The sequence below is a fragment of the Ceratotherium simum genome, chromosome 6, assembly GCF_057802395.1.
Source record: "Ceratotherium simum simum isolate JZ-2026a chromosome 6, ASM5780239v1, whole genome shotgun sequence".
In the NCBI taxonomy this organism is placed as follows: Eukaryota; Metazoa; Chordata; class Mammalia; order Perissodactyla; family Rhinocerotidae; genus Ceratotherium; species Ceratotherium simum.
The window spans coordinates 56,311,646-56,383,734 of NC_141905.1; the positions used below are offsets into that span (position 1 = coordinate 56,311,646).

At 36.4% G+C, this 72,089-nt stretch overlaps 1 pseudogene; it reads right to left on the bottom strand.

Annotated features, from left to right (window-relative positions):
• Positions 1-14,093: 14,093 nt before the first annotated feature.
• Positions 14,094-38,459, bottom strand: LOC101406539 (cytochrome P450 2C18-like; annotated as a pseudogene).
• Between the last annotated feature and the right edge of the window lie 33,630 nt (positions 38,460-72,089).

Here is a 72,089-nt window from a genome sequence, read left to right on the forward strand (position 1 = left end):
ACTCTGAACATTTCACTGTGCAGAATGAATTCTGAAAGAATGCACGCTAATCAGCAATGTGGGCATCTCTTAAGAAAAAATACTCACACTGAAGAAAACTCAAGCTGGCTGTGCCTGCCTCAAGTCACTTCCATGAAATTGGGATTCTGCACATAGTTGGGAGATTTATCACATCTCCTTCTATACACTCTGCACTTCAATTTTACCTATTATTCTCCCCTTTCTGTTGTTTCCTGTCTCCAGTCCTGCCACTAAAATTGAACAAAAGACATCCAGAGGCATAGTAATTCAAATGATCATGATACTTTTCTAAGAATAATAATCAACATGGGGACTATGCATGTCTTTCCAACTTCTATAGTTCTATTCTAATCTATTCCAAAATTCATCCTTCTTATTATCAAAGCAGTGCTCTTGGGATGTTTCAACAGAAGAAACTGTCCATATCTCAGGACTGAGTTCATTATTCGTATCTCTGCACCAGACAAGTCAGATACAATCATTATCATGTTGTCATTGGTAAATATTTGAGCTTTGATTGTGTTTTCCCTAGGAGTGATTAGATGCAACTATTGGACAAAATAATTGCCCTACATATGGCCCAATATAGAGAAACAATAGTCCAAATTCTCCTTGGATACACCATCTGTTCAAGTGCATTGAGAGAGTCAGTGTTTTCTTATACCTTTCCTATCAAAATTAAGATAGAATCAAAATAAAATAATGTTGCTCAGAACAATGAAGTTATATTTAAACATACTATTGGGGAGATACCCACCAGTAATTCAGATACCAGAGGACTTGGAGCTCTCCTTACCCTGGAAGTAATGAAGAAGATTTAGAGAGTCCATGACACCCTTGAAATGTGTACAAAAGAGCAAGTGCTGCATACAAGTGAATTCTTCTGAAAGGTAGCTACATATTCTGGGAAGATTCCCAGAAAGAACTATGACCTCCAAAAGGTTAAGAATCATTCCTTAGGGGTGGAGAAAGCAGATACTGAAAGAAACTTCTTTCTTCCTACACTTCCTTAAACCATCTGCTTACCTCATCCAAACCACATGTAACGGGTAGTTCAGACCAAATTCCATAGAAAATTCTTTGAATGCTACTCCTTCTGGCATCCTTGACTCTACCCATTTGATGTCCTAGGTCCTGCCCACTAACCAAATTCTCCATGTCCACCAAGTGTAACAGACAGTACTTGGTTAAAGTAACTGTAACTTTAGAGGAAGAGATGTCATTCTGCCCTCTAGAAGTAGCTCTTTTCCATGTGTTCTAGAATCATGCCTCTCCCATTTCAGTAGAAACTTTGCACCCACACTTAATTCTTTATACATGTCTTTATTCCCCTCCCACACAATTTTTTCACTTGACCCAACCACCATTTAAATCTGTCCTCCAGATCTCTCCCACCTCTATTTAAATTCTCAAATAGAACATCTTGTCCAAAACATCGAAATTTCTCCCGCCATCATCTGCTTCCTTCTAAACTGTTCTCTTTAGTTATGGCTCACTAGCAAATCCTCTTCACCAATCTAAAGGCCAGCCAGGTGTCCACCTTTTCAAGTAAATCTGATCTATTCCACTTTTTAACATTTTTCTTCTCCTTTGGTTTCTTTGGACCTTCCCAACTGATTATCTTCCTATATGCAAGAGAATGCAGAAAGAGGGACAATCTTCACCTAATTTTGACTCCTCTATCATCAAACTTCTCTGCCTTTTCACAAGTGTAATGATTATCCAGAGTTTCAAGATGCTACGTCTAGAAGATGAAGATCTTCAGCAGGCCCTTGAACTTCATCCTTGCTATATTCCAAAACACTTTAGTGAATTCCTTCATAATTTCCCTGAAATATCCCTACAATCACATTCTCATTATCACATCCTTGTTCTTGCTCAAATTTATATCATAACAAATTAAAAGGTTCCAACTCAGTATTCGGATGACTTCATAAATACCAAACTCCAACTGCATATCAATTCAAACCCCAATTTTACTAAACCATTTAAAATCCATCTGCTCCATCTACCCAGTCTTTTCTTTGCCAATCTACTTGTCCAATCGGAAACTCCCTCTCCCTGCTTCATGACCAATTTATGCCGTCACTTCTTTTAAGTGTGCTATGATCGCACTATGTTCAATCATCAATTACAGTTTCACTTTAGAACTGGTATTTTGTATGCGTCACTTTTTAAAAAATTATGATTATTTCATCCAATATGGAAGAATATGTATATTCTGCATTTCTTCAGTTAGGCTTTTACCACTTACAAAACAGGGACCACATTTTATAATTCTTTAACATTACAAACTTGAAAATCCCCCATGCTGCTTAGTGTAGGTTCATACACACCACAGCAGCTTAAAGTGCTTGTACAGCCCACTCACCTAAATGCCTCCAGGAAGAACACAGTGATGAACCTTATTACCCAGTTCACATTTTTCCTGCTCCATTTTAACCAGAAACAGTCAAAGAAGTTCCAGTGCTTGTTAATGTCCATGAATTCTTAGAAATCCTTACTCTAAAACAAAACTATTGAAATCAACAGTATCATTAAATAACTTATTACAGCTTTCCTGGATATAACAAATGAGGGGGGGAAAGTATGGTAAGCTTAATAGAGGAAGCCTCCTTTATCTAACTAAAAATAATAAAATCATTGAGCACACTTATACCTATGCCAAGTACTGCAGTAGGCTTTGGGACCATACAGATGAATGTGACATTGTCCCTGCACTGGAGGTGAAACTTACTGTGCATATAAAATAATTGTCTATACTCAAACTCAGAAAGGACCTGAGAGAAAAAACTGATTATAATTAAAGACAGTAATCATTCCTTAACCATATATATCATTTTGCTGTTTATAATCAATTTACAACAATTCTTTCATTTTTTAAATCAGTTCTTCACACAATCCTGAGGCATTGTCAGGAATTATGATGCACAATTTACAGATGAGAGAGAGGTTAAGGAAATTTGGATAACCCTCTATAGAGCGCACAGCTATTCAGTGCTCTTTCTGTCTACGAGCTGACTCTGGAAATAAAATCAATACTTCAGAAATGGAAAAAGTTCCTAAGATATCATTAAATCCAGCTCTAGATGAAGGAACCATGGACCACAGTAGGTAAGTGATTTATCTAAGATCACCCAGTTAGTTGCCAGTCATGCACAGTGCAAAGCATGTCAGGTCAGTACAGGGTGAAACTGTGACATTTGCCTCTGACCCAAACACATCTAATCATTTCAGGATCCCCACCCCAGCTATGTGGAGGCTGCCAAGGTCCCTACTGGAGCATCCAAACCCAGCCCTAGTCAGTGTATCCCTGGCAGTATCACTTCCCCAAAGTTTCTCCATCACCAAGACCCAACAGTCTGCTCTTCCAGGGTGGCGCTTCCTGCTCCCCAGGGTAAGGTCAGCTAAGTAGTTTGAGGACCGGGTCTGTGACTTGTTGATTAGAGGGAAACCTCATGGAAATGGAAGCATTTCAACAAGGTTCTTGGGCCACTACTAACTGGTGTGGCCAGATCCATGACATGCTAAGAATCCTGATGTTTTCGGTGAATTTCTTCGAGTTAGTAAAACTCTGATCAAAAGTAATCAAAAAAGTTCAGGAAAATATAGCAGCAGATCACATTGCAGATAGCAAAGCTCAGGAAAACTAGTGGATCAAAGGGTGAGGTAAATAGTGGAAAATATTTTTTTAAAGGAATAAAGCACACACTGTAACTCTGTCTTTCAGATCAAAGTCAAATTAACTTTTAAATTTCTAAAGAAATATCCACTGAAAGTGCCCCATATCACCAAAAAGTCAACATGTATAAAATCAAACATTTCCCTCAAACCTCCATTAACTGGTCCATCCAGGCTCATTTAATAACTGTCTTCAAAATACCCATTCACATGCCTTCCTCTTATTTACAATATTCTGTAATGAAAATCTACCTGCAAAGCAAAAGGAAAATATTGAAAGAGACCACTCCTTTAAATCCTGTAATATTCTAGTTATTATAGCTATCACCACAGACTCAAAGGCGTTTGCAAAGCCTGGAGGTAATTAAGCATTGATGTGAGAAAGAACAAGAGAGTTAAGAATCGTGAAACCCTTTTACATATTGAGAAGTAGAAATGACTGAGTATAGGTCCAGAGAGAAGAGTAAAGAGAGAGAGAAGAAAGACGAAGTCAGATATCTGAAAGATTACAGGTAAGAAAGAAAAAGTTCATATTGCTCTAAAAGAAAAACTAAGAAAACTGAGTAGAAATTACTAAAAACAACTTTATTTTCAATTTTTGTATAAAAAGAAAGTAAATATGATTTTTGTTTGTTTTCAAACTGCAAGCATAGGTAAGGAAAGAAGAGGAGGAAAAGGTCCTGTTTCCTTCTTGCAAGGAAGCAAAAGAAGTAAATTGGCTTTCTAGGAAGGCCGTCCCATTCATGTGCAAAGTTCTGCCTTAATAGAGGCAGGCACACCATCTTGTGGAATTTTAGGAATTGCCACATAGAGCCATTACTAGGACACTAGATTGCAGGTTTTAAAATTTGACACAATTTAGCACAATTCTTTTATTTTATAGATGGATTTATAAGGAATAAGAAAGTATCTTTCAGAGAGGTGCACCTGTAAAGTAAGACTATTATTATAGTCAGGCTAAAAACTGATTTGCACTGTATCTCTTCGTTCAATTAGATTGAAGAATGAGCCAAAACAAAAAAAGAGAAAAAAAGAAGTGAAGAGACAATTTGGAATGAAGACCACAGGAAAGGGTAATGTGGGAATTCCTTACATAAAATTGTTTGGAAAATTATGGAACAATTTTCATTTTTGATCTCTTCCAAAAATTGTATTGTTGGGTTTAAACATATGTAGAAATAAAATATTTGACAACAATATCACAAAAGATGAGAGGCAGGAAACAGAGGTTTGCGATCATAGGGTTTTTCATACTATGCTCTATGTAGTATATTATTTGAACACTGACTACAGTAAGTTGATGATGTAAAGTATAAACCACTAAAAAAAAGAAAAAATAGAGCTAATAAACAAATAATTGAGGTCAAATGGAAGCATTAAAAATACACAATTGATCCAAAATCATGCAGGTAAATAGAAAAACAGAAATTATAAGATAAAAATGACTAGCAGAAAACTAATGGCAAGATGGCAGACACACAACCAATGACATCAAAAATTTCATGAAATAAAAATGGTGAATACCAAAAGGTAGAGATTATCAGGATAAGCGAAAGTCGCAGTCAAACGATATGCTTTCTACAGGAAACCAACCCTATATACAATGGCACAGAAAAATTTAAAAGATGGAAAAAGACACAGTATGAAAACTCTGACCAAAGAAAGCTGGAATGGCTATGCTAATGTCAGACAAAGTGGATTTCAGAACAAGGAATATTACCAGAGATGAATACTTTTATTTCATAATCACGAAGAAGTCAACTCACTGCAAAAGATAAGAATCTTAAATGTATATGCACCTAAAATAGAGCTTTAAAATATATAAAAGAAAACTGATAGAACTGAAGGAAGTAGATAAATTCATAATTATAGCTAAGGATTTCAAGTGTGTACTCTCGGTAAATGATTGAACATGTAGATAGAAAATCTGTAAGAAGATAGAAGACTTGAAGATCACTGTCAACCAACTTGACCTAATTAACCTGATTTATAAAACACTTCACCCAAAACAGCAAAATACACATGCTTTTCAAGTGCATATGGAACATTCACAGGTATAGACCGTGTTCTGGGCTACAAAAGAAATTGGTAAATTGAAAAGGATGTAATTCCAATTCTGAGTGGAATTAAAGTAGATATCAATAACAGAAATATGGTTTGGAAACCACCAGATGTTTGGATATTAAACACAGCACTCCTACACATTCCAGGGGTCAGAGAAAAAATCACAGGAGAAGTTGGAAACTATTTTGAAATGAATGAAAAAGAAAACACAATATAACAGTTTTGTGGCATCCAACCAAAGGAGTGCTTAGAAGGAACTTTATAGCATTCAATGCTTATACTAGAAAAGAAAAAAAAGTCTCATATCAATGATCTAAACATCCACCTTAAAATAAGTAGGAAAAGAAGAGCAAACTAACCTAAGCAAGAAAAAGAAGGAAATAATACAGATAATTACAGAAATGAACTAAATAGAAACCAAAAATATAAAGAAAATTGACTGATCGAGAAAAGAGGAGAGAAGACACAAATTACCAACATCAGGAATGAAAGAAGGGTCAGTACTACAGGAGGGTACGTGACTCGGCTGAGTTCTTACAACTAGGAAGTGGTGAAACTGGAAAACTCTCAGTTCTGCATCTATTCCCAATCTCTCAGAGCAGTGCTGGCTGTAATGGCTCATCCTCCCCTTTGCTTTTTACCTAGCTGTCCTTATGGACAGCTTTCTGCAGGTCATTCAGGGCTCAGTTTGAGGCCAGACAGAAACTTCCTCCATGAGGGTGCCCTGAATTGCTGGGTATAAGCTCCTCTTGACTCCCTTCCTTCCCTTGTGGAGGAAAAACCTGAGCTGTGTACCTTTTCTCAATCTCATAGAGCATTGCCGGCTGTAAAGCGGTCTCCTTCCCCTTTCCTTTTTTCCCAGATGTCCCTGGGCACAGGGCTCTGCAAGTCTTTCAGTGCCTGGTATGGGGTGAGATAAAAACTGCCCCTATGGATGGTGCCCTCTGAGGCCAGGAAGCCAGGCAGCCAGGCACACACTCCAGTCTCGCTTCTCCTCCCCGTTGTGCAGAAATCACCGCCCAAGGTGATCTTCTCAGTGCTGAGCTAAGCTGATTTGGGAGAGGGACTGAGGCAGGTAAAGTGAAATTGCTCTTCTTACTGGTATAAATGTGAACACTCACAGGTTGTGCTCCTCTAGGGTGTTTCTACTACTTTGCTGGATTCTGAATTTCTCTTCAAGGTATTTTGGTACCAAAATCATTGTTTTATCAGTGATTCAGTGAAAGAGTGAGAGGTAGGGCTTCCTACTCTGCCATCTTGCTGACATCTCTGCCCTTCCAGTACTATTTTGAATAGCAGTGCTGACTGTTGACATCTTTGTTATTTCCCTGATTTTAGGGCATCTCCTTTTAATCTTTCACAACTGAGTATCATTTAGCTTTGGATCTTTCATAAATTCACTTTATCAGGACAAGGAGGTTCTCTTCTATTTGTAGTTTCTGCATGTTTTTATCACGATGTTGAATTTTGTCAAATGCTTTTTCTGTATCTGTTGAGGTGATAATGTGCTTTCTTTTCCTCCTAGCAATGTGTTGTATTATACTGATTGGTTTTCCTATATTGAAGCCCCTTTGCATTTCTGGGATAAATCTCACTTGGTCATGGTGTATAATTTTCCAATTAAAAAAATTGTGGTGTGAAATGCACATAACATAAAAGTTACTATTTTAGCCATTTTAAGCATACAGTTTAGGGGTAGTGAGTCTATTCACCTTGTTGGCAACCATCACAACCATCTATCTCCAGAATTCATTTCATGTTGCAAAACCAAAACTCTGTACCCATTAAGTAATGACTTTTATTTCCCCTCTCCATAGCCCTGGGAAATCATGATTCCACCTTCTGTCTCTATAAATTAGATTACTCTAGGTACCTCATAAAAATGGAATCATACAGTATTTGTCCTTTGTAACTAGCTTATTTCACTTAGCATAATGTCCTGAAGATTCATTACTGTTGAAGCACTTGTCAGAATTTCCCTCATTTTTAAGGCTGAGTAATATTCCATTTCAATTATATATTACATTTTGCTTATCCAATCAACTGTCTATGGACTCATGGGTTGATTCCACCTTAATAATTCTTATGCCATCTTAGGTGTACAAATATCTCTTTGATATTCTTCTTTTAACTTTTTTGGGTATACATCTAGAAGTGAAGTTGCTGGATTATATGGTAATTCTATTCTTATTTTGCGGGGGAACCACCATACTGTTTTCCAGGTCACTCACCATTGCATATTCCCACCAGCAGAGCATGAGTATTCCAATTGCTCCACATCCTTCCGGTACTTATTGTTTGTTTGTTAGTTTGTTCTTTTTTTTTTTTTTTAGCATTTATTTTATTTCATTTTATTTTATATTTTTATTGCAGTAATATTGGTTTATAACATTGTATAAATTTCAGGTGTACATCATTATACTTCTATTTCTGCATAGATTACATCATGTTCACCACACAAATACTAATTACAACCCATCACCACACACATGTGCCGAATTAATCCTTTCGCCCTCCCCCCTCCGCCCTTCCCCTCTGGTAACCACCAATCCAATCTCTGTCTCTATGTGTTTGTTTATTGTTGTTATTATCTACTACTGTTAGTTTGTTCTTGATAGTAGCCATGTAATGTGTGTGAGGTGGTATCTTGTGGCTTCGGTTTGCATTTACCTAATGATTAATGTTTCTGAGCCTCTTTTCATGTTCTAATTGGTCATTTGTATACCTTGTTAGGAGAAATGGTTATTCAAGTCTGTTGCCTATTTTTAAAGCAGATTCGTGTATGTGTGTGTAATCCTTTTAATGTGCTGCTGGCTTTGTTTTCTTAGTAATTTGTTGAGAATTTTTGCACATTGGGTGGGTTTGGACAAATGTGTAATAATGTGTATCCACTATTGTGGTATCATACAGAGTAGCTTCACAGCCCTAAAAACCCTCTGTGCTCTTCCTGTTCACCCCTCCTTCCCAGGCCAGCCCTGGGCCACCACTGATCTTCTTGCTGTCTCCATGGTATTTCCTTTTCCAGATATCATATAGTTGGAATCATATAGTATATAGCCTTTTCAGAGTGGCTTCTTTCACTTAGTAATATGCATTTAAATTCCTGTGTGTCTTTTCACGGCTTGACATCTCATTTCTTTTTAGTGCTGAACAGTATTCCACTGTTTGTATGTACCACAGTTCATTTATCCCTTCACCTACTGAAGGAGCTCTTGATTGCTTCCAAGTTTTGGCAATTATGAACAAAGCTACTATAAATATCCATGTGCAGGTTTTTGCCGGGCATAAGTTTTCAACTCCTTTGGGTACACACACCAAGGAATGTGATTGCTGGATTGCATGATAAGAGTATATTTAGTTTTGTAAGAAATCTCCAATCTGTCTTCCAAAATATTTGTACCATATTTCATTTCTATCAACAACGAATGAGAGTTCCTGTTACTATAAGTTCTGACTAGCATTTGGTGTTGTCAATGTTTTTCATTACGGCCATTTTAACATGTGTGTAATGGTTTCTCATTGTTGTTTTACAATTTGCACTTCCGTGATGACATATGATGTGGAGCATCTTTTCATATACTTATTTGTCATCTGTATATCTTCTTTGATAAGATGTCTTTTAAAGCCTTTCACTCAGGGAACTCTCATCCACTGCTGGTGGGAGTGCAAACTGGTGCAGCCACTATGGAAAACAGTATGGAGATTCCTCAAAAAATCAAGGCTAGAACTACCATATGATCCAGCTATTCCACTGTTGGGTATTTATCCAAAGAACTTGAAAACTCCAATTTGTAAAGGTACATGCACCCCTGTGTTCATTGCAGCGTTATTCACAATAGCCAAGACTTGGAAGCAACCTAAGCGTCCATCAAGAGACGAATGGATAAAGAAGCTGTGGTATATATACACAATGGAATACTACTCAGCCATAAGAAACGATGAAATCCAGCCATTTGTGACAACATGGATGGACATTGAGGGTATTATGCAAAGTGAAATAAGTCAGAGGGAGAAGGTCAAATACCGTATGATTTCCTTCATTAAGTAGTAGATAATAACAACAATAAACAAACACATAGGGACAGAGATTGGATTAGTGGTTACCAGAGGGGAAGGGGGGAGGGAGGAGGGTGAAGGGGATAATTCGGTACATGTGTGTGGTAATGGGTTGTAATTGGTATTTTGGTGGTGAACATGATGTAATCTATGCAGAAATAGAAGTACAATGATGTACACCTGAAATTTTTACAATGTCATAAACCAATGTTACTGCAATAAACAAAAATAAACTGCAGCAGGCCATTGAAATTGTAAAAATAAAAATAAAAAATAAAGCCTTTCATTCAATTTTAATTGGATTGTTTGTTTTCTTATTGAGTTTTGTTGTTTTGTGTATAGTTTGCATAACAGTCCTTTATATGATGTGTCTTTTGCAAGTATATTCTCCCTGTTCGTGGCTTGTCTTCTAGTTCTCTTGACATTATCTTTTGCAGAGTGGGAATTTTAAACTTTAAGAAAGTCTAGGGGCTGGCCCAGTGGCACAAGCGGTTAAGTGTGCGCGCTCCGCTGCGGCAGCCGGGGTTCGCCGGTTCGGATCCCGGGCACGCACTGACGCACTGCTTGGCAAGCCATGCTGTGGCGGTGTCCCATATAAAGTGGAGGAAGATGGGCACAGATGTTAGCCCAGGGCCAGTCTTCCTCAGCAAAAAAAGAGGAGGATTGGCATATGTTAGCACAGGGCTGATCGCCTCACACACAAAAAAAAAACTTTAAGGAGATCTAGCCTATCCATTTTTTCTTTCATGTATTGTGCTTCTGGTATTGTATCTAAAAAGTCATTGCCATACCCAAGGTCTTCTAGGTTTTCTCCTATGTTACCTTCAAGGATTTTTATAGTTTTCTGTTTTATGGCTGGGTCTATGATCCTTTCTGAGTTTGTCATTGTGAAGGTTGTAAGTACTGGGTCTAGATATTTTTTTTTTTTTTTTGCATATGAATGTCCAGTTTCCCAGCACCATTTGATGAAAAGACTATCTTTGCTCCATTGTATTACTGTTGCTCCTTTATCAAAGATCACTTGACTATCATTATATTTTAAGTGGAATTCTTTTAGACAACATATGGTTGGGTCTTTTTTTGATCCACTCAATAGGCGTATGTGGCTAGTGGCTACTGTATTGGACAGCACAGATACAGAACATTTCCATCACTGCAGAAAGTTCTCTTGAGAGGGTTGTCTTAGACAAGTTGTCAGCAAACCACAGCCCAGTCAAATCCAGCCTGCCACTTGTTTTCATGTAGCCCGTAAGCTAAGAAATTTAAAATTGAAAAAAATCAAAAAAAGAACAATATATTGTGACATGTAAAAATTATATGAAATTTAAATATTACAGTCCAGTAATATTGGAATACTCAAGCTTATTTCCTTTATGCAAGGTCTATGACTGTTTTTGTGTTACAACAGCAGAGTCAAGAATTGGCAACAGAAACCCTGTTGCCCAAATATTCACTATCTGGCCCATTATAGGAAATGTTTGCCAACTCCTGTCTTACATCATTATCTCAACCTAGCTCCGCGGCTCCATCCTGTGGTAGAAGAAATCGTTTATCTGATTAGTAAGAAGATAGAATCAGCCACTCAGTGTTGCTTATTTCTATAATGGGCTATCCCATGCAGAAGGGAATGGGTCATCCCCTTGGGTTCTAGGCTTTCTGGACTCAGAAGCCACCAGGCACGACGTGATCTGCCGTGCAGAGAAATTTATGGGTGTGCTCAGCAGATGCAATGCTCCCCTCAAGCAGGTCCCCAAATCTGATATAGTAGATGGAGGAGACTGGCAATCTCCATCTGATTCCTCAGTCTATTTCCCATTTAGTTAGTAACAGGAGGACAAACCAGTTTTATTAATATTACCCTCATGCCTCAATATTAAAAAAGAAAAGCCTTTGCCTGGTTGTGATTTTTTGTGGGAAAAACAGTGGACTTGAAGTCATAAAATTTGCAACAGATCTGTGATCATCAGGGCAAGCCCCACTACATTTTGGTAAAGTCCTCGATTCCTTCTTCCCAGAAGATGGCAACAGTAATTAGAGCCTTACCAAAGTTACACCTCTTTTTCTCTCAAGGAAATAGAAGTTTTAGTTGTATTATTCTTTTATTTTATTAGTAATATATTCTGGCTTCCAGTGGAATGGAGTAGCTTGTATCATACCAACTATAACGTCTGAATAAATATACAAACCATGTGTTAGAAGGCATTGAAAAGCTGCTAAGACAAAAACTTTTCTCAAAATTCTAGAGATGAGAGAATCTCAGAGACGTCAGCTGACACCTACAATAAATTTTAGACTATCTCTATTTCCAATTCTGAATCAGAGCAGGAAGCATTACACCAATCTGACTGACTAGTGGAGGAGAGAAGAACTCTTTCTAGAAGAAGATAAACATCTCTGAAATATTCCATTTTTTTCATGTATAATGTCTCGTATTTAACCAACATTTATTGGGCATTCCAAAGACACAATAATGTCCCCACAAAAACAAGAGTGGGAGGAGAAGACAAGAAAAATAGACCCAAACTAGATAACATCTCCCACCCCGTTTTATGAGGCCAGTGTTACCCTGATATCAGAAATCTGACAAGAAAATTTTAAGAAAGAAAAATCACAGACCAGTATATTTATGAATATAAGTATAAAAGTCCAGAACAAAATACAGTAAATCAATCCCAGCTGTGTGCTTATACTTATAATATGTATATTTAGTGCAGTAAAGGAGGCCAAAATATACAATTATATCAATAGATGCAGGGAATCCATCTGACAGAATTGTACACACATTCATGACAAAATATCATACAAAAGTAAGAGATAGCGAACTTCCCTAATGTGTAAAGATTATCTACCAAAATGAATATAAATCATCACAATCAATAGTGCAATGTTAAACCTCCGCCTCCACCTGGAGATCAAAATTGAAACAAGGTCGGGGCCGGCCGGTGGCGCAAGCAAGTGGTTGGGTGCGCGCACTCCGCTACGGCAGCCAGGGGTTCGCCGGTTCAGATCCCTGGCGAGCACCGACGCACCACTTGGCAAGCCATGCTGTGGTGGCGTCCCATATAAAGTGGAGGAAGATGGGCATGGATGTTGGCACAGGGCCAGTCTTCCTCAGCAAAAAAAGAGGAGGATTGACAGATGTTAGCACAGGGCTGATCTTCCTCACGAAAGAAAAATTGAACCAAGGAGGTCCACTAGCACCACTTTTTTGAACAATATCCTGGAAATCCTAGCCAATAGAATAATGCAATAAAGAGAAATTAAAATCATGTGTACCAGAAAATAAGAAATAAAAGGAAACAAATTGACAAACAAAACTCATAGATACAGATGACAGATTGGTAGTTGCCACAGGGGAGGGGTTTGGTAAGTGGGCAAAATGAGTGAAGGGGTCAAGAGGTACAAACTTTCAGTTACAAATAAATAAGTCAGGGGACATAATGTACAGCATGGTGACTAGAGTCAATAATATTGTGTTCCATATTTGAAATTCGCTAAGAGAGTAAATCTTAAAAGTTCTCCTCATAAGAAAAACATTTTTTGTTAACTTTGTATGCAAATGGATGGTAATCAGACTTACCGTGGTGACCATTTTGCTGTATATACAAATATTGAATGGTTATATTGTACACCTGACTAATATAATGTTGTATGTCAATTATACCTCAATAAAAAAAGAAACGAAACAAATATTAACCCCTACAGCAGGATTGTGTATGTAAAAATTCCAAATGACTCTACACACAAATTATTAGCAATGATTAGTAAATTTAGCAAGAATGCATATAAAAGGTCATCGAAATTATAAAATTAATTATATTTCCATATACCAGATGCAAAGAAATGGAAAAAGCATTTTTTAAATTATGCAATTTATAATAGCGTCAAAAATGTTAACTCCTAGGAAAGACCTAACCAAAAACTGCGCAAGCCATTGCACTGAAAAGAAAACATTATTGAAAAAAATAAACAAAGCTCAAATAAATTGGAAGCATATGCCATATTCATGAATTCAAAGATTCATGTCAATTCTTTTCAAGAAAACAAGTCTTTTCAAATTAATCTGTAGATTTAATGTCATCCTGATAAAATCCCAGGAGAGTGATTTGGGAAATTAACAAACTAATACTAAAATTTATTTGGAAATGTAAACAGCTAAGAGTAGAAAAAACAATCTTGAAGAAGCGGAACAAATATGGAAGATTTACACTGCCAGCTATCAAGACCTGTTATAAAGCTTTATAGCCTGTATTGGGTACAATACAAGTCCTTCAAGCTGCCAAATATATGATTTTTGCATTTCTCTCATATTGCTTTGTTGGAAGAGTGGAACCATGCTGTGAATATGGGAACTCCAAGAGTACTGAGGTCAATGTATGAGAAACAAATCTGACCTTAGGGATGAGGTAGTTTCTGAATTTATTGTCACAGGTCACTGTGTGAGGCAGAGGGGTGGGGATGAGGTCAATGTATCTATGGATCTCGTGCACCATGGCATCCTTGTAGGGCGTGTGGCTCCTGTCCTGCATAGAGGGGCTTCAGTGTCCGCCAATCACACAGTCAATCTCTTCCTGGACTTTAGCTGGTAAGATACAAGTAAGACTGATGGAAAAAAAGTAAAATGGCACATTTGCCACAGCAATTCAGGGTTATATTAAGAATTATTAAGGTGTCCAAACACCACTATAAACATAAGTTATATGCTCAGAAGTACAACTAGACTTAGAGAATTGCTATAAAATAGATACATATAACTCTCGTTATACATATAATACATATACAAATAATACATATAATGATACAAATAATATATATAATCAATACAAGCTAGGCATAGATATATCTGTACATACCTACATATTACAATACAGGACAATTAATACAAATAGAAATGATGAAATGTTTCAAAATATGAACAGTTATCACATAATTAACTCAAGAAATTATTGTCACTGCAGAAAGAAAAAAAAGAAATTACTTTTAATTTATATCAAAATAATGTATGAGTTTTAAAAATTAAATTCTACTAATGAATCTATATGTATTTATGTCTGTGTGTGTGTGTATGCAACTTGCAATGGTACCCTCCTCAACTTCCCACTCCCCAGATGTAGCCTTTTTGACTCATTCTAGCAGTTTCTTCTCTAATGTATACACACATTTCAAAACAATGACTCTATATTTGTTTCTATTTATTTATTTATCCAGTTTTAGGCAATACTGAATGAAGTTCTGGTATGAGAGATGAGGATTTGCATCTCCATCACCACTCCATACAGAATACCCATGAATAGATACACACACAATTGCATATGCACACACTGGCCCTAACTCCACTTTTGCCTATATATTTTTATCATAATTTTCATTATATTAATATACATTGTTTATACCACTATAACCACATAAATATTGTTCACTCGTAAGATAACTATGATTATTTTTCATTTTGTATATTTTTTAACTTACAATTTCTTATTGTAAACTTACAATTTACAATAAATAAGCAATTTATATCCATTCCTAAATTTCTAGTTGCCTATTTAGAATTACTTCCAAATGTTCAGGCTCATGTTTTAAACTCCTAGTAATAATTTTCCAAATGCTCAAACCTCAGATTATCAATCCTTCTCTTTTATTTTTCTTAACTTCTTGCACACCTGCTTTATCTACTTAGTACAATCTAAGCTGGTATTTCCCCAGGCCTGCTGCCAATTACCCTCCCTGAAACTTTCATCCTCCTACAGGAGGGCTTCCAATATCCTGGAGCACATGACCATGTCTGACTTGGTTTCAAATATTTGGATGGAGCATATCTTCCAGTAACTTTCTGAGAAAGCGGAAAGAGGAAGTAACATTTTTGGTAAACATGCACAACTGAAAATTGCTCTTTTTATAATACACAAGATAATAGTTGCTCTTGACAGTTCTGACAACCTTCTGATTTCTAATCTTTGGTATATATGACCTGATTTAGCTCTGAAAGTTTTTATGATTTTAGCTTTACCCTGATGTTCTGAAATTTCATAAGCATGTGTCTTGGGTGGAAGTTTTTCTTTCGTTTACTCTGTTAGACACATGGAGAGAATGTTCTGTCTTGATGGTGGAATATGAAGGTCTTTCCTTTGCAGCTATGCTTTCTCTGAAGTGTACATCTGGTTGCTAGTTTCAGGATGAAGGTTGGAGAAAAGAGCTAAGAGTCTCAGAATTCAAGAGGTGGCCTCAGACTTATCCCCTCTTTTTAGCTCTGTGCTTCACTCTTTCCCTGCTTCTGCACAGTGTCCCTGAGTGCAGGCCTCTTATGTTCAGTTTCTCTAGAGAGTACACCTGTGTTTCCTGTGAGAGAAAAAGTTACCTGCTCAAAAAAATTGTAGAGAGAATCTGTACAACTGTACAAAACTGTACACATTGTAGAGGGAGCCTCCTGTCTTCTGCCTCATCTCCCCTAACTTATTAGACACTTGATACTTCCAAATAGTGAGACTTTGGGGATTTTGGGGACACACATTAGCTTTTCCATGTTGATAAATCTTCCTTTGACATTTAGGTTACAATTTCATCCTCTCTGCTGAGGTACTTATCACCCTCCCTTCCGCTCTCTGTGTTTCAGAAATTTTCTGAAACCTTGAAGGCTGCTTCCTGTACTCTTCTTCTTTAACTTCAAAGAACTAATTAATTTTCATTTGTAATTATTTTATAATCGTTTCAATGAGATCCTGACACAAGAAAAGATAATGAATGTTTTTAATCTGCTGTGCGCAACTGGAACTCTTTTGAGGTAACTTTCTAAAATAAAATGTTCATAAAAGATAAAATTATTTACCCCACCCCCACCCCCAAAAAATCTTACTTTGGCAAACCTAGTTTCCTGGAAACAGACTTTTGGAATAATAAAATTATTTAGGCACATCTTCTGCCTAAATACCAGCACCATTCTTGTGAATCTAACCTTTTAGAATGCTTCTCAGACTGTAGAAATTTTTTTCAGGGTTCCTCACTAAATTCTAGAATTTCCACTTATGCTTCTATAAAGAGTTCCCATTTTCCCTACCCCAGCATTAGAACACTGTACTTTCAGAATGAGGGAAGATTTCTGCACAAACATACCTACCATTCAAAGCGGCCTTTTCTTAGGAAAACCAATATGTAATCTTAGGCCAATTCATGATGGCTGTTTCCTGACACAAATCACCTCCCAATGGAATCCAGACACTGCAGCAGAAATTTGCTGCTTTCCTTCTACCCACACTGTCCTTCACTTCTCTCAGTCACCAACCTCTCTTGTGCAAAGTTGTCTCATTTTATCCCTTCATTAAATTTAGACAAATTATAGCTAGTGGCACAGAAATTTCAATATTGAATCTTCTCTAAGAGAAATGAAAGGCAGGAAAGTAACAATGTCTTGCCAGATGTCTCTTCTGAGATTTACCCTGTTCACCATTTGTAGTCTTACCTGTGACTTCTCAGTACTTTATCAGAAGTAGGATTCCATATCTCAAAGTGGTGCTCATTTTTCTGTTCTAGCGGCAAATAAATCAAATGCAGTGCTTATCAAATTTTCAATAGTAAATTCAGACTGTTGATTGTGATTTTCCTAGAAATGATTTAGTGCAATTATTTGGCATATTAGTTTGCCAGCATATTTAACTGCAATAAATACAAAATAACTTAGATTGTTATAAAGTGAAGCCATCACAGACACTGAATCATGCATTATTAGAAAAAGCTGTTTTATGGCATGGGAGACTGCTGATTAGTTGGCCTGATCTTCATTTCGTACCCCCTTACTCCTTGCTTGCCTAAAAATTCCATTCACCATCCTTTTTGCAGTTAGGAGGGCCATGCAACATATGTTTTATGAATGAGATATAAACAAAAGCCTGGTGGAGCCACCTCTCTTTCCTTCTTCTTACTCAAAACACAGATGTGAAAGTGGAAGTGAGGCAGACATCATCTCAGGACAGCAGTATTTAAGCATGAAGATGAAGGTCTGTATACTGGGTATGGTGAAGAATAATGGAAGGTGCCTGAGTCTGATGTTTCAGGGCTACTGTGCTAACCCTAGACTGACCCACCACAAGACTCCTTGTATGTAAGATAAATAAACAATTTGTTGAAGACGTGGTTAATTGGGTTTTCTCTTATTTGTAAAGAAACATAATCTTAATGGATAGAAATGTGTAAATTAGGATCATAGCATGGAAGATGTAACAAGATTAAATCAAGAGTACACAATTCTCTTCTCTGTTAAGTAATTTATCTCGACTCACTATAACCTGAATATTCATTATGAAGTTGAACTTGTCCAACAGCTCATATGGCAACACTTCCTAGAACAGATTATAGAGACAAAGAATGGATTCACAAAGACAAGACAGGGCAGGCCACTATGGTATTCCAGATGTGAGGCAATAGGCAACTTGGTCTAGGAAACAAGTGCAGGAATGAATAGGAATTACAAACAAAAGGGACATCACAAACATGAAGACAGAGAGGTTGGGGAATTAATTACCCAGAAAAGATGAAATTGAGGGTAAGGGTAGTGTGGATACTGAGGATATGGGAATCAATAAATGGAGCTCTCACAAATTGATGTTTGGGAGAAAGCACTTAATAAAGACAACTAAGATTTATTTAGGACTGAGGGGTTATGTGACACAGAATTGACAAAAAGGGGTTAATTTTAAATATTGACTAGAGGGTTAAAAATATATGTATATTTTCTAACCAGTCCATAGGCCAGCATTAATTTAATGGTGCTCTTATATATCCAGGTGACTTGTGGCATGTCTAATATTATGTAATCAACACCATTAAGGCAGACTTAACCCTCAGAAGAGGTGTACTTCCTAGAATGACAGTTATGTCCCTTATTAACATTGGCTTTCCACAGTTTCTAGCTTGTCAAATCCAAATTACTTTAAAGTCAGTAAGAAGAGCAGTATACTCATAAACCAATACTAATATTTCCAGCTGTTGAAGTGAATTTAGATATGTAGTGGTTATGTGCACATATCCAATGAAAATTAAGCTTGACTACATAAAGCAATGTTCTAAGAAATCAAAGAGGGTCTAAATAAATAGAAATGCATTGCATGTCATGAATTGAAACACTTAATATTGTTAAGGTGGCATTACTAGAGTAATGTCACGAGGACAACAGAGTAGGAAGATCCTGGAATAACTCCCTCCGCAGAAAAAACTATTGGCCTGGTATCAACTGTCTGAAGCAACTATTTTGGTACTCTGGAGTCTAGTTGAACACTTACAGCATCCAGGGGAGTGCCTGATGAGAAAGAAGTTGATAAATTTCAGTGTCTAGCAGATACCATTCTCCATACACCAGGTCCCCTGCAGGCAGCTGTGAGGACTGTGGCCCATATATCTGTTGCAGATTCCTAGTCCTAGGGTGGGCAATAGGGACCTTGTCCCAAAAAATCAGGGTTTTGTGTTGATCACATGCTTTTGACTACCAAGGGGCTAGCACAGAGCCTGGCCATTGTGTCAATCCCCACAGGCTGAATAGACTTCCTGAACAGCATTGCATAAGGGGATTTAAATGGACAGAATCCTTTTTTTTTTTTCTTATTATATTCAGACGTTTAAGGACATCTCTTCCCTGAGGAAGCCCATACATTGGACATACTAGACAAAAACTTTAAATTCAATGTCTTAAATATGCTGAAAGAAACCATGAAGAAATCAAGGAAAGTAGGAGAACAACAATGAACAAGATAAATATATCAATAAAGAGATAGAATATATAAAAAATAACCAAATATAAATTCTGGACTTGAAAAGTATAATAGGTGAAAAATATTTAAAAATTCATTAGAATGGTTCAATAGCACATTTGAGCAGGAAGAAGAAAGAAACAACTAACTTAAAGACAGTGAAGCTGGAATTACCCAATTGGAATAGTATAAAGAAAAAAGAAGGATGAATTTGAATAGAGTCTTTGGCACCCCATGAGACATACTGACAAACATATTGTGGGAGTCACAGAAGGAGAAGAGAGAAAGAAGGGCAGAAAAAATATTTGAAGAAATAATGGCTGAAAGCTTCCCAAACTTGATGACTGACATTATTCTACAGATCCAAGAAGCTCAATGAAACCCAAGCAGAATAACCTCAGAGACCCATACCAAGACAGTTTTAATTAAAAAGAAAAAGCAAAAAACAAAAAACAGAGCATCTTGAAAGCAGGAAGAGAAATTTACTCATCATGTACAAAGGATCATAAAAAAAGTAAGAGATGATTTCTCATCAGAAACATTGGATGTCAGAAGATAGTGGGATAATATCATTTAAAGTGGCAACAGAAAAATGACTTCTGTCGAAGGATCGTTAAAAAAAATTAATAAGATTCCAGTTTCTGTCATGGCATGTAAGGAGCTTAGAAATCGTGACTCCATCCTTACAACAAATAAAAAGCTGAGCAAATGAAAACATCAATAATTCTTCTTATATCCATCAGAGAAGTGAAGTTACAGAGAAAACCACTGTTTTCAAAATTGGGGAGACAGAAAAGTAGATACAGAGAATCATGACTTAGCAGAGCAGAAACCCATGAGCAGAAACCTCTGTGGGAACCAGTCCAGGGTAGTAAAACCTAAATGGCAATAACCAATTGCTGGAGGCTTAGTGTAGACAAGTCTGAGAGTTAAAATCTCTAGGGAGACCCTTCATAGAGGGGAACCCACACTTCTGTGAGTTTTACTTTCAGGATCTCTAACAGGTCCTCAGAGTTAATATCAGAGAAAAGTACCCTTTTGCTTCTGGCAAGAAGAGAAAAGGAACCATTTTGGAATATGCAAGAGCATTCAGTTGTTCTTCACGAGGTCTGCCCTCAGAAGAAACTATGTTACCAGAGCCTAACCTGCTTGGGTTTTATAAGAGCCTAACACACCTGGGGGACGGGGATACCCAACTCCAGCTGGCTCACGGCTTCCACAAGAGAGAAGAGAAATTCACAACCCCAGTCCCCCCTAGCCATACTGTTCCACCTACGAAGAGAGAGGAAAAACTGAGAAGTGTTGATGAAGTTCACAGTCCAGGGGCACAGGCTCAAAAAAACAAGAATGAGAGCTGGTTATAAGATATTGAAGTCTTTAATTCATTTTCAGTCTACTTTTGTATAAGATGTAAGACAGTTTCATTCTTTTGTGTGTAGCTATCCAGTTTTCCCAATACCATTTATTAGAGAAACTATCTTTTCCCCATTGTATATTCCTTCCTCCTTTGTCGAAGATTAATTGATCATACATGCATAGGATTATTTCTGGGCTCATTATTCTGTGCCATTGATCTATGTGTCTGTTTTTTTTGCCAGTACCATACCGTTTTGATTATTATAGCTTTGCAGTGTGGTTTGAAACCAGGGAGCGTGATACATCCAGCTTTGTTCTTCTTTCTCATGATTGATTTTGCTATTCAGAGTCTTTTGTGGTTTCATATAAATTTTAGGATTATTTTTTCTAGTTCTGTGAAAAATGCCAGTGGTATTTTGATAGGGATTGCATTGAATCTGTAGATTGCTTTGCATAGTATGGACATTTTAACAATATTAATTCTTCCAGTCCATGAGAGCATTATATCTTTCCATTTATTTGTACCATCTTCAATTTCTTTCATCAATGTCTTATAGTTTTTGGAGTACAGTTCTTTCACTTCCTTGGCTAAATTTATCCTTAGGTATTTTATTCTTTTTTTTACAATTGTAAATGAGATTGTTTTCTTAATTTTTCTTTCTGATAGCTTGTTATTAGTGTATATAAACGCAACAGATTTCTGTATATTAATTTTGTATCCTGCAACTTTACTGAATTCATTTACTAGTTCTATAGATTTTTGGTGGAGTCTTTAGGGTTTCTACACATAGTTTCATGTCACCAGCAAATAGTGACAGTTTTCCTTCTTCCTTTCTAAATTGGATGACTTTTATTTCTTTTTCTTGCAAATTGCTCTGACTAGGACTTACAATGCTATGTTGAATAAAAGTGACAAGAGTGGGCATTCTGGTCTTGTTCCTGATCTTAGAGGAAAGGCTTTCAAATTTTCACTATTGAATAGAATATTAGCTGTGGGTTTTTCACATATAGCCTTTATTATCTTGAAGTATGTATCTTCTATACCCACTTTCTTGAGAGTTTTTATCATAAATGTATGTTGAATTTTGTCAAATGCTTTTTCTTCATCTATTGTGATGATCATATGATTTTTATCCTTCATTTTGTGGTGTATCACATTGATCGATTTGCAGATGCTGGACCATCCCTGCATTCTTGGAATAAATCCCACTTGATCATGGTGTAGCATCCTTTTAATGTATTGTTGAATTTGGTTTGCTAATATTTTGTTGAGGATTTTTGCATCTATATTCATCAGAGATATTGGCCTGTAATTTTCTTTGTTTTGTAGCATGTGTCTGGTTTTGGTATCAGGGTAATGCTGGTCTTGTAAAATGTATTTGGAAGCATTCTTTCCTCTTCAATTTTTTGTAATCATTTGAGAAGGATAGGTATTAACTCTTCTTGAAATCTTTGGTAGAATTCACATGTGAAACCATCTGGGCCTGGACTTTTCTTTGCTGTGAATTTTTGGATTACTGATTCAATTCCATTGCTAGTAATAAGTCTATTCAGATTTTCTATTTCTTCCTGATTCAGTCTTGGAAAATTGTATGTTTCTAAGAATTTGTCCATTTCTACTAGGTTGTCCAATTGGTTTGTATATAATCATTTGTATTAGTCTCTTATTATCCTTTGTATTTCTGTTGTATGTCTTATAACTTCTCCCCTTTCATTTCTTTTATTATTTATTTAGGGCTTCCCTCTTTTTTCTTGATAATTCTAGCTAAAGTTTATCAACTTTGTTTACTTTTTCCAAAGAATCACCTCTTAGTTTCATTGATCTTTTCTATTTTTTTAGTCTATTTCATTTATTTCCACTCTGATATTTATTATTTCCTTCCTTCTACTAATTTTGGGCTTTGTTTGTTCTTCTTTTTCTAGTTCCTTAGGTGTAAGGTTAGATTATTTATTTGAGATTTTTCTTGGTTTTTTGAGTTAAGCCTGTATAGTCATGAACTTCCCTCTTAGAACTGCTTTTGCTGCATCTCATAGATTTTGGAAAGTTGTGTTTCCACTTTTACTTGTCTCAAGGTATTCTTTTATTTATTCTTTGATTTCTTTGTTGACCAATTGATTGTTCAGTAGCAGGTTGTTTAGTCCCCACCTGTTTGTATTTTTTCCAGTTTTCTTCTTGTAATTGATTTCTAGTTACATACCATTATGATCAGAAAAGATGCTTGATATAATTTCAATCTTTTAAAATTTATTGAGGCTTGTTTTGTGGTCTGACATATGCTCTATCCTGGAGAATGTTCCATGTGCACTTGAAAAGAATGTGTATCCTGCTGTTTTGGGATGAAATGTTCTGTACATGTATATTAAGTCCATCTGGTCTAAGGTATCATTGAAGGCCACTGTTTTTGTATTTTCTGTCTGAATAATCTATCCATTGATGTAAGTGGGGTATGAAAGTCCCCTACTATTATTGTATTACTGTCAATTTCTCTCTTTATGTCTTCTTATATTTGCTTTATAGATTTAGGAACTCCTATGTTGGGTGCATAAATATTTACAAATATTATATTCTCTTGTTGGATTGACCCCTTTATTAGTATATCATGCCTTTCTTTGTCTTTTGTTACAGTCTTTACTTTAAAGTTTATTTTGCCTGATAGAAGTATTGCTATCTCTGCTTTCTTTTCATTTCTATGTGCATGAAATTTGTTTTGCCATCCCTTCACATTCAGTTTCTGTGTATTTTTAGACCTGAAGTTTGTCTTTTGTAAGCAGCATATAGATGAGTCTTAGGGTTTTTGTTTTTTGGTTTTTGTTTTATCTATTCGGCCACCCTATGTCTTTTGATCAGAGAATTTAGTCCATTTACATTCAAAGTGATTATTGATAGGTATGTACTTACTGTCATTTTGTTAATTATTTTCTGGTAGTTTTTGTAGTTCTTCTCTGTTCCTTTCTTCTTCTCTTGCGGGCTGATGACTCTTTTTAGTTTCTTTAGTTATATTTTGATTTCTTTCTCTTTATTTTTTGTGTATCTAAGTTTTTGGTTTGTGGGTACCATGAGGTTCACATATAACAACCCTATATATATAGCAGTCTATTTTAAGCTGTTATTTGCTTACATTCAAATGCATTCTAAAAGCTCTATATTTTAACTACCCCCTCACACGTTTTATGTTTTTCACATCATATTTTACATCTTTTTATTTTTTGTATCCTTTAACTAATTATTTTATTTGTAGTTGATTTTACTACTTTTGTCTTTTAACCTTCATACTAGTTGTATATGTGGTTGATCCCCTATCTTTCCTATACATACACAAAAGGTGAGATTTTCTCTTTCATGTATTTTCTTATTTCAAGTTATTGCCTTTTCTTTTTCACTTAAAGAACTCCCTTTAACATTTCTTGTAAAAATGGTTCCTGTCACTGTCTCAGTCCCTGGAGGGAGTCTTGGCTGATTCATGCCTCTCTTGCAGATGCTTTAAAGTTAGTAAATGGGTCCTCTTCACCTATAGTTTGTGCACTTTTCAAACTGGTGTTTTTGTTCTGGTTTCCAGGTTGAGTGAATCTGCATGCAAGTTCTTTAGAAGAGGGTTTTGCCCTCCCTATAGTGTTATAATTTTCCTAGACCTAATCCCCACTGATTTCAAAGCCTGGCGTTTGGGGGGTTTGTCTCTCCTGTGCAGGATCTAAGCTTTGTGGTGCCTGATGCAGAGCTCGAATTCCTTCTCCTCAGGGAAACATTTCATACCTTTGAGATCTCCCCAAACTGAGGACTGCTGCAGTTGGAGTGTGGTTTTTCTTTGGTAAGCCCATGACTCTGCCTCTTTTACTTGCCTTGATGTTGTCCTTTTATCATTTGCTATGGAGGCTCTGTTCATCGAATCTTCTGATCTCTTTCAGAGGGAATTATACTAAATACAGTGGTAGATTGGTTGTGTCTGTGGGAGAAGGTGAGTTCAAGTTCTTCCTATCCCACCATATTGAACCTTCTCCCATCTACATAACCAATTTAAAATGGATTGTAGACCTAAATGACAGAGCTAAACTATAACACTGTTAGAAGAAAACACAGGCCTAAATCTTTGTGACCTTGTATTAGGTAATTTTTTTCAGATAAAGTGGACTTCAACAAAATTAAAAATTTTTATGTATCAAATGGCACCATCAAGACGCAAAAAGAAAACCTACAGAGTGAGATAATATTTTGGCAAAATATCTGATAAAGGATTTCTATCTAAAATACATAAGATCCCTTACAACTCAATAATCAATAAAAGAAAACAACCTGGGTAAAAATGGACAAATAATCTAAACAGACATGACGCCAAAGGATATATACAAATGGCCAATAAAAACATGAAAAGATGCTCAACATCATTAATCATCAGGGAAATGCAAATCAAAACTACAATCAAAGACCATTTCATACCCATTAAGATTGTTATAATAAAAACTAAAGATAGTAACAAGTGTTGATGTGGATATGGAGATATTGGAATGCCCACACAATGCTAGTGGGAATATGAAATGGTGCACCTGCTTTTCTCCCTTTTTTCTTCTAAGAGTTTTATAGCTGTAGCTCTTCTGTTTAGATTTTTGATCCAGCCACAGTGCCTCAAAAGCTTAAACACAGAGTTACAATATGACCCATCATTCCACTCCTAGGTATATATCCCAGGGAAAGAAAAACATATATCCACACAGAAACTTGTACACAAATGTTCATAGAAGCATTACTCATAACAGCCAAAAAATAGAAAAAGATAAGTGTCCATCAATTGATGAATGAATGAATAAAATGTGGTATACCCATCCAACGGAATATTAGTCATCCATAAAAAGGAATGAAGTCCTGATACATGCTACAATGATGATAAACCTTGATAACACACTAAGTGAAAGAAGCCGGTCACAAAAGACCATATATGGTAAAGTCAACTTCTCTAAAATATCCAGAATAGGCAGATCTACAGAGATAGAAAATATATTTGTGGTTGCCTAGGGCTGGGATGTTTGGGAAAAAATGGGAGATTACTGCTAAATGGTATATGGTTTTTTTGGGGGGTGTGAAGATGTTCTGAAATTGATTGTGATGATGATTTCAGAACTCTGTGAAAATACTAAAAACCACTGAATTGTGCATTTCAAGTGGGCAAGTGGTATGATATGTGAATGATATCTCAATAAAGCTGTTACCAAAAAATAAATTAATCTAGACCTTAAATACATTGTGAGGCCAGAGAAAGAATATTGTTTTTAAATATAGTAGTCATGAAATATCCACTTGAAATAAAATCCCAGAGATCTTAGAATTCTCCTTGACCTGAGATAAATGAAGAGGCTTCATAACAGGAAGGAATCCCCAATAATTGTGTGCAAAATATGGAGAACCATTATAGGTGCATTCTTCTGTAAAAGTGTCCACACATTTAATCAGATTCACGAATTAACAGGACCTCAAAAAGAATAATAATCATTGCTCTACCAGAAGACAAGGCAGAGAGCAGAAATAATTTGCTTGTTCCTTCTTCCAGTTTCTTCAAGTCACTTCATCTTCTCACTTTATTGCATCTAGAACACATGATTTGACAGTCTGGCTCAAATTCTATGGGTAATTCTTCCAGTGTCATCTCCTTCAGCATCTTTGACTCACTTCACATTTTGCCCTAGTACCTCACGTTTCACATCTTCCCATTAACTTTTTTACACACCTTTTCAACTTGACCCTACCACTATTCAAATCATCATCCAAATCTTTCCCTCCTTGGTTAAACTTCATGTATGGGACTTTTGGTCTCATCCCTGAAATTTCCTACCCAAGCCCCTGTAATTTGGCTCCCATCTTTCCCCCTTTATTAAAACCACTCTCTATAGAACTCCTCAAACACAAATTCTAATAAAATTCAAAGACTTTCCCGGGGACAGCATTCTTTAATTCCCAATTTTATCTGTTCTATTTCTTCTAAAATATTGCTTCTTTTTTGATTTCCATGGCACAGTCTAATTGATTCTCTTCCTAAATTTCTGAGAATATGACAGGATGGAAAGCCTTGATTTTATTTCAGATTGCTCTGCACTTCTATGGCCCAGACTGTAATCAAGTCCAAGTTTAAAGAAATGAAAAATAACCAAACCAGTCTGTGAACCCTAGTTTCATCCTATAGATCCCTCTAAAGGATGCAGAGGATAATTTCTCCTATAATTATATGAATTCCATTCTTGCTTTGGCTCGTATTTCTTCCTGATCAAATAAAATTTTCCAAGCCAGAATTCATGATTATAAATTCCTTGACAAACACCAATTTCCAACTCTTTATCTTTCCAAATGCATTTTTGGTTACACTCAGTTAAGGCTTCCCTTTTTCATCTACCTAATATTTTTCGGCAACACACACCTCACAACTTTTGCATTCACCATTCATCTCACCTGAAATTTGCAACACTGTCCCTCACTGAAAATATTTCAAGATCTACTCAAACCTCAGAACATGCAGGGAGCCCACCTTGGTCAAGCCTTTCCTTCTCATTCTTCCATATACGGAGTACAAATGATCATTTCCATCTTTATTTTATGTCTCAGTATTTTGTACCTTGTTTCTTTTTTGTAATTGTATCAATTTCACCTGAGTTATGCATTCTCTCTCACCTCAAGTATATTATTAGCACCTAAAAACAGGGTCCATGTATTTAACAATCAATTTTAAATTTTCCATGATTCTTAGTGAAGATCCATACACACAGTAAGTACAGAAAGGGCTAGTCAAGAATTTCTCACTTTACCATTTAGAACTTGTAACTAGAGAATTAGTCAATGAACCACGAAATGCACAACTAATCAAATAATTGAGCCCTTGTTACTATTTTACCTGTTCCATTTTGATCAAGAAACAATCAAAGAAGTCCTGAGGATTGTTAGTGTCTAGAGATTCTTGGGGTTCTTTCTTTGTCTCCAAAGGATGACTTCTTATATCAGCAACATTTTACGAAATTTTTTATGACTCCCTGCGAAATAATCAAGGAAAGCAGGGACATTATTGCAGACCTGAAATAGAAAAAAATCATTTATTAAACAAAAAACACTCAATGAAGACATATATATCATATACCAAGTCCTGGTGAAATTTTTGCTAAAAAGATGAATAGAATGTGGTGTCTACCTTGAGGGGAGAATTTTCACTGCACGTATAAACTAATGCTCTATGCTGACAAAGTTTTCAGGAAGAGAACTATGTCCAGAGGTGGAAGATGATAATCATTTCCTATACTCACACAGCATTTTTAAAAATTAAAAACATATCAAATCTCTCATTATCTACATCATTTCTTCCCTATAACATGGAAATAAAGGGTGGCATGAAAAACTATGATTCACATTTTGTAGATGAGAAGGTAGGCTAAGGGAGTGTGAGTAACCTGATAAAGAGCATAAGCTGGTCTCTGTTGTTTCTCATTGCATCAAGCAGCCTCACAAACAGAATCAGTACTTTAGAATGGACAGCATCTTAAAAATACCATGACATCCAACTGAACGTTTTACAGATAAAGTAACTGTGCACAAGAGCAAGTAAGTGACTTCTCTAAGATCATGCAGTTATCTTTTAGACAGAATACAGTACATAGAGGCACACTTAGCATAGGGTGAAATTATGTTTATTTAGTGTTCATGCACCATAAAACCCAAATATTTTCTCATTCCTAAGCCAGTTATCTTTTGAGCTAAGATCCCAACTGAAGCATAAATAATACCCTCCGTGTTCAGAGTTTCTTGGCAGCATCTGTGCTCCCAAACATTCCCCCTCCTTGATATCCTAAATTAGAATATTTCTGCAAAGTAACATAGTGGGTAGGCCTCTAAGTGTTGCTTGGAGGGCAGCCCTTTTCGGTAATGGAAGACTTGCAACAAGGGGCTTGATGTCCACTGAGTGCTATGGCCATACTTTTTTGGAAAGTTACCAAAATAATTTCTGGAAACTGGGCTTTGAAGTTTACTGGAAAAATCACTGGACAGGGAGCAAATGGACATGAATTCAAGCTCTATATTTGGGCATTCATTTTCTTGTGTGAAAAAAAAAAGGGCTGGGCCATCTTTCCCAGAGGTTTACTGCATGACAAGAAATTTGGGCAGGACAGTGGTATTTAAACATTCATTTCATAGTTTGGTCTGTATAGAATTTTGTACTTGTCAGAGAAAAGAGTATAAATAGTTTATTGGTCTGTATAGAATTTTGTACTTGTCAGAGAAAAGAGTATAAATAGTTTATCAGGAAGAAAGGATCTTGGTCTCATTTGCAACCATGGGGAGCTCAGAATCGTGACGTTTTCTTTCAATAATTCCAACAAGTTAAGGAAATTCTGATCTGTATAAAGAAATGAGTTCTGCAAAATAATGGAGCAGATCACATCGCAGGGAGTGCAGCCCACGATAAAAGTGGGATTCCAAGGTGAAGCTAAAGAGCTGGAAACATTTAAAACATAACATTAAAATATGCATATAAAAGTGTTTGACTTTGAGATAACAGAGAAAAGTAATTTTAGAAACTATAAAGTAATATCTAGTAATGAAAAATCTTCTCTTAACAGGAAAAAGTTCATCAGGTATAAAATCAACCTATCCATTTTTACATTAAATTTGAGTTGACCATTATATCTTAGCTAGTTTAATAATTGTTTCCACATACTCTATTCACATTCACCCCTTTATTTACATCATTACAACTCAAAGTGCCTCTTATTTTGGAGGGAAATAGAAACCACGTGAAGAGACCACTTTCTAAAACATCAAATAATTCAAGTTATCAGTGCAGAATCACTTCTGTCTTCAAAGCCTGTAAACAATTAAAGACTGATATAGGAAGACAAAGTCATTAGGGACTTTAAACTTTTTATATTTAATGAATAATTGAAAGAATTGTATGTAAAACAGCAGAAGGAAAGACTAAAGTGACAGAGATTATGCATGAATTCATGTATTTGATGGAACAAAGGTAAAAAAGGAGAAAGAATTGATCTTTTATTGGAAAAACTAATACATGAAAACAATAATACTAAGATAGATTTGTCTGTCTAAAATAAAAGTAAAATGAGAAATATTTACTCCAAACTAAATCCCAGATAAGGCAAACAAAAAACGTTAAATTGATAAACAGAGTTCTTTAATTTCTTCATTTCATATATATAAAATAAAAATAATTTTCTACCTTAAGGATTAGAGTCTGCCATCTCCAGTGAGCCCCCAAACTTACTTTATTGGGCAAAACTGCCTTCTTGTGGACCTCTGGGATATTATTCTGTATAGTCATCAACAGAATAGTACATTTTAATAAATTTTAAAACTTAACCATCTTGTTTCCCAACATATGGTCTATCTTTGAGCATGTTCCACGTGCACTTGAGAAGAATGTGTATTCTGCTGTTTTGGGATGTAATATTCTATATATATCTATTAAGTCCATCTGGTCTAGTATTTCATTTAGGGTCATTGTTTCCTTGTTGGCTTTCTGTCTGGATGATCTGTCCATTGACATAGTGGGGTATTAAGGTCCCCTAATATTATTGTGTTGGTGTTAATTTCTCCCCTTAGTTCTGCTAATGGGTGCTTTATATACCTATATATGTGTTAGGTGCATATATATCAGTAAGTGTTGTGTTTTCTTGGTGGAATGTCCCTTTTATCATTATATATACTTCTCCTCTTTGTCTTTCATTATCTTTTTTATCTTAAGTCGGCTTTGTCTGATATAAGTTTGGCTACACCCACTTTCTTTTGCTTGCCATTTGCTTGGAGATTCATCTTCTATGCCTTCCCTGAGCCTATGTTTTTCTTTAGAGCTGAGATGTGTTTCCTGGAGGCAGTATATTGTTGGGGTTTGTTTTCTGATCCATACAGCCATTCTGCGTCTTTTGATTGGTGAGTTCAATCCATTTACATTTAGAGTGATTATTGATGTGTGAGGGCTTAATACTGCCACTTTATCTCTGTTTTCCAGTTGCTCTATATTTCTATTGTTTATTTTTCCTTGTATTTCTGTCTGTTCTTTCCATTTGGTGGTCTTCTGTGATGGTGTTCTCGGTTTTCTTTTTATTTCTGATATGTGACTCCGCTCTGTTTTTTTGTTTTGTGGTTAATATGGGGTTTGTATAAAGGATCTCATAGATGGGATATTCATTTTTCTGATAGCCTCTTATCTTCATTGGCCTATACAGTTTCCATCCTTTTTCCCTTCCACTTCTATGTTTTTGTTGTCACAATTTATTCTTATTTGTGTTGTGAGTTTGTGACCAAATTGAAGTGTTTATAGTTATTTTTGATGCTTTCTTTTCCTTTGTCCTTTAAGTTATAATTAGATGTTTGCTAACCTATTCTGATACAGAATCACAATTTTCTAATTTTGTCAGTCTATTTATCTCCTGACCCAAAGCTTTGTAAACCTTTGACTTTTTGTTTCAGGTAGGAGGGTTCCCTTCAATATTTTTTGTAGGGCAGGCCTAATGGAACACAACATATCAACTCATATAGGATGCAGCAAAGGCAGTTCTAAGAGGGAAATTTATAGCAATACAGGCCCACCTCGACAAACAAGAAAAATCTCAAATAAGTAGTCTTAAACTATACCTAAAAGAACTAGAAAAAGAACAAAAAGTAAAGCCCAAAGTCAGCAGAAGAAGGGAATTAATAAAAGTCAGGGCAGAAATGAATTACATAGAGACTAAAAAAACAACAGAAAGGATCAATGAAGTTAAGAGCTGATTCTTTGAGAAGATAAAAAAATTGACAAACCCTTAGACAGACTCACTAAGAAGAAAAGAATGAAGACTCAAATAAATAAAATCAGAAATGAAATTGGAGAAATTACAATGGATACCACAGAAATACAAAGGACTTTAAGAGACTATTATGAAAATCTATATGCTAAAATGTTGGATAATCTGGAAGTAATGGATAAAGTCTTAGAATCTACAACCTCCAAAAACTGAATCAAGAATAAATAGAGAACTGAATAGACCAATCACGAGTAAAGAGATTTAAATAGTAATCAAGAACCTCCAAAAAAACAAAAATCCGGGACCAGATGGCTTCTCTGGTGAATTCTACCAAACTTTCAAAGGTGATTTAAAACCTATCCTTCTCAAGCTATTCTGCAATATTGAAGAGGATAGGAAGCTTCCTAACTCATTCTATGAGGTCAACATTATCCTGATTCCACAACTAGACAAAGAAAACCAAAAAAGAAACATACAAGGCAATATCGCTAATAAACGTAGATGCAAAAACCCACAACAATATATTAGCAATTCATACAACAGTACATTAAAAGGATCATATACCATGATCGAGTGGGATTTATTCCAGCGATGCAAGGATGGTACAACATCTGCAAATCAATCAACATGATGCACCACATTAACAAAATGAGGAATAAAAATCACATGATCATCTCAATAGATGCAGAGAAAGCATTTGACAAGATCCAAATGATATCCCACCTCCAAAAACTTTCAAGAAAATGGGTATAGAAGGAAAGTACCTTGACACAATAAAGGCCATATATGACAAAACCACAGCCAACATGATATTCGAGGCAAAAAAAGTGAAAGCTATTCCTCTGAGAACAGAAACAAGACAATGCTGCCCACTCTCACCACTCTTATTCAACATAGTACTGGACGTGTTAGCCAGAGCAATTAGACAAGAAAAAGAAATAAAAGGGATCCAAATTGGAAAGGGAGAAGTAAAACTCACTGTTTGCAGGTGACATGAGTCTTTACGTAGAAAACCCTAAGGAATCCACCAAAAAACTATTAGAAATAACCAACAGCTACAGCAAAGTTACACGGTACAAAATCAACACACAAAAAATCAGTTGCATTTCTATATGCTAACAATGAACTAGCAGAAAGAGAAGTCAAGAATACAATCCCATTTACAATTGCAAGAAAAAAAATAAAATCCATGGGAATAAATTAAATCAAGGAGGTGAAAGATCTATACACTGAAAACTATAAGACATTATTGAAAAAAACTGAAGAAGACATAAATAAGTGGAAAGATATTTCATGCTTATGGTATGGAAGAATAAACAAAGTTAAAATGTTCTTATTACCTAAAGCAATCTACAGATTGAAGGCAGTCTCAATCAGAATCCCAATGACATTCTTCAGAAAAACAGAACAAAGAATCTTAAAATTTATGTGCAACTAAAAAAGACCCCGAATAGCCAAAACAGTCCTGAGAAAAAAGAACAGAGCTGGAGGTATCACAATCCCTGACTTCAAAATACACTACAAAGCTATAGTAATCAAAACAGCGTGGTACTAGCACAAAAACAGACACATAGATCAGTGGAACAGAATTGAAAGCCAGAAATAAAACCACACATCTATGGACACAGGTGATCTTCGACAACAGAGCCAAGAACATACAACGGAAAAAGGAAAGTCTCTTCAATAAACGGTCTTGGGAAAACTGGACAGCCACATGCAAAAGAATGAAAGTAGACCATTATCTTACACCATACACTAAAGTTAACTCAAAATGGATTCAATACTTGAATGTAAGATCTGAAACCATAAAACTCCTACGAGAAAAATATAGACAGTACACTCTTTGACATCGGTCTTAGCAGTATCAGTACCTTCAAGTACCATGTCTACTCAGGCAAGAGAAACAAAAGAAAAAGTAAAGAAATGGGTATACATCAGACTAAAAAGCTTCGGCAAGGCAAGGGAGACCATGAATAAAATGAAAAGACAACCCACCAACTGGAAGAAAATATTTGTAAATCATGTATCTGACAAGGGGTTAATTTCAAAAATACATAAAGAACTCATACAACTCAACAACAAAAAATAAACAGCCTGATCAAAAAATGGGCCGAGGATACGAACAGACATTTTCAAAAGATGGTATACAGATGGCCAACAGGCACATGAAAAGATGTTCAGAATCACTAATTATTAGAGAAATGCAAATCAAAACTACAATGACATATCACCTCACACCCGACAGAATGGCTATAATTAACAAGACAAGAAATAACAAGCGTTGGAGAGGATGTGGAAAAAACAGAACCCTCATACACTGCTGGTGGGAATGCAAACTGGTGCAGCCACTATGGAAAACAGTATGGAGATTTCTCAAAAACTTAAAAATAGAAATACTATATGATCCAGCCATCCCACTACTGGGTATCTCTCCAAAGAACATAAAATCAATCATTCAAAGAGATGTACGTTCATCACAGCGTTATTCCCAAAAGCCAACATGTGGAAGCAACCCAAGTGCCCATCAATGGATGAATGGATAAAGAAGATGTGGTGTATATATATACAATGGAATACTACTCAGCCATGAAAAAAGACAAAACTGTGCCGTTTGCAACACCATGGATGGACCTGGAGGGTATTGTGCTAAGTGAAATAAGCCAGATAGAGAAAGACAAACACCATATGATTTCACTTATATGTGGAAGATAAACAAACACATGGATAAGGAGAACAAATTAGTTGTTACCAGAGGGGAAGTGGCTGGGGAGAAGTCAAAAGGGGTAAAGGGGCACATATATATGGTGACAGATAAAAACTAGACTATTGGTGGTGAACAAGATGTAGTCATACAAATACAGATATATAATAATGTACATCTGAAATTTACACAATGTTATAAACCAATATGACCTCAATAAAATCATTTTTTTTTAATTTAAGCATCATTTTTGTTAATTCTATCATTTTATAGGTAAAGAAATTAAAGTAGAGGACAGATTTTCTCTTTGTGAGGATCTGAAAAATGAAACTGTAATCAAATGATCAACAAGCTTTATATGTAAAAGCTCCCAACTTCACCTCTATAGATTTAATTAGAGGTGACTTGAATCACAAACGATGTGAAGAAACAATAGGGCATTGTATAATAGGAAACCTCAGGAGTTATCTGCTTCTATGCCAGGCTCCTTTACATATTCCAGAGTCTAAGCTTTCAAAAACAGTTTTATTTTAGCTAAGGAGGTGGAGGATTATTTGCAACACCTAGGGGATGTGTGTGTGTGAGCGAGATTCACAGACAAAATCTCACTTGCGGTCTTCCCTTTCACTTCATTTGGGAGATAAATTTTAAAACAGGGTAATTTGGAATCCAAGCAGAAAGTCAGGGTCATTGTGACAAGCACTTCATAGGTTAGCAGAGCTAAAATGGGAGGTATATAATTACCATAAAATTTTAAACCAAAATCCAACATGGAGGGGGAAAAAGTTAAGCAAAACTGAAAACACAGCCAATTACAGTTAGGGATAGAGATTAATAATATTTGAAGCCTGCTTAAATAAATCGTTATACAACTTGGTATTTGTGTATTTTGTAGAATTATGCGTTAGTGTATATATTCACAAAATGTGTAACTCAATTTATTAACTAGTAGGTAATATGAAATAATTCATGCTAACAGTTTTTAAATCATGCTTTGTTCACACAAAAATTATAATTGATGAGAATTTCACAAAGATATGCCAAAGCAATTAAAACCATATATTAAATTATAAATCATCTGTAGCACCATTGCTGGTAGGATCTGTAGGCAGGGATGTTGGAGGAAACCCTCAAACTTGTCAGTGAGGCTACAAGTGTAGTCCAATCAAGTGAAAGCACAAGGCAGCTGGTTCAGCAACATAAGAGTGTGACAGGTTCTTCTCACTTGACAAATATTCCCTGGTGAGAAGTCTGGAATAGGTAACACACAATTATGCTATGGAAAAAACAATGCTCTTAACTCTTAAAAAATGAGGCTCAAAACTTTCTACTCTTATACTTTAATGATTTGAAATAAAACAAACAGAACAGGATTAAATGACCTTTTTTACCCACACTGTATGCACAATCGTGAGTGAACACACACAACAAGCATAGATACACAAAAGCTCCCTTGACTCTCTGCTTCACACCCTCCCTCCTCCATCTGTGGGCTGGTAGCCACTACCTGTAATGAAAGATTTGTCCAACCCTGAAATATTTTCAAGGATGTCATTACACCAGAGAGTAATACTGGCCCTGATATCAGTTCCCCTACATTAAACCCAGAATACATGGAGTTAAAACCACAAGCACTCATCCTCTTTCCCTGCTTCTCTGAGTTACATTCATATGTAAATATCAGTTTTTTAAACTTTCCTATCCCTGAACTTCACAAGGCGGAATAGAAGTTACAAATTGTCCACCATCCGCCACGGAGACAGTTGAAGGACACCCATCCGCGATTTCCTTATCTCGCCATCCTCCTCCCTGCCAGCAGCCTGACAAGGCCAGACGTTGGCTGATGGGAAAGCACCAACCAGCAAGGGCACAGGCTCCCCCTCCCTACAAGCAGCCACATTCCTCACAACCTTTAAAACCCCTTGCTTCCCATCTTTCAGAGAGACGGGAAAAATTTGAGAGCTCTAGTCTCCTGGCTGACATCACCTGAAATAAAAACTCTTTCCTTGCCATAAGCCTGGCGTTCCAGCTTTGTTTGGCTCCTTTTGTGTGGCAGTTAAAGAGCCTGGGTATGTATCCGGTAACAAGAGCAGTCTGTTAAGGTCAGAGTTACAAAGTATAGAATCACTCACAGTTAGTTTTTTCCAACTCCTCCACAAGGCAGCGAGCTTCCTCTTGAACACGATCTCCAATGTTTTTCTTCCCCATCCCCAAATTCCTCAGGTTCACGAGGGAAAAGTGCAACATGTCCTTCCACCTTGCCCCATTGCTGGATACTATTCCTATCATAGGGTAAACAGAAACCAGAAGGGAGGTTCTCAACAAGGAAGAAGAAGCTGACAATTGGCAGCCTTGGGGCTGGGCAAAGCTCTGCTGAGGAGATCCTTAAATTCATGTTTGCCATTCTCCCACCCCCATTACCAATGCTGAACATACACACACACATACCATGTCCTTTATTAGCTCTTTCACCGGCTGGGAAACAGCCTCTTCCAGAAAACTCCTCTCCCAGATCAATCAGGGCTTCCTTCACTGCTTCATATCCATGCTACACCACAGTGGGCTTCATGCCAAAATACACAGTGAACACATGGCTGTAGACTTTTGAGAACTGGGAAAGGGAAATAAAATGCAAATATTAGCAAAAAGAGTCACAATTTGGTCTATATTTTGTGCATGATTCAGACGGATGCTATCATCATATATTTTATATTTTTATTCAGCCAGCACAGCTTTAAACACTTCTGAATTTTATTCATGAATATGATGATTATTATAGCAGCCACATATGGATGGCCTATGTTGTGCCATGATCTGGGCAACTGGTACACAGATTACATATAATCTTCACATTAACACATTCAGCAAGTTTGTTTGCTCTGTTTTGCAAATAAGGAAACTGAAGTCAGAGAATTACAAATTCTTTCGCATGGTACCATGGCTAATAAATAGAAGACTCAAATTTGAACTTCTGTTTTGTCAACATCTGATGCTTGAGCAATTTATCAGTCCCAATGCCTCCCACATTTGAAATAATATGAGGCTGATAGCTTCATGATCACCTGTAGAATTCTTCTCATGGGAATTCTGATTTAGTAGTCTTGTAATGAATCCTAGAAATCTACATTCTGAAAAATGAGCCCAGATGATTCTAACACCCACTCTAATTTGAAACCACTGGTATTACTAACACCGAAGGAGAGCAAACATCACAGAGGCAGTGCCAGACGCTGCAGCATCTCATGGAAGAACAATTTCTTCTATCCTGCAGCATTCATAGGGTACAGACAGCAGCTTTGAGCAGAATACAAAAGGACACTGTTACCACTCAATGGATTCTGAAAGATTATTTCTTCCACTCATTTATGCTGATCCTGAGTCCATAGCTATTTCCTGACATTAGACATAATTTTCTTCTTCAGAGAAGTTTAATTTTCATGACTCAGCAAAACAAAACCTATAGCTCATAAAGCAGATAATTTCTTGAATGAAATCTCTGATCACAAAACACTTCTGTTACCATTTGCCTTCAGGCAAAGAATCACACCAAATGACTACGAAACAATTCAGGGCAGCAACACTCCAGTTTGCCATTTTATTATTTTGATCTTGCCTTATGACTACTTAACTGTTTCTCTTCTCCCAAAATGCGTTACTTTATTTCCCTATCTGACAAGGACAAACTAAAAACACAATGGAAACGTTGAAATACATAAGAAATATATTCTGTACCATGATCTATTTTAATATTTGCCATCAGGAATACATTTTATTTCAAAGTAAGGATTAATTTACTTACCCTTTGCAAACCACAGAAGGAGCATAAAACATACATTGATTCAGGATTTGTACACCTGAAATTTATACAATGTTATAAACCAATGTTACGGCAATAAACAAAAAATTAAAAAAAAAAAAATAAAGGATTTGCTAACAGTCTTAACATCTAACTGTAGGATATTCCCAATAATAGGGAGAGGAGTGGGGCCAGGCAGAAGCTTCCCTTTCCTGGAGCTCTGTTTCCAGAGTGAAAGGAGAAGCAAACAGGAGAGAAAGATCACCAGGACAACCACCGGATCCATTGTCTTTTCTTACTTAGACAACTGTGAGCCTGAAATCCAAACCTTTTATAACACGCCCTGCTAATTGAACATGTGCCTCTCTGAGGTATAAAGTGACCAATCAATCAGCTAAATCAACTCTAATCCCTCTGACTGAACTTTTGGTCCACTGATGAAGATAAAAATAAATTGTTCTTTAGCCTTGCTCTTCTTCTTTCCAATCCCTTATCCTTGAGATTTTGGGATAGGGCCCAGGAACTGGTAATTAAAAAACAAACACACAAAAATCCTCAGGTGGTTTCAAGTGCAACCAGGATAATGAACTACTGAAGTAAATGATTTCATCCAAAATATTGCTGAATATTCTGGATTCTCAGACTGATGACCAGTGGAGAATTTAGAACTTCAGGGGAAACCATTGCATTCTATTTCTTATATATAAAAAATGTTTAACTTGCAATGTTTTATCAAACACTAAGATACCTTGTCCTTGAAAATGGAAGCCTTTTAAATATTTTAATGTACTGCACTAACATTACAGCTACCTAAACATAAAATAGCTAGCATGACTCACATCTTGAATAACCATACATATATCAGGTAATTAGCTGAGTAAATACACACACTTTTTACCATTAAACGCCCTAAAAATCACAGGAGAATTGAGTTTATTATTTTTTATTTTTAAAATGGATAAAGGGAGACTCTGGGATCACACAGCTCATAGGTGGCAGGACTGAGATTAGAACTGAGACCTTCTGATGCCCATTGTGGTACACTATGGCTTACACCACTGCTGCCTCAAAAGCCATTTTAGAAACAAAACAAAACCCCCAAAATAGTAATTACTCTGAATTTACACGCCATTGACCTGTTCACAAAATAACAGGCTTCACATCAAATAGATGTTCCCTATTTGACTCCAAGGGTAAAAGGGCCATAGATTCTCCACTCTATTACTCTCTCTGTCACTGCAGAGGAGAAACTTACTCAGTGTAACTGAGGGCAGAGTCAATGTCAGAGAATTTAGGGGAGAGATCTTGAGAAACTATGGTTTCCCCCACATCCCAATCACTCGCTAGACACAGCTGCCTCTGTTGCTTTTTTGTTGCATGTTCAACTGTAAAACATTAAAAATTTTCCCTCTAAGATGAGGAATAAGACAAGGGTGCCACTCTCATCATTTTTGTTTCAACATAGTACTGCAAGTCCTAGTGAGAATAATTTGGAAAGAAAAAGAAATAAAAGGCATCCAAATAAGAAACAAAGAAGTAAAACTGTCTCTATTTGCAGACGACGTGACATTATATACAGAACATCCTATAGACTCCATCAAAAGACAGTCAGAACAAATAAATGATTCAGTAGAGATGCAGGATACAGAATGAGTACACAAAAATCAGTTGAATTTCTATACACTATTAATGAGTTATCAGTAAAAGAAATTCACAAAACAATCCCATATGAAATTTCATCAAAAAGAATAAAATACCTAGCAACAAATTTAACCAAGGTGGTGAAAGACCTATACCCTGAAAACTATGAGACATTGAAGAAGACACAAATAAATGAAAAGATATTCTGTGTTCGTAGACTGGAAGAATTAATACTGTTAAAATGTCCACAGTACCCAAAGCAATCTACAGATTCAATGCAATCACTGTCAAAATACCAATGACATTTTTCACAGAAATAGAACTAACAATCCTAAAGTTTGCATGGAACCACAAACGACCCCAAATAGCCAAAGCAATCAAGAAAGAAGAACGAGGCATGTGATGCTGGAGGTATCACAATTCCTGATTTCAAACTATGTTACAGAGCTACTTAAGCAAAACATTATGATATTGGCATAAAACAGACACAAGTCAGTGAAACAGAACAGAAAGCTCAGCAATAAACCTACACATATATAGTCAATAATTGATGATGAGTGAGCCAAGAATATACAATGATGAAAAAATAATCTCTTCAATAAACTGTTGTTGGGAAAACTTGACAGCCTCGTGCAAAAGAATGAAAGTCGACCACTATCTTACACCACACACAAAAATCAACTCGAAATTGATTAAACACTTGAAGGTAAGAGCTAGAAGATAGGGGATATGGTCCTTGACATTGGTCTTGGCAATAATTTTTTGGATTTGACACCAAAATAAAAGGCAACAAAAGCAAAAATAAACAAGTAGCACTACATCAAACTAAAAAGCTTCTGTACACCAAGATAAACCATTATCAAAATGAAAAGGTGACCTACAGAATAGGAGAAAATATTTTCAAATCGTATATCTGATAAAAGGTTAATATCCCAAATGTATAAGAACTCATACAACTAATAGGAAAAAAAAATCCAATTAAAAAATGGGCGGAGAATCTGAAGAGACAATTTTGGATCCTGGGCATGCGGGATGCACCATTTGGCAAGCCATGCTGTGGCGGTGTCCCATATAAAGTAGAGGAAGGTGGGCACGGATGTTAGCCCAGGGCCAGTCTTCCTCAGCAAAAATAGAGGGGGATTGGTGATGTTTGCACAGGGCTGATCTTCCTCACCAAAATAAAAAGATATCTGCACTCCCATGTTCATTGCAGTGTTATTCACAATAGCCAAGGTATGGAAACCACCTAAGCTTGCTGATGAATGAATGGATAAAGAAATTATAGTATATAATGGAATATTATTTAGCCATAAGAAAGGAAATCCTGCCATTTTCAATGATTAGATGAAACTGGAGGCATTATGCTGAATGAAATAAGCCAAGCAGGGAAATAGAAATAGTAGATGGTATCACTTCTATGTGGAATATAAAAAAAAAGTCAAAATCACAGAAACAGAGAACAGAATGGTGGTTTCCAGGGGTTGGGGGTGGAGGAAATGGGGAGATATTAGTCAAAGGGTACAAATTTTGCATTATATCATGAATAAGTTCTAGAGAGCTAGATGTACAGCACGGTGACTATAGCTAATAATACTTTATTGTATACTTTAAATTTCTTAAGAGAGCAGATCTTAAGTATTCTTACCACACCAAAAGGAAAAAAATGGTAACTATAGGTGATAGATGTGTTAATTAACTTGATTGTGGTAATCATTCACAATGTATATCAAACCGTCAGATTGTACCTTAAATATACACAATTTTTACTTTGTAATTATACTTCAGTAAAACTGGAAAAATAAAATGAAATTTCTATTTAATATTTTTAATATTGTCTGTTTTTTATGCTGGCATTCTTTATCTTTCCATTTATATTTCTATAAATATTTCCATCGTACTTGCTATATTGCCACTTTCAGATAATTCTAATACTTACATTTAACAGGCTTTGCTTTCTATGGTCTACTCTTTATTCTCATACCTTTGTAAGTATCTTGTTTCTGTAGGTATGCTTATTTAACTTATCTTTTGCTCTGTTGAAATATCCAATACATCCAGTAAAGTGCATCAATTTTAAGTATATGTTTTGGTGAATTTTTACGTATATATACACTTTCGTAAGCACCATCCACATCAAGATCTAAATCATTTTCTAACACCCCAGGAGGCAATCTCATGGCCTTTTCCAGTCCATTCTCTCCACTCAAGGAATAAACCGTTATTCTGACTTCTGGCAATGAAGTTTAGTTTTGCCTATTCTAGAGATGTACAAAAATAAAACCTTACAGAATGCATTTTTTGATGTCTGCCCTTTCATTCAACATTAAATCTATGAGATCCACCCACGTTTCCACTAGTAGCAGTGGTTTGTTCTTTTTTATTGATAGTTGTGTTCCATTGTATGAACGTGACATTATAGTTCATGTAACGTTAATGGACAATGGATTGGTTCCAGATTGGAGCTACTATGAAGAATGTTATTGTGAATACTCTTGTTCATGTCTTTTCTTAGATGTCTGCACACATTTCTCCAGGCTATACAACTAAGAGTAAAGTCCCTGGACTCTAGGCATAGACATGTGGCTATATTTAGAACATATGGTCAAACATTTCAAGTTTTGAAAAAAGTTATCCTCCCAGCAGCAACATATGAGAGTTCCAATTGTAGCACACGCATGAACATGGGATTTTCAGGGGTTTTTTTTTCCATTCTGGTAGGTATGTATTAGTAATTCATTTGTGGTTTTAATTTTTATTTGCCATACAACTAATAAAGTTGAGTACCTATTCTCATGACCATATGGGAATTCTTTTCTCTGAAGTCACTGTTCAAAGATTTCGCTCATTTAAAAAATATTTAGGGTGTCTTTTTTTTTTAGTTTTTTATATAATCTGGGCATAAGTCCTTTAACTGATATATTAACTGCAAATATTTATCCCAGTCTGTAGCTTGCCTTTTGATTAGCTTAAATGGTATATTTTGATGAATAGGAGTTGAAATATTAATTTAAATAAAGACCTATTTATCGATCTCTTATAATTAGTGATTCTTGTGTCCTACTTTTAAAAATTGTTTGCAGAGTTCAAGGTCATACAGACTTGCTCTTATGTTTCACACTAGAGGCTTTATAGTTTTATTTTTCATACTTCTGTCTATCATCCTTCTCAAATTACTGTTTGTAAACAACTGGTAGGGAACAAGGTGAATTTTCTTCCAATTGAATGTCCATTTTACCTAGCATCGAATATTGGGATTATCCTTTTCCTAATAATTTAAGTGGCACTCTCATGTGATTGTATAGGTGTAAGTCTGTTTCTAAATTCTACTCTATTCCATTCCAAGTTGCTCTTCATGTGCCAGTAACACACTGTCCTAATTATTAGAGCTTTAAAATAAGTCTTGAGATCTGATCTGTAAGTCCTCCATCCTTCTTCTTCTTCTTCTTCTTCAATGTTGTCTTGAGTATAATGGCTTATTTGCATTTCCACACAAATTTTAGTATCAATTGGTCGATTCCCTTGCCACAGAAATTCTGATAAGATTTTGATTGAGAATTCATTAACTCTACAGTGCACTTGATAATTGACACCTTAACAATATTTTTTTTCAATTTATGAATGTAGTACAACTCTCCATGTATTTGAGTATTCTTTAATTTCTCCCAGCATTATTATGTAGTTTGCAGTCTTGAGATGGTTTGCATGTTATACATTAGATTTATTTGTAGGTATCTGAGGTGGTTTTTAGGTTACTTAAAGTGGTTCTTTTAACAACATCATCATCTAATTATTTGTGATTAGTATAAAGAAATACAATTCATTTTTGTATTAACGCTGTATCCAGTTCCTATGGTCACACTTCTTTACCACCAGTAGTGTACTTCTTTCTATTCAGCTACACGTCTACACCCTCAAGACCTAAATAGAACATTCTTAGAAGTTTACTTTATTTTTCTTTCATGACTACTCTAAACTAATTCTGTAAAGTTTCTATTCTTTGCCATGTGCACCCACTAACGCCTCTACTCAGTTAGCTTAGTGCTCATCTAATAAGTAGACAGATATTTCCTTGGTAGTCTAGAACCAATAAATCTACTAGTCTTTGCAAGAGGTTCAGTGTGTATGTTGGAGCATGCCTTCAACACTTATCCGTGCAGTTTATAATTTTGCCTTAGCCTTCACTTCCTGCTTTTGCAGAGCCTCCAAGTTAACCAGAGGTGACAGCTTAGGGTCTTCTCAGGTCTTTCTGAGTATACGTGGACTTCTAATGTCTCAGTAATATGTCGGAATTTTTCAAAGCCTCTTATGAACATCTCATTCTCTAGCTTTTCCTTTTAAGCTTTTTGGTTAGTCTATTGATTTCCCCAACTGTCATCCACAGCTTCAGGCATCCACACTTTTCAAAAATGGACTCTAATTGTTTTCAACAAATGCCCCTGGGAAAAGGCTATTTGTACTGAGAAAGCTCATTGTCAGATCAAATAAAGGCAATCCTGCATCTACGTTCTTTCAGGGAACCACAAGACAGGTCAAATAATGACAATTCTCTAGGAACAGGACTTTGAAGGAGCTCCAACTCCAGTCCGCCACCTCCAGTGACTGTTCGGCTGCTGTTTTCACCACACTTATGGGCTGGAGTTTTCCAAGCTACCTCAGGGCTGGGGAGATAAAGGAAGGGAATAAGGCAAGTTAAAACACCACAAAGCTCATTGTTCTTACCAAGGTTTATCCATTTTGCCTGAATAAACACTCTGCAGATTGATGCAAATGATTGGCTAATTTCCAGAGTTCTTTTTAGAACTCAACATTTTTATGTTGATCTGATAATTTTCTCCCGTACTCTCTTTGTTTATGTTGGAGAGAATTTTCAGAGGTCGTTACTCCACACCAATTTTGCTGACATCCTTCAGTGGATGTCAGCAAAAAAGTGGATATCCTTACTTTTTTCAAACTTATGGGGAAATGGTTCGCTATTTCACCATGATATAAACATTGTCTAGGATTTTGGAGATGTCCTTTCTCAGATTTAGGAAATCCCCTTATTGTTCTCAATTTGCTAGAATGTTTATCATAAACAAGTATAGAACTTTCTCAATTTTTTCAACATTTATTGAGATCACATGTTTTGATAGCTGAGTTTTTATTTTTATTGAGTGCTACACATTGTCCATCAAACAATGCAAGGGTAATTTGAGGCTCTGGATGACATTATCTTTCTCCAGCCAAAAGTATGCTTCCAGCAAGCAGAAAATGTTTAGGGGTGGATCGACGTGATGTCATCAGTGATTGAAATTATTAAAAGCAGACTCTAGTCTTATAAGGATTCTTCAACTTCAGGCTGATTTTTAATCCTTGGTTGCAGACCTTCAATATCACTTTCAGACTTCAACTGAGGTCAAAGTGTTTACTTGATCTTTCCTGCTTGGCTAGCTCTGAACTCCATTATTTTCCTACTACCCTTGGGAATGTACCAAAAACTCTTGTCAGGTTCTAACATTACTAAATGACATTTTATAATTAGCCTTTCATCCTCTCAAATTACAAAAGAGCAATCACCTCAAGGGTAAAATCACATAAAAAATCAGTCTTCCCAATATGGATTTCCTAAACCCTCTGTTATCTTGTCCCCACAAATCCTCACAACTTTTATCACTTTCCTATACTGACAAACAAACATATATGTAAATATATGTGTGTATGCCAGACAGAGAGAGATACAGACATAGATATAGATGTTATTTCTGAAAATTTCTATTACACTCATGATAGAAAAGTAAGCATATATAATTTTTAGTGCATCATGCTTCAGTATCTATTAAAAATAAATGTGTGCATATATGTGAAGTCACATCACATCTAGGAGACTATCGTGAAGAAACAGTACAGGAATAATAAAAGATATATGCATGTAATAGCATGTGACAAAAGTTCAAAAGTAGCAAAAGTTCAAAAATAATCTAAATATCCGTGAATAGTGAGATAATTTTAAAATTATTATATATTATAAAATTATTATAACCATTCAACAGGTTATTATGAGATACATTTATTTATACTGCTTGTGTAACTATGTTACTATATAAATATCACCATCAAATCATAGCTATATTATATATAAATATATGTGTGTATAAACACATTTATATTACATATAAATACATATGTGTGTATACATATATGTGCACAAATATACCGATAAAAACACACAGATACATTTCTGTATGTGAGTGTTTAAATATAACCATTCATACACATTATCTTCCTCTCTTCTTTGCCTTAATATATCTGTGTGCATGTGTCTTTAACCACTAGGGGAAAAGAGGAAGGACATCCTTGAACAGACCAACAAATTCAAGTTTTATCTCACATTATTCCCTCTGACTGGAATGGTCTTCCTCTGTTTTCTCGCCACATGTATAATACACATACATACATCTATACAAACATACATACACAAACATACACATCACGTGCATAATTATATTTTAATAACCATAGGGAAAATACAGAAATTATACATGCCAAACTGCCAAGAGATCACTCCCCTGGAGACCTAGATAGGAGGAAGAGAATTTCATATTTTATTGTTTTTAAAAAAGTTTTAACTCATGGGATAATTTACGATTTTTAATTTTTAATTAAAAAATACGAGAGTTATAAGGTGCCTTCCATTTTGTATACATTGCAGATTAGTTGCAGCTTAAAATCTAAAAATTGTATTACAAAAAGTTTATTGGAGACAAAACAGTGAGCTTTATTTCATGCAGCAAAATTTGAACTGAGTCTTAAAGGATGGGGAAAATTAGAAGAGACAGGGCTCAGGAACATCATTTCTGCTGTTAAGGGAGAGGTGGAGAATGGCTAACACCCAGGACAGAAAGCATCTGACTTTTTCAGATGAGGCTAGAGAGTCTCGCTCTGAAATCTGGCAGCCTGCCCTTTCTTCAGACAGGAATGAAACAGAGCTCATAGAAGGGCGGTACAGAATCAAACCCACTGACAACTGGGGTGGTGTCAATGTCCTTTGGATCAACCAGAGGTTTCAAGGTAAAATGCTGTAAGATGGTGGTCAGGAATAAAAACAGCTCCATGCGGGCCAGGCCTTCTCCAAGACAAGCTCTTTTTCCTACAAATGACACATCAAGTAAATATTCATTTAATTCTATTTCTGAGTTAGCACACAGGGAGGCTTAAATAAATGTGGAATGAATAAAGAAATATATTAATAAATGACTAATTAGCCTATGGCTTCTTCCACCTACACCCAAATCTCATTTCCTTCATTTCCTCAGCACATATTTCTGTGAGGGTGCTATATAAAAAAACCTTTTCTGTACACCCACATTGAAATTGCTTTGCTGAGGCTTGCCAGTGATGTCTTTCTACACACACACACACAAACACACACTCACCTATTTCAATTGGCATGAGACACACACTAGACTTTTCCATCTACTTCCCAAGACTCAACAATAGATTTATTTCTCTTTATCTGGATTCTAAGGACAATCTTAAACTCGTCATGTCCCTGCTTTAAAAAATTTCAAGAGCTTACCGTTGGTAAGTATAAAAAGAAAATCACAAACTAGCCACAAGAAGTACTAATTATTCACTACTCTCCAAAACAGATTGGCAATTTGAAATGTTATCTGAGATTCCAGTCATTCCTCCACTGACACAGTCGCCCCCTCTGCTCCTCCAGCTGATATTCTCCACATGCTTCTAGATCCACCTCAGATGCCATTTATTCTACGCAAACTTCCTTCACCTGCTCAGGGTGTACAATTCACTCCCTTATCTGTTCTCCACAATGCTCACTAATGCTTCTAATACAGCACATTTCACACAAAACTGTACTTATTCATCTGTCTCACAGACTGGAGTATAAACTCTTAAGATAAGGCCTTAGATCTTGTAATGATTCCCACAGCGTCAGGACAAAAGCAGGCCTGCAAGCCCTGTGAAATGAATAGAAATCTCGAGCAGGCTCATTCTAGATAGTGGGCCCAAAACACAGGAAGAAAGACCAGGAGCAGTACAGCAGTGTCTTGCTTTGAGATCTTCCTGGACACTGCTCATAATCCTAGGACCACAATACAAAGGGTTACTCAATACCTATTTTCTTAGATATTCAATCAGGAGCAGATCTCCTATTTTTGTCCCTGTTTCAGTTACTCCAGTAGGAAAGGCCCTTCACCCTCCACTCTTCCCCCTGCTTCTCCTTTGGACTGTGCTGAATATTCTCCATCCCTCCCTCCTCTAGATCCACTCTGTGTTTGTTTGTCTTCCATACCTACTCTGTGTTCAGGAAGCTTATTTCTATGGGCTGCATAAACCCAGAAGTTAGTTTCCTCTTGAATTCTGAATAAATTCAGAGGATTAGACATTGAAAAATTCAGAGTATTTATTCTCTTAATCTCTCCCTGCCAGGCCACAGTTTAGGCACTGTCTGTATTCCTTGATTATAGATACATCTCCTATTGAGGCATCCACTCTCTCTTTGCTAAAGGTCTATTTGGGCTCCAGTACCACCTTCCTTCCCTTGTCCCTTATGACCTAGGATGGCAACATTTTCCTGCTGATGCTAGTCCCTGAGTACTTCAACACACTTTGTTACTTCCCTTAATCCTGCCCACATCTCTGAAAACAATCTCTTTCTTAAACTCTCTTTAATTAACCTTTTCTTGAGTCTGCCACTTGTTTCTTTCCAGGACCCTGACAAACTGAAGGAAGATACTCAAATGCTACTTCCTGCAAGAAAATTTTCCTTACTTTCCAACTACTCTGGCTTCTGCCCCTGCCTCCAAAACACAAGAGTCAGGAGCTCCTCTCTCTGAGCTCCCACAGCAGCCCCTTGAAGAGTATTTGTCACTCTGGAGTCTCATTGCCAGTTAATTTGCCTTCCTCTCTCCAAGAGAGAGTATCTGTTTCTGATTCACATTTGTATCACTGGATCTGAGCATGGGTCTGCTATATATAAGGTCCTCAGTGAAGTTTATTGTGTGAACTGGCCACTTAGGGCAGGTGAAAAAAAGTCTTAGTAGAATTGGAATTCTGGGAGGAGCTCTTAGGAATCTCAGTGATGGGTTATGTGGCAAACTTAGTGAGTGCAGCCTCCAATCCAATGAGAAATAACCTGGATCTGAGAGTGGTGCCACTGTCCTCATACCAATGACAATTTGTCCAGCCCAGAGTAGCCTGTATGCAAAGCTCTTCTTCATGTCACTTGACCCCTGATGTAGAGATAAAAATGAAGCTTGCTTGCCTGCTGAAAAAGCCATGAAGTAGTCACTCTTCTTAAAGTTGCCCCTTTCATCCAGGAAGTGGCCAGGATCAAACTGCTCTGGGTTGGGAGACTCTTGTCATCGTGCAGACAGAAGTCAGAGATGTTAATATGGTTGTGCTCTGATACAAAGAGAAACAAATAAATTTGATTATAAAGGAAAAGAAAGTCCCTCATCTAAACTTTTTGCTTTATAGATAAGAAGATTGAGGCACAAAAAGAAGAATTCATTTATTCCATGTCACAGAACAAATTAATGACCAAGCCTAAAAGGTCTGAAATTATATAATGCCAGTCCAGGGCACTGTTCATGGACTCCACAGCCATCCTCTTCAGTTTGTAGCCCAACACCAGCACTTGCCTTTCAGAAAATTAAGAGACTTCCCTGGGATGCATTGTTATTGACAAATAAACTGCGGTATTGCCTAAAAGTGCTGATGGCACTGAAAATCCAGCTCATTTCTTTGGAAAAAAGTTTGAGGTCTTTTCAAAACTTTACCTGAGTGGTTATATTCTCAAAAATCCTTCACTTTCCTATCAAGATGAGAAACTGGTGAGTATCCCCTCCTTCTGCTATGTTCTTTCAACTGAATTGTTGCATATTCTTGTGGAAATGAGAGAGCACTTCTGTTTTCTAGTAGAGTTTTCCCAAACCCAGAGATATATTGAACACAATAACTTGGAGTATTGTTGTCAGAATCAATCCAATCTTTCTCTCTATGACAATAGGTAAATTGTTTAACATTTCCATGCCTCATTTTCATCACTATTAAAATGTAAACAATACATTTGCATTAGTTTACTGTATGATATATTATACGAAATGCTTCTTACACAAAGGTTAGCACATTCTAAAATGCTCAATAAAAAGAAATTTTGTTACTGTTATGATGATAATGATTTCGTTCACAATAGCTCGGGATCTTAATAAAGGTAATACATTCATTTTTATTTTATTTATTACATATCGGAGACAAAATTCAATTCCATGTCTGTCTGAATGCTTTCTGGTATACTGTATGGTCTTTCCAAATACATGATGTAGTTCTCATTCCAGAAAGGTCATGGATTGAGCACATAGACTGTCATTTCCACGTGGACAAATGAAAGAGAAACTGAAATTTCAGTCTTTTCTGACCCTTTTCCCTATAACACAACTACTCTTGTGATTCATTTTCTGCCCTTGGTGGACTAAGAGAAATGCCCTGAACATGAAGTATAGGAAGATAGTATGGTCAGCCCTAGAATAGGCTTCCAAATAAAGTTAATGTGTGACAAAACACTTCTCTTGGCTGATGGGACCATCTACTTCAGGTTATAATAGAGTAACTGCTTTGGAGTTGCCCTCACAACTAAAGCAAATATAAATCTAAAAAAATGCATATGAAGTAACAGTTTTCCAGCATTGAACAAGAGGCAATCCAAGATCATGATAGTTTACTAAAGAAAAGTAGGTAGGCTCTAAAATCATTCCGAATTTCTACCTGAGAACACTTTCCTCCTAGAGTGCAGGGAGGTGAGTGAGGGCCAAGCAAAGTGGTGCTCTTTGTGAGCTAAAAGGACAGAGATCAAAATTTAATGCCTAGAATTCATAAGGAAGGCTACAGGACAGGAGGAATCTACAAATAGGGAATTTCTCAGAAGTGTACATGACTATTCTCTATAATTTCTCATGGCTGTGGATGGAGTAGCACATATACAGGACAAAACTCCATGAAGCCTCTCAGAGTATGACTGCTGGAGAGTTGAGAACTGAATGTGGATACCAGACGTGCAGTGATAGAGTTGTTTTTGAAGTTCCAATCCAGGTAGGATGGAGAGAACTTTCTTGACACCTCAGATTTTCTGTAATGACCCCCCAAATTCTGAATTGTTGGATTAAGGAAACCAACCATGCCCAAAGACTAAATTCAAAATTGAAATTAACCCCCAATGACAAGGAATTATAGTAAGCTTCACAGACTGGAAAACATCTGTCAGTAATTTAGTTGCCTGTGAAAATAAAAGTCACTGTCCTTTAAAGGAAGACAGCATAGTCTGTACTTCCCACAGTGGGAAGGTTTCAAAAGGTTCAGCAAATAATAAAAAATTATTAAACATGTGAAAAGAAGGAAAGATGACCCACAATTAAAGAAAAAAATAGTCTATAGAAGCAGACCCCATAATATCCCAGATGTTAGAATCACACAAGAACTTCATATTATGAGTATCTCCAAGTACTTAAAGGAATAATTAGTAATAATAAAGGAATAGATGCAAAATATCAGCAGAGAAATTAAAACTATAAAAATAGAAAATCTAGAAATGAAAATTTTACTGGATGGCATTAAGAGCATTAGAGACTGCAAAAGAAAATGTTAGTGAATTCAGAGACATATCAATAGGGTAATGGCTGAGAATCTCCTATTGGAAGAATTCTCCAAGAGATAGTAACTACAAACTCTGAAATACACATACACATATACAAACGCACATACGTTCTGGAGGGTGGCCAAAATCATGAAGGTAGCAAAGTGTAGAAAACACTTGAAAATAGCAAAATGTACTAGGTGAGTTTTCCATTTTTCATGATATTATGTTGAGGACAGGTCCCAGGCAGCAAAATATTAGGTGACTAACACTTGGCTATAAGCCAGAGTCTCACTGATTCTTCAAACCAGTGACAACATTCAGGTCCAACACCTGCAGAGAAGCTGAAAAGAATGAGGGTAAATCCCAGAGAAGAAAGAGCCAGAAAGGGGAAACCCTATTCTCTCTATGAAATCCCCCAAATCTCTGGATAACCCTTGAATTAAGCATGTGTTGACTAAACTCCAAATAACTCACCTAAAGTTAAAAGAACTAAACTGAAAATCCAGAGGTTTGAGTTTGAGTCCAGCCTAGTTAACTGCCTGCTAAAAGAGGCAAATGAACAAAACTCAGTGCTCTTCAAAGGAACATAACTGAATCAAGAGTCATTATAACACATCATTGAACATATCTAGGATACAATCCAAAATTATTAGACACACATACACACACATCAGAAAAATATGACCCATACTCAAAAGAAAATGGAGACCAACACTAATACTAAAATTACACTGATGGGGCCGGCCCCTTGGCTTAGCAGTTAAGTGCGCACGCTCCACTGCTGGTGGCCCGGGTTCGGATCCCGGGCGCACACCGATGCACCTCTTATCCGGTCATGCTGAGGCCGCATCCCACATACAGCAACTAGAAGGATGTGCTTCTACTGGAGCTTTGGGGGGGAAAAAAATAAATAAAATCTTAAAAAAAATAAAATAAAATTACACTAATAATGAAATAAACAGAGAAGAATTTTGAATTCTTTAGAATTCAAAAGAATATATTACCAAAAAAACTAAATAGAAATTCTAAAACTGAAATTTATAATTGATTAAATTAATTATTAGGTGGGCTTCACAGCACTTTATTTTTTTTTTTTTTATAATTCTTTCCTTGTTTATTGCAGAAACATTGGTTTATAACATTGCAAAAATTTCAGGTGTACATCATTGTACTTCTATTTCTGCATGGACTACATCATGTTCACCACCAAAATACTAATTGCAACCCATCACCACACACATGTACCGAATTATCCCTTTCACCCTCCTCCCTCCCCCCTTCCCCTCTGGTAACCACCAATCCAATCTCTGTCCCTATGTGTTTGTTTATTGTTGTTATTATCTACTACTTAATGAAGGAAATCATACGGTATTTGGCCTTCTCCCTCTGACTTATTTCACTTTGCATTATACCCTCAATGTCCATCCATGTTGTCACAAATGGCTGGATTTCGTCGTTTCTTATGGCTTAGTAGTATTCCATTGTGTATATATACCACAGCTTCTTTATCCATTCGTCCCTTGATGGGCACTTAGGTTGCTTCATGCAAATCAAAACTACAATGAGATATCACCTCACGCCCGTCAGAATGGCTATAATTAACAAGACAGGAAACAACATGTGTTGGAGAGGATGTGGAGAGAAGGGAACTCTCATACACTGCTGGTGGGAGTGCAAACTGGTACAGCCACTATGGAAAACAGTATGGAGATTCCTCAAAAAATCAACGATAGAACTACCATATGATCCAGCTATTCCACTGTTGGGTATTTATCCAAAGAACTTGAAAACACCAATTTGCAAAGGTACATGCACCCCTGTGTTCATTGCAGCCTTATTCACAGCACTTTAAATATGAGAAAAGAAAGACAGTGAATTTGAAGATAGACTAATAGAAATTTTCCAGTCTAAAGAGTCGAAAAAAATGTTTAAAATATACAGAATCTTAGGAACCCGTGTAACAATACTATAAATTGATGAATGCCAAAAAGAGAGAAGAGAGGGGGTAAAAAACATTTGAGGAAATAATGCACAAAAATTCCTCAATTTAGACAAAGACAAGCAGAATAAATAAAAACAAAACCACACCTAAACATTTTGTAGTTAAAAATGTCAAAGAGGGGCTGGCCCAGTGGCCTAGTGGTTAGGTTCTTGTGCACTGCTTCAGCCACCCAGGGTTCACAGGTTTGGATCCCGGTTGCAGACCAATACGCCACCCATTGAGCCATGCTGTGGCAGCATCCCACATACAAAATAGAGGAAGATTGGCACAGATGTTAGCTCAGGGCCAATCTTCCTCACCAAAAAAAAAAAAAAAATGTCAAAGATACAGAGAAAATTTGAAAGCAGTCAGAGCAAAATGGCACATTACCTGCAGGAGAATAATAATTCAAAGGACTGCTGACCATTCATCAGAAACAACGGAAATAAGAAAATACTAAAATGAAATATTTAAAGTCCTAAAAAGAAAAAAGATTTTAAACCCTGACAACCAAGTGCTCTATATCCAGACTTCCATCTATTTTTGTAAATAAAGTTTTGTTGGAATATATCCATGCCAATTTGTTTATGTATTATCTATGGAAACTTTCATGATAAGATGGCAGAGTTGAGTAGTCACAAATGAGACCATATGGCCCACAAAGTCTAAATATTTATGATCTAGCCCTTTTTGGAAAAGTTTTCTAACCTTGGTTTAAAGCAAAAATGTAACATTGAACAGTAGGTTTATAATAAACATAACTATTATATATGTGATAACCATAGCATAAAGGTAGAGAAGAGGGTTAAATATACATATATGGCTGAAATGTTCTTGTATGTTTTTACTGAAGTATAATTAAACTATAACATTATATCAGTTCAGGTTTACAACATAATTATTCAATATTTGTATACGCTGCAAGTGTTCTTGTATTTTAGATAAAATTTTATAGTACTGATTGTAAGAAGACTATAAAAATTTAAGGATGTATATTGTAATCTCAAGAGAAACCACTAAAAAAATAGTTATATTCCAATGGAAATTTACCAACTTAAAAAATTCTAGTATTCCAGAAGAAAGCAGGAAAGGCAAAACAGAGGAATATAAAACAGAGGGAGAAACTGAAAACAATTCTTTAAAAATACAATTACTCCAGAACAAGGTAGAAAAGGAGGGAGAGTGGAATGTAAACTGAGTGGAAGAACAAGAAACAAATTACAGAATTGTAGACATAAACCCACTATATCAATAATTATATTAAATTTTAATAAACAAAACATTCCAATTTAAAAAGCAGAGGGCACTTAACAGAAATATACAAAACATCCCATCCAAAAGCTACAGAGGACACACTCTTCTCAAACATACAGGGAACATTCTCCAGGAAATATCATATGTTATGGCACAAAACAAGTATTAATAAATTGAAGAAGACTGAAATCATATCAAGCACCTTTTCTAACCACAATGGTGCGAATCTAGATATCAATTACAAGAAGCAAACTGGAAAATTCATAAAAATGTGGAGATTAGGCAACAAGCTACTGAACAACCAACGGGTCAAAGAAGAAATCAAAAGAGAAATCAAAAAATATTCTGAGACAAATGAAAATGTAAATACAACATGCCAAAACTTATGGGATGCAGGAAATGCAGTTCTAAGAGGCAAGTTCATAGGAATAAATGCCTACTTCAAGAAACAAGAAAGATCTCAAAAAAAGAACCTAACTTTACACCTCAAGGAACTAGAAAAAGAAGAATAAATGAAGCCCAAAGTTAGAAGAAGGTACAAAATTTAAAAAATTAGAGCAGAAATAAATGAAATAGAAGCTAAAAGGCAACAGAAAATATCAATGAAACTAAGAGCTGATCTTTTGTAAAGATAAACAAAATTGACAAACTTTTAGCTAGACTCAACAAGAAAAAAAAGAGGGAGGATTCAAATAAATGAAATTGGAAATGAAAGAGGAGATACTACAATTGATACCACAAAATACGAAGGATAACAAGGGACAACTATGAACAATTATACACCAACAATTTGGACAACCTAGAAAAATAGATAAATTCCCAGAAACATACAACCTACCAAGACTCATGAAGAAATCATGAAGAAATAGAAAATCTGAACAGATCAATTAAAGGAGATTGAATCAATAATCAAAAACCTCCCAAGAGACAAAAGTTCAGGCCCAGAGTGCTTCACTGGTAAATTCTACAAGACATTTAAAGAAATTTAATACTAATCCTTCTCAAACTCTTACAAATAATAGAAGAGCAGGAAACACTTCCAAATTCATTTTATGAGGCCAGCATTACCCTGATACCAAAACCACAAGGAGACCACAAGAAAAGAAAATTACAAGCCAATATCATTGACGAACGTAGCTGCAAAAATTCTCGATAAAATATTAGCAAACCGACTTGAATAATACATTAATGGTATCATACAACATGATCAAGTGGGATTTATCCAGGGATGCAAAGATGGTTCAACATCCACAAATCAATTAATGTGATACACCACATTAAAAAATGAAGGATAGAAATCATATAATCTTTTCAATAGATGTAGAAAATGCATGTGACAAAATTCACCATTTATTCATGATAAAAACTCGCAACAAAATGGGTATAGAGGAAATGTACCTCAACATAAGAAGGTCATATATGACAAGCCCACAGCTGACATCATACTCAATAGTAAAGAGCTGAAAGCTTTTCTTCTAAGAACAGGAACAAGACAAGGATGCCCATTCTCATCACTTTTATTCAACATGGTATTGGAAGTCCTATTCAGAGCAATTTGGCAAGATAAAAAAAATGAAGGGCATCCAAATTAGAAACAAAGAAATAAAACTGTCACTATTTGCACATGACGTGATATTATAGATAGAAAATCCTAAAGACTCCACCCAAACAGTTAGAACTAATAAACAAATTCAGGGAAGTTTCAGGATACTAAATCAACATACTGAAATCTGTTGCATTTCTACACACTAATAACAAACTACCAGAAATAGAGATTTAAAAAACATTCTCATTTACAATGGCATCAAAAGGAATAAAATACCTAAGAATAAACTTAACCAAGGGATGAAAGACCTCCACACTGAAAACTACAAAACTTTCATGAAAGAAAATGAAGATGCAAATAAATGGAAATATATTTTCTGCTCATGGACTAGAAAAATTAATATTGTTACAATGTCCATACCATCCAAAGCCATCTATAGATTCAATGCAATCCCTATCAAGATTCTGATGGCATTTTTTACAGAAAGAGAACAAACAATCCTAGAGTACATATGTGACCGCAAAAGACTCTGAATAGCCAAAGGAAACTTGAGAAAGAAGAACAAAGCTGGCGGCATCACACTTCCTGTGTTCAAACTATTTTTCAAACCTATAGTCATTAAAACAGTATGGTATTGGCATAAAAGCAGACACATAGATCAATGTAACGGAATAGGGATCCCAGAAGTAAACCCACATATACATGGTCAATTAATTTATGACAAATGAGCCAAGGATATACAATTGGGAAAATACAGTCTCTTCAATAAAAGGCATTGGTAAAACTGGACAGCCACAAGCAAAAGAATGAAACTGGACCACCATCTTACACCACACATAAATATTAATTCAAAATGGATTAAAGACTTCAACGTAGACCAGAAATGATAAAACTACTAGAAGAAAACATAGATGGTAAGCTCCTTGACTTTGGTCCTGAGGATGATTTTTGGATCTGACACCACAAGCAAAAATAAACGTGTGACTACATCAAACTAAAAAGCTTCTGCACCACAAAGTAAACCATCAACAAAATGAAAAGGGAAGCTACCAAATGGGAGTAAACATTTTCAAATCATATATATGATAAGAGGTTAATATCCAAAAGATATAAAGAACTCATATAACTAAATAGATTAAAAGAAACGATTAAAAAATAGGCAGAGGATCAGAATAGATATTTTTCAAAAGAAGATGTACAGATGGCCAACAGGTACTTAAAAAGGTGCTCAAGATCACTAATCATCAGGGAAACGCAAATCAAAACCACAAGGAGGTATCACCTCCCACCCGTTAGAATGGCTGTTATCAAAAAGACAAGTAATAACAAGTGTTGGCAAGAATGTGGAGAAAAGAGAACACTGTTGGTGGGAATGTAAGTTGGTGCAGCCACTATGGAAAGTGGTATGGAGGTTCCTCAAAAAATTAAAAATAGAACTACTATATAATCCAGCAATCCCACTTCTTGGCATATATCCAAAAGAAACAAAGTCAGTGTCTCAAAGAGATATGTGCACTTTCATGTTTACTGCAGCATTATTCACAATAGTCAAGACATGGGAGCAGCCTAAGTGTCCATCGATAGATGAATAGATAAAATTATATGGTGTATGTATATACAATGAAATATTATTCAGCCATAAAAAGAAGGAAATCCTGCCATTTGAAACATCATGGATGAAACTTGAGAGCATTATGATAAGTGAAATAAGTCATAAAGAGAAAGAAAAATATTGTGTGACATCACATATGTGGAATTTTTTAAAAGTTGAACTCATAGAGACAATGAGTAGAATGGTCGTTGACAGGGTCTGCGGTTGGGGAAAACAAGGAGATGTTGACCAAAGGGTACAAACTTCCCATTATAAGAAGAATAAGTTCTGGGGATCTGATATACAGCATGGTGACTATAATTAGCAATACTGTAGTATGTACTGGAAAGTTGCTGAGAGTAAATCTTACTCTCACCACAAAAAGATAATTATACGAGGTGATGGATGTATTAATTAACCTTACTGTGCTAATCACTTAATAACATATACGTGTATGAAATCATCACACTGTACACCTTAAACTTACAAAATGTTATATGTCAATTATATCTCAATGAAGCTAGAAAAAAAATTTTTAAAGAAAATATATAGAGAGGAGGAAAACACTTTTCAAAGTATTTTTAAAGCCAGCATAATTCCAACACTGAAAAAGATATTACAAAAAAAAGAAAATTACAAACAAGTAAGGTAATATTAAGACATTTTCAGACAAACAGAAGTTAAGACACTTTATCTCCAACAAACCTAGAAATCAACAAATGCTAAAAGCTCTACAGATAAAGGGAAATGACATCAGATAAACAAGTTCAAGAAGGAATGAACATCAGAATGCATTAGTAGGTCAAAATAGATTTTTAAAAGTTTTAAAAATTATTTCTACTATTATATGCATATGTTTACATCTCCTTAAAGCTATTGGCTTCTCAGAGTAAAAATAATAACATATAGAACTAAAAAAGATGGCAACAAGAGCACAAAGTATAGGAGCGTATAAATGGAAATATATTGTTGAAAATTTGAAATTTTTCATGAAGTAATAAAATATTTTTAGCATGTATGGTGACAAGTTAAAGATTCCTATTGTAATAAATAAACCAACCACCAAAAAAACCCCAAAACAACAAAAAGAACAATAACATAAAAAGAAGCATAACTAAAATGGCAAGAGGCATAAATATAAAGTCATTAGAGGAGATGGAATGAAATGATACCAAGTATTTGATTCATCCAATCAGGAAGAGATAAATACAAGAAGAAATCACAAATAAGAATCAAATGCCAAGATGATAGACTCAATACAAATATATAGAAATTTACAGTAAATGTAGATGAAATAAACTTCCCAATTAAAAACAAAGTCTGATAATTAAAGATTATCACACTTGATAAAAAGATAGGAAGAAGCTATTTGATATTTAAAGTTACAAGTTGAAATTAAAAGGATGAAAAATGATTTACCATGCATGATTTAACCATAAGAAAGCTGGTATGGCTCCATTAACGTCAGACAAAGTGGACTTCAGGACAAAAAGTATTACCAGAGATTAAAAGAAGTATTTCATAATGATAAAAGGATCAGTTAGTCAGAGACATTACAATACAAAATGTATGCATCCAGTAACAAATTTGCCAAACACAAGGCAAAATTTTACAAATAAAGACACCTATAAACAAGTCTATTAGACACTTGAAATGTCTAGTACACGATTTTTAAGTTTTCCCGTTAAAATGTGCTAATTAAATGTCTAGCATCCAAACTCGTTAGTGAAGCCACATTCCTTACTGAAATTTTTATGCGATGGGATCCATCTGAGCAAAAATTTGCCCGAAAACCTGAACTGAGCTGTTACCATTCAGGCAGAAGCACAGGCAGGGGCACTGGAAGCTGAGGACGGTAACCTCAGTTATAGATATTTGAAAGTGCTTTGAAAACTGTAAAATACCAAAGAAAAGAGAGATGGCCCATAATTCTCCAGTCCAGCCAGAGATAAACCTGGATTAGGGAGGTTCTTATTCAAGAACACTGACTTTCAAGATCCAGGTAGTAGAAAGAAGACTGATAACTTAATACCTCAGCCCAAACTTCAGCCTTGAAAGTGGAGGAGCCATTCTGAAGGAAGGCATCAAAACTGAAAAGACTAGCTGGCAACAATAGAACCCTGAGGAACACCAACATTTAAGTTACATAGAAGGAGGGAGAGTGAGCACAGAATACGGAGAACAAATACTCAGAGAGATAGGAGGAAAACTAGGAGATTATCGTGTCACTGATGTGGGAAGTGAGAATATCCATATGGAAGACATTTTTAAGAGTATTAAATGCTGCCATGAGGCCAAGTAAAATTAGGCCTAGATATCATTCATTGGATTTAATAATATGGAGGTCATTGATGGCTTTGATGAAAATGTATCACTAGAAAGAAAGGTATTTTTCAGTGAGTTGATGAATAAGAAACTGAATAGGAAATGTTTACATGACTATAACAAACTTCTTCCAGGATTTCGAATCTGAGGGTATAGATAAGACAGGATTGAACAGAGGGGGTCAAGATTTCTGGAAGGTTTATTTTTTTTTTAGATGTAATAGAATTGAGTATGTTTGAATGTTAATGGAGAGTGGCCAGTAGGGAGGGAGAAAATAAAGAAAAAAGAAGAAATGATTATTTGAGGAGGATCTCAGAAAAAGTGAGAGGAATGGGATCCATGCTACAGGTAGAAAGATTTACTTCAGATAAAGGAGAGACATTCTCCACAACAATAGACATGAAAGAGAAATCAAAGGGTATGGATATAGCAAATTTGTAAATCTAGAAGAAGGAGATTGAGGGAGTTCCCTTCCAATGGCTCTGATTTTCTACATCAGGCAGAAGGCCAAGTCACCTGAGAAAAAGACCATGGTGGAGAATTAGAAGAGGGGCTTTTGGGGTTGAAAGAGTCATTGTCAAGCATGTTGGAGCAAGCTGAGTTAGGTTGCAAAGCAAGATTGTTGGGTAGGATTGAGGATACATATGGGATTGGTGATAATACCAACCTGCTGGGCTGTATGGCGCTTTCCAGAAGGGAACAGTAACTCCAGAGCAGACAGAGATGAAGGAGACTGTTGGATTGGACTTTTGACAAGTAAGTGAGACAGCTAGAGAAGCACTGGGGTGGTGTATAAGATACTGGTTAAGTGGTAAGAGTAATAAAACATAACCTGGAAAGCAGAGACATGTACAGCAGATTGGACTAATGGACAAGTAGAATGTCGAGCTATCAAAGTACTGAAATTCCTGTGGGAGTCTAGGCACTATTATATTTATAAAGTTGTATCAACAAACGAGAAGGAAAGGAGCATGTGGTCCGTGGGTGAGATGCCTGAGTTATGATTGTGCAATATCTGTAGAAGGTCAGGCAATCTGTATTTCTACTACTGTGATAGTTGAGAATCTAAGATTCCTAAGGAGGAGTACAGATGAAATATCTCTAACCTGGGGAATAAGGTATTCTCTGAACTTAAATTTCCTGAGTTACTGCTGGAGGCAAATTGTTGGGAACCAGGTCAATGTACCTCTGGATCTCGTGTACCACAGCATCTGTGCAGGCATGCGACTCCTGTCATGCTTGTCCGGGCTCTGGTGTCTGCCAATCACGTGGTCAATCTCTTCCTAGACTTTAGCTGGCAAGGTAGGAATCAGAATTTATGTGAAATGAAAGACTTTTGATTTGATCTTCTTTATCATGGCTACATTGTGGCAGGAGATGCAAAGAAGGGGAAACTACATATGGCTACATCCATAAGGAAATAAAAGAAACAGAATTTCAGTTTCCTGTGCAAATTGGAATCTCATTAGAGATTTAAATATATGTACATATAAAACAAAATTATACCATGAAATTCCTTTCTCATCTTTGATACTCTATTTTGTGTACTTTTTTTTGATAGACTCAGGGGTCTGGGAACTTGAAGGCTCCCTACAGACCATGTAGTTTAACCACCTTGCGTATGCAGTTTTTGTTTTATATATGTAAGTTCCAGGAGGGTAAGAACTACCTAGTGCTGTAAATGTTTAATAAAGAGAACAATTGAATAAAATGTTTTGTTGACTCAGCACATAGTAACAAGATGCATGTTAACATTTATTTAGAATGCAAAATATGCTGGAGCCCAGAAGCTGCACAGTGAGCAGCAACAAAAACTTCTCCCTGCTTAGACCCAGCTCCTCCCCCAGGCAAGCCACACTGTTTATTATATTACTTTATAATTTCTCAAAATAGTTCTATGTGTTTGATATTATTTTGTGCATCTCAAAAATGAGGAAACAACAGCATCACGGCACAGTGAGTTCTTTGTTTCTCCCTTCTAAGTTACAAACAATCGGACACCTATTGACCAACAGAGGATTCCCTATGCTGCACCACAAGATGCCTAAGAGAACCATACATTTATACATCTGAAGGTGGGTGGACTGGGCCCACAGGAGGCAGTGGAACTTGAGGAGCAACCCCCTACTGCTCCACCAGCAACAGCAATCCAGGGCATAGCACCTCACACTGGCTCATACATCTGTGAGCAGTTGCAGTGGGGGAAGAAAACAGAAAAAAAAAAAAAACAGGTGCAGCTTGCCCCTACCCATCTCCCAGAAGTTCCAGCCTACACGCCTGCCAACAGTCATGGTGGAAGCACAGAAAACAGACACAGATTGTTCCCTGACCATCTCTCAGCAGATCCAGTATATGTGCCCCTTCCTCCTAGGCCAGCAGGGGTGAGGCCTTTCCAATAGAGGGAGAGTATACAAAACAGATTTTCCTAGCTGGGGCAGGACGCCCTGAACTGAGTCCTCAAAACACAGCAGTTAGCACCAGAGACCAGAAGCTGCACAGTGAGCAGCAACAAAAACTTCTCCCTGGTTAGCCCCTGCTCCTCCCCTAGTGGTTGCAGGTGGAACCTGCAATCAAAAGCTTCAGGAACCACCACAGAACCAGTGACCCAGCCACCCAATAGTACCACCCCCAACCCTGGCTCCACCCACAGCAGGGGTTGCATACAACTCCCCAGGTCCCTGGGACCCCAGCAATGACAACAAAACCCATGAACCTAACACCACTGACAGCAGTGCAACCAGCAGCCCCAGATAACCTGGGTACAGCAGCACAGGTGGTGTATAGGGCAGCAGCATCTGAGCCTGTGGAGAGCATGTGGAGATCCAGTGGAGGAACACAAGACCCAGGTGACCCCAGAAGCAGCAGAAGCACTCACAACATAGTGATGCTGGCAGTGTCACTAGTGACTGCAGCATATCTAAGCAGCAAGGCACCAGTAACCCCAGAAGCAAAAATGGCACAAGGAAGTCGCTGATGATGCTTCTAGCAGAAGCAGTGGAAGGTGGAAAGGGAAGGCTCTCAAACACAATCACAAGAAGCTCAGAACCAAAGCTGTACCCAAATAAGAAAAGGTGATTACTACCACAAATGCACCAGCAGGGGATCAATTCATTAACACTGTGAAGAACTACAGTAACATGGCAGAACAGAAGGAAAATGACAACACTCCAGAAACCAAACATGAAGTCACAGAAGATTACAATCTAACTGACAGAGAATTCAAAAGAACTGTCATAAAGAAACTCAATGAGTTACAAGAAAACTCAGAAAGACAGTTCAATGAGCTCAGGAATAAAATTAATGAACAGAAAGAATACTTCATGAAAGAGATTGAAACTCTAAAAAAAAGCCAAACAGAAATTCTGGAGATGAAGAACACAGTTAATGAGATAAAAAAAATAATGTAGAAAGCATAAAAAATAGAGCAGACCATATGGAGGAGAGAATCAGTGAGCTTAAAGATAGAAACCTGGAAATGATTCAGGTGGAAGAGGAGAGACAACTAAGATTTTTAAAAAGTGAAGAAATTCTCTGAAAAATATTTGACTCAATTAGGAAAAGTAACATAAGGATTATAGGCATCCCAGAGGGAGAAGAGAAGGAGAAAGGAGAAGAGCGCTTATTCAAAGAAATAATAGCTGAGAATTTCCCAAATCTGGTGAAGGAACTGGATATGCAAGTACATGAAGCTAATAAGACTCCTAATTACATCAATGCAGAAAGACCTTCTCCAAGGGATATAATATTAAAACTGTCAAAAGTCAATGACAAAGAAAAAATATTAAGGGCAGCAAGAGAGAAGAAAATAACCTACAAAGGAACACATCTGAGGCTTTCAGTGCATTTCTCAGCAGAAATATTACAGGATAGAAGAGAATGGAATGAAATATTCAAAATACCAAAAGACAAAAACCATCAGCCAAGTATACTCTATCCATGAAATTATCCTTCAGATATGATGGAGAAATAAAAGCTTTCCCAGATGAACGAAAGCTGAGGGAGACCTAGACAATGTTAACTATAAGACATCATTGAAAGAGATTGAGGATGACATAAAGAAATTGAAAGATATTCCATGGATATGGATTGGAAAGATATACATAGTTAAAATGTCCATACTACCTAAAGCAATCTATAGATTCAATGCAATCCCAATCAGAATCCCAATGACGTTCTTTACAGAAATAGGACAAAGAGTCCTAAAATTCATATGGGGCAACAAAAGACCCCAAATAGCAAAGCAATCCTGAGGAAAAAGAACAAAGCTGGAGGCATCACAATCCCTGATTTCAAAATATACTACAAAGTGATAGTAATCAAAACAGCGTGGTACTGGTACAAAAACACACAGATCAATGGAACAGAATCGAAAGCCCAGAAATAAAACCACACATATATGGACAGCTAATCTTTGACAAAGGAGCTAAGAACGTACAATGGAGAAAGGAAAGTCTCTTCAATAAATGGTGCTGGGAAAACTGGACAGCAACATGCCAAAGAATGAAAGTAGACCATTATCATTCACCATACACAAAAATTAACTCAAAATGGATTAAACTTGAAGGTAAGACGTGAAACCATAAAACTCCTAGAAAAAAATACAGGCAGTACACTTTTTGACATTGGTCTTAGAAGGATCTTTTCAAATATCATGTCTACTGGGACAAGGGAAATAAAAGAAAAAATAAATAAATGGGACTTCATCAGACTTAAGAGCTTCTGCAAGGCAAAGGAAACCATGAACAAAATGAAAATACAACCCACCAACTGGGAGAAAATATTTCAAAATCATATATCTGACAAGGGGTTAATATCCAAAATATATAAAGAACCCATACAACTCAACAACAAAAAAACAAACAACTCGATCAAAAAATGGGCAGAGGATATGAACAGATATTTTTACAAAGAAAACCTACAGATGGCCAACAGGCATATGAAAAGATATTCAACATCACTCATCATCAGAGAAACGCAAATAAAAACTACAATGAGATATCACCTTACACCTGTTAGAATGGCTATAATTACCAAGACAAAAAACAACAAATGTTGGAGAGGATGTAGAGGAAAGGAACACTCATACACTGCTGTGGAAATGCAAACTGGGTGCAGCCACTATGGAAAACAGTATGGAGATTTCTCAAAAAATTAAAAATAGAAATACCATACCACCCAGCTATTCCACCACTGGGCATTTATCCAAAGAACTTGAAATCAACAATTCAAGGAAACTTGTGCACCCCTATGTTCATTGAAGCATTAGTCACAACAGCCATATGTGGAAGCAACCCAAGTGCCAATCGACTGATGAATGGATAAAGAAGATATAGTATATATATATAATGGAATACTACTCAGCCATAAAAAAAGACAAAATCATCCTATTTGCAACAACATGGATGGACCTTGAGGGTATTATGTTAAGCAAAATAAGCTAGGCAGAGAATGACAAACACCATATGATTTCACTCATATGTGGAAAATAAACAGATACATGGACAAAGAGAATACATTAGTGGTTACCAGAGGGGAAAGGGGTTGAAGGTGCAGGCATAAGGGGTAAAGGAACATATATATATATATATATATATATATATATATATATATATATATATATATATATATGGTAACTGACAAATAATAATGTACAACTGAAATTTCACAATATTATGAACTATTATAAACTCAATTAAAAGAAAAAAAACCTGAGGGAGTTCATCGCCTCTAGACTTGCCTTACAAGAAATGATGAAGGGAGCCCTTCTACTTGAAACAAAAAGTCAAAGGTTTAGAAAGATTTGAGCAAGGAGATAAATAGACAGATAAAATCAGAAAATGGCAGGTCTATATCAGAATTGGTTAGCAAACAGTTAATTATAAAATAAAGGATAAAGGGAAAGAAAGCATCAAAAATAACTATAAACATTTCAGGGGCCAGCCTGATGGTGTAGTGGTTGAGTCCTCATGCTCCACTTCAGTGGCCTGGGGTTCTGAGGTTTGGATCCTGGGTGAAGACCTAGGCACTGCTCATGGACCCATGCTGTGGCAGTGTCCCATATACAAAATAGAGGAATAGGGACATAAATGTTAGCTCAGGGCCAATTTTCCTCAGCAAAAAGAAGATTGGCAACAAATGTTAGCTCATGGCCAATCTTCCTCACCAATAAATAAATAAATAAATATAAACACTTTGATTTGGTCACAAACTCACAACAAAAAAAGAATAATGTGTGACATCAAAAACATAGAAGAGGAAATGGAAAGGGATGGAACATGCATATGCAAATGGACATAAGAGGCTATCAGAGAAAGGGCTATCTCATCTGTGAGATCTTTTATACAAACCTCATGGTAACCACCAAACATAAATAAAGTCAGAGCAGAGTCACAAATCATAAATAAAGAGAAAACTGAGAAAACCACCACAGAAAACAAACACAAAGTGGCAGACAGAAATACAAAGAAAAAGACAAAGTGGAAACATAGAACAACCAGAAAACAAAATTTAACATGGCAGTATTAAGCTCTCATATATCAATAATCACTCTAAATGTAACTGGATTGAACTCACCAATCAAAAGACACAGAGTGCCTGAATGGATTAGAAAACAAGGCCCAACAATATGCTGCCATATTCAAGATAAAAAAGATAATGACAAAAAAAGATGGCCATTATATAATGATAAAAGGGATATTCCACCAAGAAGACATAACACTTGTTGATATATTTGCACCTAACACAAGAGCACGAAAGTACATAAAGCAACTATTAACAGACCTCAAGGGAGCAATTGACCCCAACAATAATAGTAGGAGACCTTAACACCCTACTTACATCAGTAGATAGATCGTCCAGAGAGAAAATTCAACAAGGAAACAGTGGCCTTCAATGAAACACTACATCAGAAGGACTTACTAGATGTATATAGAACATTCCATACAAAAACAGCAGAATACACATTCTTCTCAAGAACACATGGAACATTCTCAAAGATGGACCATATGTTGGGAAACAAACTAAGCCCCAATAAATTTAAGAAGACTGAAATCATACCAAGCATCTTTTCCAACCACAATGCTATGAAAATAGAAATCAACTACAAGAAAAAATCTGGGAAAGACACAAATATGTGGAGCCTAAACAACATGCTTCTGAACGACTATTGGATCAATTAATAAATGAAAGGAGGGAGTGACATTAGCATTAGGGCAGAGTGAGCTTTCTGATAAAATCTTCCCCTGATAAGATACAAAAAAAGGAACAGTCACAGACCAACAATGGATTCCTAGACAGCAAAAAGGAAGATCAGAAAGATCCACACTGTCGCACACCTGAGAGTGGACATGCTGGGGCCCCTGGAGGAAGTGGGGAGAGGTAAGGAGAAATCCTCTCCCTCCCCATCAGATCAGCAATCCAGGTCCTCGTGGCTCCCAGAGAGGGGGGAGGGGCGGCCCTCTGTGGGGAAACCCTAGCTCTTCAGGCTCTCTCAGCCAGTGGGAAACTCCCACACAGAGGACTCAGAACTGCTGCAGGGGTGTCGTCAACATCTGAGCACCCCAGGAGAGTGGAAAATGAGGAGTGAGTGAGAAGTCCCCCACGCCAGGGACCCTGCAGGCAAAAGAGACAGCCCGCCCCCCGCATGCCCAACACTGCAGCTCAGCCAACCAGACCAGACCAAGCAGCTGGCCAATCGCAGTGAGCAGCCAGAGCAGAGCGCAGGGGGCTCAGATTACACAGCCCTTAACCTCCACATGGTGGCAGCGGCTGGAAATTGCAACTAATTGTTCTAAGATGAGGAAAAACAAAGGGAACACAGGAACCACAATGCAAAGGTACATGAAATCACCAGACCAGAGGGAAAATGACAAGCACCCAGAAACCAACCCTGAAGGCACAGAAATCCATAACCTAAACAACAGAGATTTCAAAATATCTATCATAAAAACTCAACGAAATACAAGATAACACAGACAAACAATTCAATGAGATAAGGAGTTTCTTCACAAAAGAGATTGAAATCATAGAGAAAAACCAATCAGTACTAATGGAGATGAAGAACACAATGGAGGAGATAAAGGATAATCTGGAATCTTTAAAGAACAGAGCTGACAATATGGAGGAAAGAATTAGCATTATAGAGGATAGGAATACAGATATGCTACAGATGGAAGAGGAGAGAGAACTAAGACTAAAAAGAAATGAAGAAAGGCTCTGAGAAATATCTGACTCTATTAGGAAATGTAACATAAGAGTTATAGGTATTCCTGAGGGAGAGGAGAGGGAAAGAGGAACAGAGAGCCTATTCAAGGAAACAATAGCTGAGAATTTCCCAAATCTGGAAGAGGAGCAGGAAATATCAGTAAGTGAATCGAATAGGTTGCCTAAATACGTCAACAGGCAAACGCCCACTCCACGACATATAGTGGTAAGGCTGGCTAAAGTCAATGACAAAGAAACAATATTAAGGGCAGCTAGACAAAAACAAAAAGTAACGTACAAAGGAACTCCCATCAGGCTCTCAGCGGATTTCTCAATAGAAACTTTACAGGCTAGGAGAGACTGGAATGATATATTCAAAATACTAAAAAACAAAAACTTTCAGCCAAGAATACTCTATCCAGCAAAAATATCCTTCAAATATGATGGAGAAACAGTAACTTTCCCAGGTAAACAAAAGTTAAGGGAGTTCATGGCCACGAGACCCACACTACAAGAAATACTCAGGAAGGCCCTCAGGCCTGAAAAAAAGAAGAGAATGGGAATACAAAGCTTGGAGCAAGGAGAAAAATAGGTAGACAGACTCAGAAAAATAGTAGATCTTCACCGGAATAGGTTAGCAACCACTTAAATACCAAAATCAAAGATCAAAGGAAGGAATTCACCAAAAATAAATATAACCTCCTCACTGTAAACACACACCCACAACACAAGATAGAATAAGGTATAACAAGAATGACTTAGAAGGGGAAGAGGAAAGAGATTGAATTTACTTAGTATAAGGAAATAAGAGGCCATCAGATAATGGACTATCTCATACAGAAGATTTTCTATACAAACCTCAAGGCAACCACTAAACAAATAATCAAAACAAAAGCACATACGATAAACAAAGAGAAAACTAGAAGAGTCATAAGACAGAAGAACCAAACTGAATTGGCAGTCCAAAACAAATGGGAACAAAGGAAACGCAGAAGAACTAGAAAATAAGTGACAAAACAGCAACATTAAGCCCTCATATATCAATAATTACCCTAAATGTAAATGGATTGAACTCTCCAATCAAAAGATACAGAGTAGCAGGATGGATTAAAAAGCAAGACCCAACAATATGCTGCCTCCAGGAAACACATCTCAGCTCTAAAGACAAACACAGGCTTGCAGTGAAAGGATGGAAGAAAATACTCCAAGCTAATGGCAAATGAAAGAAAGCAGGTGTTGCCATACTCATATCGGACAAAGTAGACTTCAAGATAAAACAGGTTAAGAGAGACAAAGAAGGGAAATATATAATGATAAAAGGGACACTCCACCAAGAAGACATATCAATTATAAATATATATGCACCCAACATAGGAGCACCAAAGTACATAAAACAATTATTAACAAACCTAAAAGGAGACATTAACTACAACACAATAATAGTAGGGAATCTTAATACCCCATTACACCAATGGATAGATCATCCAGACAAAAAGTCAATAAAGAAACAGTGGGGGCCAGCCCAGTGGCTTAGCGGTTAAGTGTGCGTGCTCCACTACTGGCGGCCCGGGGTGCGGATCCTAGGCGCACACCGATGCACCGCTTCTCCGGCCATGCTGAGGCCGCATCCCACATACAGCAACTAGAAGGATGTGCAACTATGACATACAACTATCTACTGGAGCTTTGGGGAAAAAAAAAAAAGGAGGAGGATTGGCAATAGATGTTAGCTCAGAGCCGGTCTTCCTCAGCAAAAAGAGGAGGATTATCATGGATGTTAGCTCAGGGCTGATCTTCCTCACAAAAAATAAAAATAAAAAAAGAAACAGTGGACTTAAATGAAAAACTGGATGAGATGGACCTAGTAGACATATACAGAGCACTCCATCCAAAAATAGCTGACTACACATTCTTCTCAAGCACGCATGGAACATTCTCAAGGATAGACCATATGTTGGGAAACAAAGCAAGCCTCAATAAATCTAAGAAGATTGAAATCGTAACAAGCATCTTTTCAGACCATAATGCTATGAAACTGGAAATCAACCATGAGAAAAAAACTGGGAAAGTGACGCAAATGTGGAGATTAAACAACATGCTACTGAACAACCAATGGATCATTGATGAAATTAAAGGAGAAATCAGAAAATATCTGGGAAAAAATGAAAATGAAAGTATGCCATACCAAATCATATGGGATGCAACAAAAGTGGTCCTGAGAGGGAAACACATAGCAATACAAACCCACCTTAACAAACAAGAAAAAGCCCAAATAAGCAACCTTAAATTACACCTAACAGAACTAGAAAAAGAAGAACAAACAAAGCCCAAAGTCAGCAGAAGGAGAGAAATAATAAAAATCAGATAAGACATAAATGAAATTGAGACCAAAAACACAGTAGGAAGGATTAATGAAACAAAGACTTGGTTTTTTGAGAAGGTAAACAAAACTGACAAACTCTTAGCCAGACATACTAAGAGAAAAGCCTCAAATAAATAAAATTAGAAATGAAAGAGGAGAAATTACAGCAGATACCATGGAAATACAAAGGATTATAAGAGAATACTATGAGAAATTATATGCCAACGAATTGGAAAATCTAGAAGAAATGGATAAATTCTTAGACTCATACAACCTCCCAAAACTGAACCAAGAAGAAATGGAGAATCTGAATAGACCAATCACAAGTAAAGAGATTGAAATAGTAATCAAAAACCTCCCATAAAATAAAAGTCCAGGACCAGATGGCTTCGCCAGTGAATTTTACCAAACATTCAAAGAAGATTTAATACCCATCCTTCTCAAACTATTCCAAAAAATAGGGGAAGATGGAACACTTCCTAACTCATTCTGTGAGGCCAACATCCCCCGATACCAAAGCCAGACAAAGACAATACAAAGAAAGAAAATTACAGGCCAATATCACTGATGAACATAGATGCAAAAATCCTCAACAAAATATTGGCAAACCGAATACCCCAATACATTAAAAAGATCATACACCATGATCAAGTGGGATTTATACCAGGGACACAGGGATGGTTCAACATCTGCAAATCAATCAACGTGATACATCACATCAACAAAACAAAGAATAAAAACCACATAGTCATCTCAATAGATGCAGAGAAGGCATTTGACAAGATACAATATCCATTTATGATAAAAACTCTCAACAAAATGGGTATAAAAGGAAAGTACCTCAACATAATAAAGACTATTTATGACAAACCCACACCCAACATCATACTCAATGGAGAAAGGCTGAAAGCCATTTCTCTGAGAACAGGAACGAGACAAGGCTGCCCACTCTCACCCTTGTTATTCAACATAGTACTGGAGGTTTTGCCCAGAGCAATTAGGCAAGGAAAAAGAATAAAAGAAATCCAAATAGGCAATGAAGAAATGAAACTCTCACTATTTGCAGACAACATGATTTTATATATAGAAAACCCTAAAGAATCCATTGGAAAACTATTAGAAATAATCAACAACTACAGCAAAGTTGCAGGGTACAAAATCAACTTACAAAAATCAGTTGCATTTCTGCATGCTAATAACTAACTAACAGAAAGACAACTCAAAAAGATAATACCATTTACAATTGCATCAAAAAGAATAAAATATCTGGGAATAAATCTTACCAAGGAGGTGAAAGACCTATACAATGAAAACTACAAGAAGTTATTGAAAGAAATCGATGATGACATAAAGAAATGGAAAGACATCCCATGCACATG